The sequence below is a fragment of the Equus przewalskii genome, chromosome 2, assembly GCF_037783145.1.
Source record: "Equus przewalskii isolate Varuska chromosome 2, EquPr2, whole genome shotgun sequence".
Lineage (NCBI taxonomy): Eukaryota > Metazoa > Chordata > Mammalia > Perissodactyla > Equidae > Equus > Equus przewalskii.
The window spans coordinates 74521492-74593580 of NC_091832.1; positions in this window are offsets into that span (position 1 = coordinate 74521492).

The following is a 72089-nucleotide window of genomic DNA, read 5'->3' on the forward strand; positions in this document are numbered from 1 at the left end:
GGAAATGAATTGCTTCAAATTTTTTTCTTCACTACAACTACATTAAAGCTCTCTGGTTCTACTATTTGTATAAGCTTTTCAAAGTGTGCATCTTCACCCTACATTGTATCATTTAAACATATATTTCTCACTCATGATACAGTGTATGAGCTTTTTATAGAGATCCTTTGGTTCTATTTCTGATTCACTCACCGTCTGATAGAAGATCTCTTACTGAAGACCACTATGGACATTTATAAACCACTTCTTACTTGACAGATGGAAGAAAGTCTAACAATAATAAACTCTAGAGTGATTTTGCCTTAAATATAAGCCAGAGGATATATATCAAAAAATAATAAACTCAGGGGCTGGCCCCGTGGCCGAGTGGTTAAGTTCGCGCGCTCAGCTGCAGGCGGCCCAGTGTTTCGTTGGTTCGAATCGAACATGGCACTGCTCATCAGACCACGCTGAGGCAGCGTCCCACATGCCACAACTAGAAGGACCCACAACGAAATATACAACTATGTACCGGGGGGCTTTGGGGAGAAAAAGGAGAAAAATAAAATCTTTAAAAAAAAAATAATAATAAACTCAAAGTTTTTGAAGTAACTTCAGAAGTAATGTAGTTTAAGCCAACTTCTTATCTGATGCTTTAATGTCCATGACCACATGCCCATAAAGGATTTGGTACGCTGCAAGACTGAAGACATCTAGAGAAGGGAAACATGTAGGGAAGGACACATGTCGTTTCCTCTCATGCTGACTCAAAGATTTTTCACACTACAACTTCTGCCTACTGGCACTGTTTCTAGCTCTTTGAACCTAAAAGAACAATGCTAATTCTTCCTTCATATCACAGACATCCTTATAAATATTTGCGGAAAGGTTTTGTGTCCTTTTTGTATGCACAGACCTTTTCAAATTTGAACAACCATACATCATGTTTTTAAGTCCACTCATCATACTAGTCTCGGTCTGCTGTCGTGTAAGCTCTCTGACCAGTAGAGCTAAGCTGGACTATTTGAACTTTGTTTCTCTATCACTCAAGCCTGATGTCATATTAACTTTACTCATACTCAGTTACATTGCTGTTTTGTATAGCACTTATTCCGCCTAAAACCCCTGTGGTAAGCAGAATAATGCCCCTTCCCTAAAGATGTCACATCCTAAACCTCAGAACCTGTGAATTTGTTACTTTATATGGCAAACAGACTTTTGCAGTATAACTAAATTAAGGAATTTGAGATGGGGAGATTGTCCTGGATTATCTGGGTGGGCCCAATGTAATTTCAGTGTCCTTTTTAGTGGGAAGCAGTAGGATCAGAGTCAGAGAAGGAGATGCAACAACAGAAGCAGAAGTCAGAGCGATGCTATTGTTGGAAGGAAGCCAACAGACAAGGAATGTAGGCAGCCTCTATAAGCAGGAAAAGGGAAGGAAGTGATTCCCTCCCATGATCTCCAGAAGGAATGCAGCACTGCTGTTATCTTGATTTTATCCTTGTTAAGACTAATTTTGGACTTTTTTTTTTTTTTTGAAAGATTGGCACCTGAGCTAGCAACTGTTGCCAATCTTCTTTTTTATTTTTCTGCTTTTTATCCACAAATCCCCCCAGTACATAGTTGTATATTTTTTAGTTATGGGTCCTTCTAGTTGTGGCATGTGGGATGCCACCTCAGCGTGACCTGATGAGCAGTGCCATGTCCACGCCCAGGATCCGAATCAGGGGAACCCTGGGTGGCGGAATCGGAGGGCGTGAACATAACCACTCGGCCATGGGGCTGGCCCCACAATTTTTGGACTTCTAACCTCCAGAACTGTAAAATAACAAATCTCTGTTGTTTTAAGCTACAAAATTTGTGATAATTTGTTATAGCAGTAGTAGGACATGAATATATTTCCTAAATCATCTTCATCCATATTGCCTCTAAGTCATGTAGTACCTATGTAATTTATTCTTAAGAATTCCATAAAGTAAATTATAGTCATTCTTTTTAAATCCTAGATCATTGCATTCATCTCATTTCTCCACTCTTTTAATACATTTTAAATGCTGATTTTGACTTCAATTACTAGCTTTATCACTTTGCTCTCCCTGAAAATTTAGTAAGCATACACTATGTTATATAACTGTGATACTGGAATGAATGTTCATGTTATATAATCTACCACTTGCATTAGTCAGTCTCTGCCTTTGAGGAAGGACATAGCTATGAACTACTGTTATACTCTCCCGCCTCTCACTATAGCATAAAGAAGTCGAGTTCTAGCTCTTCTCATTCTGACAATATCGGGAAAAGAAGAAAGAAATGCTGACTGCTTTCCATTAGGAATCTAAGAATGCAGAACCACATTAAAAATATAAGGCCATCACCTACTTTATAAAATTCCAACCACAAAATATGATGGCTAACAGGGAGATGTTCCATAAATACAAGAACTTAAGGGGCCAGCTCGGCAGCATAATGTTAAATTCACATGCTCTGCTTCGGTGGTCCAGGGTTTGCTGGTTGGGATCCCAGGCCCCGACCTAGCATTGCTACTCAAGTCATGCTGTGGCAGGTGTCCCATACGTAAAATAGAGGAAGATGGGCACAGATGTTAGCTCAGGGTCAATCTTCCTCAGCAAAAACAAGAGGATTAGTGGCAGATGTTAGCTCGGGGCTAATCTCCCCCTCACCCCAGAAAAGAACTTAATATATCTGAAATGAAATATAGAGATTGATGTACAACATGAATTAATCATATGCCATATATCAGGCACTGAAAGAGGCATAAATTGCCATGTTTAATCCTCACAACCTCCACTCTATTTGTAGGTGTTATCTTCAGATGTAAAATTACTAACCTATGGTCAGACAACAATTTGCCTTGCAATCACATAACTAGCTGTAAATGTTGAAGGTGAGAACCAAACTACCTTGATGTTTTATCTTTTATTATTATTATGATTACTATAATCCTGTGAATGGAAAGACTTGAAAGATATTAATATCCATATTTTTCTAGCAAGAAAATTGATGTATTTATTCCAAATAAATCCCAGGATTTTTATTTTGCAATATGCAATAGAATAGAAAAAGTTTCTTGAAACACTGAAACACCAGGAGAGTAAAATAGAAAAATCAACCATTGCCTAAATTTTATAAGGATGATTTCATTAACAAATTGTTGGTCAATTGGTGAGCTATCACTTAAGTCTTTATTTCTTCAGTTGACCTAAAGATCTCAACTGAAATACGTATTTGTTTTAGTCTCATTCTAGATTAAAACACTTTTAAACTGTCATGCATATCTAAGAAAAAACAGGTTTCCTGAATAGAACTTCCATCAATATCAATGTAAAAAGATGCACCTTTATCTTTAAAATGTTCAGGTCACAGTAATTACCTACCCTGATACTTTGGAAGATAAAATTTAAATTAAAATTAGACATAGTGATACATGGATCAAGTATCGTTAGGTAGTGCTCTAGGAGCAATTAGTTGCTATGCAACAATCCTTCAAAGAGTCACTGAAAATGATTTTTTATAAAATAATATTATTTTATATTCTAGCTAGAGTCAAGCTATGCTTATATAAATAAGAAGTATTCCGTTTTACTCAAATTCTGATCTTATTCTGATCTGATTTGTGTACCTTTAATGATGCCTTGGTCTCATGAAGGAAGAGTGCTCTGTTTGACTATGAATCATACACCTTTATCACCTTTAAATGTGTGTTTGTCTATACAAAGATAGAAGATGACAATGGGAATAGTGGTATTTGGTATTGTTTATCGTCCATCCCTGAGAAATTCAATACACTACCAAAATATCTTTTCTATAAAATAGATTGTTTTTATCTTAGCAAAAGATAAACCAAATAAACAGGTAAATATTATCCCCAACTCAAAATATCAATTTGCTAATGGAGGAAGTAGAAATAATAGTTCATGTTCAGCATTATTGAAATAAGCAACAATTTACTTCAGAGGAATATGAGCAAATCCACTTCAAGTTCAGGATTTGGTGAAAAATGAGGTATTGATTTTAGTAAGCGGACGTCCATAAGATAGTTCAGCTTCTGCTCTGAAATCAGATGCCCTGTTACTATCACTGAAGGCATGTTCCAGACGCACCTCCACAGCCATAGTGATCAATTTCACACTTAACTATTGTGTCAGCATGACTGTAACTTCAGAAATAATTACAGTAGTAGTCCTGTCCCTTTCTCTTATCTACAGTGAGTTTTATTTCTAAGGGGAAAAAAGGACAAATCATAGAGTGTATATGATTTTATTTCTTCTAAAAAGCCAGTATATTTTGGAAAGGTATATGAATGGCCCTGTTTGTTCCACTTTCCTCATATATGATATGTACATGAATTAGTGGATGGGATTAAAATGCACAAAAAATATATACATATATTAAATTATAGATATTTCCCCTCAAAGTTTTTATAATTTATTGGTTTGTGATATTATAATATTACTCTTATAACACATATAAAATGAAATTGCATAGTTTAAAGCACTGTACTTGAAGTGAGGCAACTTGTCTGGTGTTTCAGCTGTGCCCCTACAAGCTGAGAGATCTTAGACAAAACATTTCTTCTCTTTAAACTTGTTTGATCATCTGTAAAGTGAGCAAATTAATATCTATCATGTTTGATTTCTACACTGATTAGTTTTAAAAAGATAAAGTGATACAAAATTGCTTTACATACAAATTACATTTGATGAATCAAATAATGATGCAAGTCAGATTAAGTTTGAATTTTAGGGTATATAATCATAGAAGCAGAGAAGTCTTTTTGTTTGTTTGTTTTGTCAAGATAGCCTTAGAAGGCTTACTGAAAAAGGGGAGATCCTAGCTTATTCTAAAAGAGTAGGCTCAAGAGAACATTCTTACAATGGGGAATTATCCAAGCAAAACTGTAAGATCAGAAAAGAGAAAAAGATACTTGGGAGCAGTAGATAAATTATCCTTCCTGGAATGAGACATTCATGTTGATTAACAGGAAGTGACATGATTGGAAAGACTGGGAAAAAAGAGATTATACTTAATAGTACTTTGTAAGGTAAGAATTCCAGGATTATTCAGAAGAAAAAGAAAGACGGAGAAAGAGGGAAGGAAGAAGGGTATGAAGGACAGAAGGAAGAGAGGGAAGGAGGGAGGAAGGAGACAACAAAAAGAAGAGATAATGAGGAAGAAACGAGACAAGAGAAAGTCTTGTTGTGTTCAAACACTATGATAATCACTTTCATACAATGCACATGATCACCCTAGATACTTTCACCCACGATACAAATTTTAAAAATTAAAAGACATTACCTAGCGTGCCTAAGCCACAGTGTGAATAAGATAAACAGATTTGACATATTTAAGTTCTAACTATACTACCTATGACCTTTCTGCTATGGCATGCTGCTTCTCCCTGTAACACGCAGGTAAGGAAAGACCTTTGTGAGTGTGAGATAATAGAAATATCATGTAATGATATTAATGACAGCTTATCCAACTGTATACTGTTGTATCAGCAACTATCATGCTTCATTTTCCTAAACTACTAACAGATATTAGGGAAAAAATGCATTAAATCCAAAAACAAAATCTGTTCCAACTCAGCATGTCTGATAGTGGCTTTAAAAAATCTTTCTCAAAAACGTATTTAACATAAGGGCCAACATCCTCAGAGATTTCACAAGATTGATTAAGAATGACAGTTTTTCTTAACTTAACCATCTGCTTAGACAAATGGAAAATAATATCCTGAACTGTACTCAGATGACCTGGTTAGATAGCCATTTGATCAATTCATGACCTTTGAGATTTTCTCCATGGATCTCTTCTAAATTAAGAGACCAGACAATTCTCCTTTGATTTTATTTTTTCCATGTCACCACTTGCTTAAAAATTATATTCAGTAATGGAGATTAGAAGCAAGAAATATAATATAAAAGATAAAGAGATGTATTATAAAATGCAAATGATTTTCCCCAGTTTATGTCAAGATAGCAGGCAAAGTTCTTCTTACATAACTTCTCCCAGGCCAGCAGGAATCATGGCGCTTTAAGGACAACCCTTCACCTAAGAGTTTGGAGTCACACACTGCCAAGGCTCAGCAGGGTCTTCCACTCCTTAGGTGAGAAAAGAGCCTGGTCCACAATGTCATGTGTTGCCACAATCTCTTCCCCATTTTCTATTAGCAAGAACTCATCCTCAAGATGACTAGAACTTAGCTCTACCTACTTCTTGTCCAAATAGGTTTGGTTAAAAGTGTTATTGTTTTCAAAGGAATTACCAATTAAAGTTCAACTCTATGTTATTTCTATTTGCAATAAATTGCCTTACTCTTTTTTTCTCAGTAAGTATCTTTACTTCACACTAGGTCAATACTGGTTAGTACATCAGAATATAAATGAGTACTCCATAGATAATCATAATTAAGTTGTAGGAAACTTCCACTTTCCTTCTGAAAAAAATCATGAAGCTAATATTATACTGCTTTTTGAATACCATATCTACCTTTCTAAAGGCAAATAACCATCTCAGTCAATCAAGCAGAACTCCTTTGATTTGTCACTGGACCTTTACAAAATATTTAATGTCATTGACCAGTCACTTTCTGAAACTCTCTTGTTTTGACTTTTAAGACATCATTTGTCTCTCTCTCTCTCTGATTACTCTTCCTCAGGGGACTTTGTAGATTTTCTTTATACACTTTCCCTTAAACCCCTTTTTGTTCCCCGTGATCTGCCTTAGATCGTTATCTCTCCTTTCTGGACATACATTCCTTGAATGACAAACGAGCCTCAAGGCTTCACCTATAACCAACATGCTACTGAATTTAAATCTATATCTATATTCTAAATCTCTCTCCTGAACTCCCTTCATATATGTCCCTCTTGTCTTGTTTATCTCACAGGTAGTTCAAACTCAACATGTCACACTGAGTTGGAGATGTTTCTATAGCTCGTATGAAGAAATTAGATTTATCAGTTGACATAATAGCTGTCTGCTTATTTTTTCCTTCTGCCCATTAGCATATCAACTTTCAAGGAATAATGGTATGATTCTCAATTGATATTTATATCAAAAATAATTATGGTATAGCAGAGAGGGAGAGAGGAGTGATATACAATAATAATAAAGTGGTAGACGATACTCAATTTCTTTCGGAATATCAGCTGACGTTACAACTTAACATATCTTTCTTCAGTACCAAGTAACATCTAATAATTTATTCCACTGTCACTTTCAATGACAAAAAATAAAAAGACAATTTATTACCAAGAACATGAAAAAGAAAATAATCTATTGGTTTCTATTTCAACCCACAATCTAATTAGATATGAGAGATAAAAAGAAAGAAAATAATTAAAATAACTAAAAATGTAGAGGAAGACAGGGGAAAATGCAGCAAGAAACATAGGAAAATTCTGTGAGAAGGCTCATGTTTATTCAGCATCATGTAATGACTGGCAGATTTTCTTACCTATAGCCTTGTATCTAGCAGCTGTGGTCTAGCACTTGAATAAGAGAGCAAACAATTGTATTTTATAAAGCTAAATATTTCAGTAGAAAATAAGAAACTTCATCTTATCTCTGAATAACAGAGAAGCATTAAGGGAGCAATAACGAAATAACAGGCCTAGTGTGTTACAGGTTAATGAATTGCTGGTCTAGATAGTTCAATCAAAGCAGGCCAATATTGATGTGCCTTTAGAAAGACAGATGGGATATTGCATGTGCCATTCAATGTAATGAATTGTCAGGGAGAAAAAACCTCCAGTATGTTTATAATCATTTATGAGCAGTGGAGGAGGAAACTAAATTATAAGAAGACGTATTTCAATTCAACTAAGAAAAAAGCAAAGACATTTTTGAGTGTACAAAAAAGTTTTTTTTAATAATCAATTATTTTAGAGAAATTAGCTATTTTCCAAAGTGACTCATGTTGAATCTGAACACATGAATATAGTCTGATGATCTCATTACAGGATGACAAAAAAAAAAAAAGAGATTTTCAATTCATTAATTAAAAAAAGGCAGAGTGGGAGGAGAATTTCAGACATAGGCAGAATGAAAACTAAATCTGAAACATCCAGGGGTAGAACATCGACATCCAAGACTATGTCTAAGGCATCTTTGCATTGATGCCTAACACAGAATATAGGAAATACTCAATATGTGCTTGAATAAATGAATGAGGACTGATCAGAATTCTAAAAAATTTAAGGCTTTTTAAGCAAAGTTGTGTGCCAAGGATATTAATACTTAAAGTTACATTTATAATTCTCATTTACATTAATCCTCATGCCAACCCAACAAGGTAGGTATTATTATGCCCATCTTCAAAAGAGAAAAGTGAGGCTCAGGAAGATTATATAATAGCTTCCCAAAGTCAACATAGCTTGTAGGTGGCAGAATTTAGTAGGAGCATATCCTCTACTACCTAAGTGGCTTCAAATTGTATTCTCTCTCTCTCTCTCTCTCTGTCTCTCGTTAAATTTTTTGTAAAGCTCATTATAATTTAGCAAGAAATGTAAGAAAATGCTTCAGAGCAGGCATTCCCAGATCTCTGAATTGACCAGTTTCTTTGGTGAGATCATCAGATCAAAGGAAATGGGAAATTAATACAAATATATAATCAGAAGTTGAATGCTTTCCTTCAATTGGAGGCCAGGGTAAAATTAAGGAAGAGATTACTTGACATTTTCATTGCAAATATTTCTTTCTACTTCCTCTACCCACCTTCTGTGGAAATTATATATTCGACTTGATTTCAACATTTACTAAAACACGCATAAAATAGCATTCCGTTTCACAGGAGGCTAATGAAAGAAATACCCATTGCAGAAAAAAATATGCAGTGACAAAGGACAACTACTAAGACTGAGAAAAAGAGATGTGACTAGAGAATTGATCTAAGTTAGATATGTCCCAAGAGTTGATATCAGCAGTAGAATCCAGTGCCCTTAGATCTTTACTCTTATTTTCTTCCAAACTTCAACACAGAGTTTATGGACTGGAACTCACAACCCCCAACACACGGATCCTACACTCTCAGGGGAGCTTTTAGGAGTCTTAACAAGGCTTTCTTTGCCCAGCAGGTGGTAAAAGTGGGATTTATCTGTATGATGTACAAAGTGAATTTTCCCACTAGAAAAATTCTGTTAATCCTGCCATTTCATTTATTTGTCAGAATTTATTAAGTATCATGCACCAGGCACTGTTCTGGGTTGGGGATATATAGAGTACACAAAGTGGACAAAGGCTCTGACTTCAAGGAGCTTACATTGCAATTGGAGGATACAAAAAATTAAGCAAATAGAATAGGAAAAGATGAAAACGGAGCTGTTGGTGGGTACAACTTAGAATAGGTTCATCAGGAAAGGCCTTAGTGATAAGCTGACCTTTGACTAAAGAGTTATTGGAAGGGAGGGATTGAGCCCTGTGGATAGAAAATGGAAAAGCATTCCAACCAGAAGGAACAGTAAGCACAAATCTTGAGGTGAAATGATGTTGGCTGTGCTTGAGGAAGAGCAAAGAGGAAAGTGTATCTGGATAGAATGACTGAGGACATGATTGACAAGATCAACTCAGAAAGGTAAGACTAGTGTTATGGTCTGAATGTTTGTGCCCCCCCAAATTCACATGTTGAAAACTTAATGCCCGAGATGATGCTATTGCGAGGGGGGCCTTTGGGAGGTGATTAGGTCATGAGGGTGGAGCCCTTGTGAACAGGGTTAGTGTTCTTATAAAAGAGACCCACAAAGATCCCTCACCCCTCCCACCACTCAACAGAAGGCAGTGAGAAGTAAACAGTCTGCTGTGCAGAAGAGAGCCTTCACTCAACAATGTTGGCACCCCGATCTCAAATTTCCAGCCTCCAGAATTGTGAGAAATACAATTCCATTGTTTATAAGCTACCCAGTGTGTGGTATTTTGTTATAGCAGCCCAAACAGACTAAGATAAACAGTCCAGACCATGTATGAATTTATTGGCCCTTGTACAAATGTTGATTTTTGCTGTCAGTGACATGGGGAGTCAATAGATTGTTCTGAGGAAAGGAGTGATGTGATCCAACTTCAATTTTAAGGGATCATCTGGCTGCTGTGCAGAAATTAGTCTTTTCAAGAGCAAGGGTGAAATCAGATTGAGAATCTTGTGTACTATCCTAGAAAAGAGATGATGATGTTAGCAGTGGGAATTATGGGAAATGGTGGATGCTAAATAGTTTTTGAAAGTAGATACAATGAATTTGCTGGAAAAAATGAGGAGTCAACGTTGGTGGCAAGTTTTGTGTCTCTCTGCTACTGGTCAGTATTTAATTGGAACCCAGAAGTTAATCCTTATTTTTGCTGCAAATCCAGAGAGGTGGACTTTCTCCCTATTCTGAGTGTCATGTTTTGGTGGTATCCAAGATTGTGGTTACTTGGTGTTCATTTTTTGAAAAAAGTTAACAACAAAAATAGTGATCTACCTGTAAGAAACAAGTTTAAAAAAAAAAAAAAAAAGGACAACTGGGTTGGCAATTAGTTTAAGTAAGCAGTAACAGAAAAAAGTTTACTTGGGATCCCAACCATAATTTGGAGGTACACAAGGCAAGGAGAGGTGAACTAGGCAAATAAGGCAGAAGATGAAATTGACGTGGTATTTCTTAGGAGTAGGCGGTTGCTTTGTTAATCAACTGCACACTGTGGGACAGCAGAAAGAAAAGCTGCAAGAGCATGAGAACTCATTAAAGCTTTTTCGGTATGGAGATCAAAAGCCAACATCATGGGTTTGCTGTGCCTCCACTCAGGCTATTTCTCTCTTGCCATCAGCACAGGACAACTCAAATGGGAGCCCTGTCTTTGAAACAGAAGTTACCTGTCAAGTAGAGGTAACTCTGGTTTATCTTCCCCAGCCACAAGAATTATTCAGTGACTTGCTACTATGGTAACAAGATATAAAGCAAATAAGAATAATCGACAAGGCTATTGTAACTTTCAGTTTTTAGAAAAGTGTTTCAGAAGGCTTTAAAGATTCATCGCTTCTGTTTGCTGTTTTCCCATACCATTCTTAAACTGTTTTTACAATTCTATCAGGAATATAACCAAAAGATGAAGTTAAAGAATTAAATGGAAAAAAAATCTATTTGTTCCCTTCCAAAGGGAAAGAAAATGTCACAGACTAACTTGTGATGAATAAAGTTCCTATTGTTGTAGTCTGCTTTGTGTAGGGAATGGCAGGGTGCTCCATTGACTCAGCTAAGAGCCAGTTGTAACCAAGAAACTTGTCATAAAGTAACAGAGCACCTGAGAGAGATCAATGTAGGAGTGTTCATTAAACTAAGACAAGAAGTATTGATCTGCAGGAAGGGAGAAGAGCCGCAGGGGACTTTGCAATGATATAGAGGCAGGAGAAAAAAACAGAGATAAGTGAACTAAACTTTGTTTTTATTCCATTTCCTTTATCCAAAGTAGAGTTTGCAGTGTAACTATCAGAACACATAAAATAAAGAAATGAAATACCAGAAAAACAGCAGGACTCAAGTAGTCTATAAAGTAAGGACAGGTGGAAGAGATGACCACGAACACACCTATGCAGCTGGAAAAGATGTTTTCATAAGAATTTGGTCTAAAATGTGAGCGTATATCCACCAGTGGTTTGGAAGATTTCATTTGGACAATATTAATACTTAAAGTGTATTCTTAATTGGCAGCCAAGACATTTAAAAACTAGACCAACACTGTTTATGAATCTCTAAAATTGGGAGAAAAATTCAGCACAACCAGTAAAAGACAACTGTTCTTTTAAGACGAGAATAGTCCATGGACTAGGGACTGACTCTGACTAACATTCATTGGTATTCACCTAATAGCAAAAAAAGTTGATTTATTGGTCACCGTCCACTCCCTATCCTTTAATAATACTAGTTATAAACACAACTAAATTCTACTACCTAGAAGAAAACTGAAATAATGGATTAATTGATAGAGAAAACATAAAATAACTACCCCAATACCTTGGAGATATATTCATATATCCATTCATTCATTTATTAATTCACATTATAAATTCATATTGCTTCCTTTTTTTCTGAGCATCCTGCTAAGTTTGGTTTTGAACTTAAGTTCAGAACTTACAAGCAAATATAGGTCCAATCTATGTGGAATTTATGCTTAAGTATAGAAAAAAATTAATCAAGTAAGCATATAAATAAATATATAATTACATAAAATGCACATATAAAATGAAAACAAGACACCATTAAATTCTTTAATAGGGGAGTATCATCTCTGCTGATATTTTTCTCCTGAACATATGACTTTTGAATTAATATTTGAAAAATCTACATTATGCTAAATAGATGAGGACAGTCAGGATAGGGGAGGAGAAGAGAGTTGTACACTTAGGGAGCAGCACACATAAAAAATCCTGCATGAGAAAGAAGCATAATGCTTCAATCAACCAAAAGAAGGACTGTGAGGTTGATACACACAAAAATGGAGCCAGATAAGGCTGAAGGAGTAGGTGGGATAGAACTGTGAACGTTACGTTAAGATTTTATCCCAATTGTGAGGGGGAGTCATTAAAAGATTTTAAGGGATGGGAAGTGTCACTGCCCAATTTATACTTTTAAAGGATGCTACCATGTGGAAAAGACTGAAGCAGAGACAAGAGTGTTTATACAGAGGCCAGTTTAAAGGCTATTTCAGTGAAACAAGTTCGAGATGAAGGAGACTTGAAGGAGCATAGTGAGTGGAATGATTGAGAAGTAGCTTGATTAGGAAGTCAGAACTGGCAACGATTTTAGGTTTTATCACTGTCTTAGTCAGTTTGGGCTGTTGTAACAGAATATCATAGATGATTCATGTTGAGGCAAAATTCCTCTCCATCTATAAACCTGAAACCAAACAAGTTATGGACTTCCAAAACAGAATGGTCAGACACATATAAGATAATTGCTGATTTGAAAGGGAGAAATAGAAAAGAAGAAGGGGTCATCGGTCCAAGTAAGTCCAAACCTAACAGGGCAAACGACATAAGACTTGAGAATAATCCTCTTTGGCTCAATGTTCTGCCCTCCAGAGTCACTGGGGTGGTTGTCTCACCTCTGTGGCTCTCCAGGGCTTGAGTAGCACACTCAAGGCTCTCTCAGGATAGGGTTGTGGCCCCTCGAGTCTCTGTGGCCCTACCCTCACAGCTTCCCTGAGTGTAGTGCATACTGCAGCTATCTTCCGGGGCTTCACCCAAGACATCAGGCAAGATCATCCTGACCTGCCTGAACCAGAGAGGCAGCTCCACCTTTGAAACTGCTCTGCCATGGATCCTTGCACTGGGCCTGTGGTGGGAGTGGCAGCTCTGATGATCTCTGAATCACCTTGGGGGAGACATTTTTCCCTTATCTTGAAGACTAGTGTCTGGCTTTCTTGAGATGGCTGATTAGGTGCTTGGTTCCTGTCCCTACTAATCTCCTTATCCAATGTTCAACTGGCCGCACATTTAAGTTCTCTTCTGAATGTGCTTTCTCGTTTTTTACAAAATGGATAGATTGAGAATTTTCTAAATCTTTAAATTCTGGTTCCTTTGTGATTAATAATTCCATCTGAAAATCATTTCTTTCTTCTCACAGTTTACTACAAGCAATCAGGAGGATCCAAGAAACTTCAACACTTTGCTTAGACATCTTCTCAGCTAAATATCTGATTTCATCACTTGCATGTTCTGTCTTCCACAAAACACTAGAACCCAAACATAATTCACCCAAGCTCTTTGCCACTTGATAACAAGGATTATCTTTTTTCCATTGTCCAATAATCTCTTCCTCATTTCCATTTGAAATCTCATCAGAACGGCCTTTATCATCTATATTTCTACCAACATTCTGTTCATGACTGCTTAGGTATTCTCTAAGAATATGGAAGCTTTTTCTACAGCTCTCCTCTTTTCCTTTTGAGATTTCATTAGAGTCACCTTTAAAAGTCCATCCACAGCAATCTAGGCTTTTTCTAGCATGCACCTCAAAACTCTTCCAGCCTCTACCCATTACTCAGTTCCCAAATTGCCTCTATATATTTAGGTATTTGTTACAGCAGCACCCCACTTATTATTATTAATTTCTGTCTTAGTCCATTCAGGCTGATGTAAGAAAAATACCATAGACTGGGTGGTTTAAAAAATAAACATTCATTTCATATAGTTCTGGAGGTTAGAAAGTCCAAGATCAAGCCATGGCCAAAATAAGCATCTAAGAAGAGCCCACTTTGGTTTTTGTTTGTTTGTTTGTTTTAAGATTTTATTTTTTTCCTTTTTCTCCCCAAAGCCCCCTGGTACATAGTTGTATATTCTTCGCTGTGGGTCCTTCTAGTTGTGGCATGTGGGATGCTGCCTCATCGTGGTTTGATGAGCAGTGCCATGTCTGCGCCAGGGATTCGAACCAATGAAACACTGGGCCACCTGCAGCGGAGCACGTGAACTTAACCACTCGGCCACGGGGCCAACCCCGAGCCCACTTTGGTTTTGAACTCAAATTCAAACCTTACAAACAAATACAGGTCCGGTTCATAGATGGTTGTTTTCTCATATCCTCACACTGTGGAGAGAGATGATAGAGCTCTCTGGAGTCTTTTTTATCAGGACACTAATCCCATTCATGGAAGCTCCCCTCCTATGACCTAATCACCTCCCAAAGGCCTCACATCCTAATATCATCACATTGGGGGTTAGGATGTCAATTTATGAATTAAGTGGCCACAAACATTACAATAACAATACTCATAGAACTTATTTGCTAGTAGTAGGTGCTAAATGAATATCTGTTAAAACCATGGAAACTACAAAAGGAAGTAGGCAGGGAGGGAGATTAGGATATCGAAATTTCTTAATAAATATTTGGAGGAAAGAATGATGGAAGGAAGGAGGTTTGGATGGAGGGAGCAAAGAAAGAGGAAACATCTTGGCAATCTGGCAGAAAGCTGATGAAATCAGGAGCATTAAATTACAGATAAAAGTTAAAACTTACAAGACCAAGGTCTCCTAAATAGCTGTGAAATGTAGTCATACAGACATTAGACTTTATTTCTTTAAGATGTCTCAGTTTAACCACCAACAAAATTAAATACTTAAGATTGGTGTGCATGTAGTATTCTATCAACATTGATAGACTAAAAATCATTCTGCTGGAAGGGCAGTCTATAAACCATAATTGACAATAAGATGCCAAGTAGCTACTGGGTGACTTTTGGTGGACAGCAGTAACAAACAGATTACCTTTGACTATTCCAATTGGAAATGTGTCATTTAAACAATTGGTGTTGAATAAGCAGATTTTAATTGTCGTAGAAATGATACTTGCCAACAATCAAGCAAGAGTGAGCTCAGTCCATTTTCAGGCAACTCCCTCACATACTCTGGTAAAAATCAAAGTCACTCAGGAAAAGGTCAAACTATGGAGACAGTAAAAAGATCAGTGGTTGCCAGGGGTTTGGGAAGAAGGAGGGATGAGTAGATGGAGTACTGGGGATTTTCAGGACAGTGAAGACATTCCATATGATATTGCAATGATGGATGCATGTCATTATACCTTTCTGAATACCCATAGAATGTACAACACAAAGAGTGAACCCTAGTGTAAAACATGGACTTTAGTTAATAATGGTGTATAAAGATTGGCTTATCACTTGTAACAAATGTTTCACACTAATACAACATGTTAATAATAAAAGCTTGGGAGAGGGGAGGGAGTACAAGGGAACTCTCTGTATGATCCACTCATTTTTTTTTGTAAGCCTGAAACTGCTCTAATAAATAGACCGTTAATTAAAAAACAAACCAAAGTCATTACAATCTTTTCATGTTTTGCTAACATCATAGTAATTATATTTTGTCAGATAATAGTGAGCCCCAACTACTAGAAGTAAGAATATAAAAAAATTAAAATACCAGAAGTAAAGAAAGAATAACTTTGACAGGTTAACCATATTGACATCTTGCACAGATTTAGACTTAAAGATGTGGTATTCTTTTTTTTTCTAAAGAAGTTTCGCCCTGAGCTAACATCTGTTGCCAATCTTCCTCTTTTTGCCTGAGGAAGATTCGCCCTAAGCTAACATCTGGGCCAATCTTCCTCTATTTTGTATGTGGGTCACTGCCACAGCATGACCACCAATGAGTGATGTAGGTCCACACCCAGGCCACCGATGCAGAACGCACTAAACTTAACCACCAGGCCATGCGCTGGCCCTACCATGTGGTATTCTATTTTTATACCTAGAAAAATTCAATCTTGACAAAGTTGTCAGCTTGGGGAAGAAGGCCTATAGAGACAGTGAATGATTGATCTCATTACTTTGAAGTTCATACAACAAAATATTCCTACCAATATTTTCTGGCCCCTCACATTGTAAGAATAATACTTTATTAGTAAACAATGTCATTCCTTCTCAATTTAAATAAATCATCAGAAGAGAGCTAAACTGAGCAAAGCTTAAAATCTTTTCTCAATTAAACCTTGTTCAGTCATCAAAGAGCACTTAACTCTCAACCACACGTATGGCTATCTATGGCCATCCTGAGAGAGAAAAAGTAGAGCTTGCAAGATAGTCATGCTCTAGAATCTTAGGTGTAAGACTAAAGAGATGGGAAGTTAATGCCCATTACCTCTTTGTGCATGCCATCCAAAAAATAGGATAACTAACTGTTTGTTATTTTTGTTGACTTGTGTTTTTTTCATGCTTGATGCATGCACCTGCTTGAGGCAGATGGAATAGAATGGATAGGATAGGAAATTTTAAGTTATTCTAGTCTATTTTGGCCATCTGTAACTCACCCACTTATTTATAAATTGTGTTTTCTTTTGTAAACTGCAACTACTTTATCTCCAGATAAATCTTCACTCAAGCCAAAAATTAAGTGAGGGCCTATCAGATTGGAACATACCAGTTGGCCAAACTCTGCATCTAGGTTATCAGATAAAAATTACTGGGTATCCATCCACAAGATATTGTGATCCTCAAAGTTATGTGAGTTAGCTCACCACAACTAGACTCTGCTATATGAGAATATGTATATCTAGAGAATATATATATATATCTAGAATCCATATGAGAAATTATAATGAGGCAGCTAAAGTTAGCAAAATATTTGGATGTAAAGTAGTGAGAAGCATTCAAGTATTTTCTATGTTGCAGATTCTGCCATATGGGTTAAGGGAGCCTCTATTCATCCAGCAAGTAGCTTTTGTGCATCTACATTAAGCCAAGAAGAGTTCTAGACATGAGAGATATAGCAGCAAACCAAAAACCCTGCTTTCTTGGGACTTAAGGTTCTAGGGAGGAGAATGAAGCACAAATGAGGGAACTGGTAAATGCATTCTAAAAAATTGTGGGAGACTTCACCCTGGAAGAGACGCTTGAGTTAGGTCTATTGGATGGTCCTCCTCTAAGTGGAAAGGGCACATAGATCCATATGTGCGTGGAAGGAAGGCTGAAAGAACACGGTACATTTGGAAAAGAGCAAATGGTTTGTGGTGAGTGTGGCATACAGAAAGGAAGTATGTAAAAAGAAACCAGAAATGTTAGCATCTAGACTGAATTTCAGAATCTGAAAACGATAAGTAGTGAGGATTGTCAAGAGGAAAGTACAATAGTCCATGTAAAAGGAAATGAGGACACAAAGTAAGGTTCAGGTGATGTGGACATAGAGAAAAGAATCATCTTAAAACAGAACACAATATGTGCAACCTGGAGCAGATGTCATGGGCCCAGGCTGAGACAAAGGCAGAAGGATCCTGACAAAAGAGTAAGAAATAAAGCAGGTGTGTGTCATCCAGCAATGCAAAGAACAGGAGGAAAAGTCCCTAGAAATGGTGATTGAATTTTGTTTGACTTAGAAGGCTGTCAGGGTGCATCACTTCCCAGTCACTTAGAAAATTACTTACGTCAATACTGTTATTTTATAATCTGAAATAGCCCTTATATCTGTCAAGCTAGCCTGAGGTGATCTAATAAGATGTCACAAGTATCCTGCAATGGCAGGAAAAGCAGGAGGAATAAAGAAGGTGAAAAGAAAAGAAAAAAAAATTGAACAAAAAAGTACATGGGGACCTAGAAGTGATTCTCAAATATTAGTCGCACCCTTCTATGCTCTCATAACTTAGCATAGTAGTTTCAATCATATTCAATATCACTCTAGATGATCTACACATTTTTCTAGTCTATTCAGTTGCTTACTCTCCACTCAAACCTCCAACATGTCTTTCCCGTATTTGCTTTCAGATGAGAAAAATGAAGAATAGCAGTTACTCAAGCACCTAGACATATTCTATTAACTCTCATTTAAAGAGCTTTCTCTGACCCCACATCTCTGAGTAGGTTCTCCTCCATTTTTTTGCTCCTCTTTATAGAACAAAAACTTCTCTGTACTTATTGTCACCAATTCCTCTCCTCCCTTTCTCTCTTGAATCCACTTGAGTAAGGCTTTCTTTCCCATCACTACTCCAAAACTGCTCTTGTCAGAAACACTACTAAGCCTGCATTACTAAACCTGAAGGTCAATTGTCAGTCCCCATCCTGCTTGGCCCGTCAGCAACTTCTGACACAGTAGATCACTCCCTCCTCCTTGAAACACTTTCTTCTCTTGGCTTCTACAAACTACTTTTATTGATTTCCCTCTGCCTCACCAGCTCATACCTCTCAGACTCTTGCTGGCTTCTCCTCATCTGCCTGGTCTCTTTCTGGTGAAGTGCTTCAGAAGTTAAGCCTTGGTCTTGTTTTATTTTCTGTCTACACTTAACTCCTTTGATGATCTGATCCAGTTTCTTGGCTTTAAATAACATCTCTCTGCTTATGATTGCCAAATCTATATCTCCAGACTGGACCTCTCCCTAACTCCAGATAAGAATATACAACTGTCTATTTATGATTTTTATTCTGAAGATGATATATATTGCAAACACAATGTATCTAAAACTAATCTCCTGATTTCCCCTATCCCTAAAGTCTCTCACATCTCAATTAACGTTGACTTCATTCTGCTGGGTGCTCAGGCCAAAAACCTACACAAAATTTCAATCCAAAAGCAAATCCTCTTGGCTCTATATGCAAAATATATCCAGAGTCTGACTATTTTTCAGCATCTTTACTGATACCACCCTGGTCAAAGCCACAAACACGTCTCCTATCGATTATTGCAACAGCATCCAAACGGGTCTTTCTGCTTTCATCTATGTCCCTCTAGCATCTGCTCTCAAACAACAAGCAGAGTGATTATCTTAAAATGTAATTCAAACCATATCATTCTCAGCTCATAACCTTCCCACGGCTCTTCATTTAACTCTGAGTAAATTGTCAAAGCCCTTTCACCAGCCACTTATGTGGCCGCATCTCCTACTAGCAGCCCCTCATTCACTGAGCAAAACCTCTCTTGCCTCCTTGCTGTTCCACAAACATACCAGGTACTCTCTCAACTCAAGGAATTACCCTTGCTTCAACCTCTGCCTAGAATTCTCTTCCTCTTGATATCTTGATACTTTCTCCTTAGAGAGTCTTTACTCGAGCATCACTGTCTCAGGAAACCTTCCTTAACAACTCTGCTTAAAATTGCAATACATTTCATCAGCATTTCCTATCCCCTTCTCTGCCTCATTTTGTCTGTAATATTTTTCCTCTAATACAGAATGTAATTTACTGCTCTCATTTATTTTCTCTGAGCATCCACCAGAATGTCACCTTATTGAGGACCAGCGATTGATTGTTGTTGTTGTTCACTGTTGAATCTACAGCACAAAGATCCATTTCTAATTCTTGGAAGCCATTTAATAAATAGTCATTGAATAGATAAATAATGAATATTTCTGTCTGATAAATATTATCAGGATGAATACTAGAGATAAGGAGTAGCGGTAGGGAAGAGAAAGGGTGAAAAGGAGTTTTACTATGCTGAAGCAATAGTAGAGAAGAGGAAGCCCCAAACAATATGGTGGTTCAACCCATATCTGGATAATAGAAATATTTTGATTAAAGTGTTCGTGTTTGGATATCTTAATTCAATTTGGATAACCTAATTGTATTTAAATTCATTTTATTATCAGATTAATACACGGCATGATGACTGCTTTGTACGAGTTTTATCGCTTCATAAGCTGAAACACAGAAAGACTGAATATCTTATCCAGAATCTCAAAACAAGTCAGTGATTGAGTCAGAAAAATAAATTATGGCTTCCACATTCCTAGACACTATTTGAAATTACTAAATGATACTTTATAAGACAAATAGATAAAAAATATGTAGCATTTTGTAGTCATATGGTATTTTCCCTAAAGAATAATGGCATAAGGTTTTTGATATTATTACTTCTATACTGTTACTCACAGCCAGAAAGAAATCGATAGCTAGGCCAAGAGAAGAATCTATTTTCATGCCAAATTACAGCCATTTACAAGGATGGATTCACATATAACATATGGCCCAAGTCCTATTGATTTTGCTTATGACTATTAAGTTTCCAAAGTGTTAGATGTTAAAACATCTTGTTCCTGTTTGTTCTAGCTTAGTTATTCTCATTAACATTAATAGGAGTTCTAGAATGCATTCAGAGAATGTGTACTATTTCATAGAATTTTATTACCAATTATGTTATAGCCACTTATGATATTTCCAGTCGTATTTACTAAGATGTTACACAAGCATATTTTCCCTGAGAAAAATTTCAAGTGATCATCAAGGGGCTGTGGCATATTTTAAACAGAATTACTATTGTGACATGATTAACTTTTCATTCTTGAGGGTTAAAAGCATCACCAGTCATTTCTTTTGAATTTAGACCAGGATATCATTACTATATATCACATAAATGAAGGCTAAGGAGCTGCACAATAAGATGTAAATACTTTTATGGCTCACCGTCTTTGAATGTAGACTCATGAGGGATGTCTGGCATCTGAACTTTAAGTTAATTTATTCAACTATTTTAGAGGCTGTCAAATAACCTGGAGATGACAATTGCTTCTATGTTTACCAGTTCATTCTTAAGGTTTTTATAAAGTGCACCTTTGTAGTCTCAAAATTAGGGCTTTAGTAGCAGAGGTCATCTTTACACTTTTTGTGTACATAATGTACAAATGCTACAGTCACAGCAGTTAAGAAAACATTGCAAATATAAAATAACAAAGCTAGAGGAAAGCTAATCAGTTGCTTCTTTGTCTGACTTTCCTTCCCGCAGAGTGTGAAAAGTGGGGCTCTCAGGTACATGTAGGTTGTGAAAGTAATTTCCTCTTATTTCCTGGAAAGTCCAAATTATTTTCTATCCATTCTGCCTTCTCTAGTGTCAAAAGGAGGGGAACAAAACCTTCACTTTCTCGCTAATTATTTTTACTCTGACTCATACCCTCTGCTTTCTATTGGAATCATAATTCACCAGGCTAGTAAATATGCTACTTTTTGACTTTTATATCTTCTTTTTGACTTGTTTCTTAATATTTTCTTTGTTGTTTTCAGTGAGGTAAAAAAGGAAAGATCAATAAAACCTGCAGCAAATAAGCCATAAAGAAGCAGGCTGCACTATTTATTGGACTAGAGTTATTCTAACACAGCATATCAGCTGAATGTTAAAAGTGTTAAATTGTCTGTAACAGAACAAAGTGAGTTACTAACAGACTCATTTATCCTGCAGAGAAACCTGAAAGCCTCGTGTATGTGTATATGTATGTTTATTCACCTATATATGTGTATGTGTCTGTGTCTGTGTGTGCGTGTGTGAGAGAGAGACAGAGAGAGTAGTCAATGAGCTATCAATTTCAAATATTTTAGCTTTTATAAACATTGATTATTTTAACTAAGATGTATCAGTACCAGCCCTCTTATTCATTTTGGGCCTGTATTCCAACAAACGCTCGCCAAACTCAGTAATAAACTAGGAACAACATATACTTTTCCATCTTTTCCCATTCTCTTTCATTGAAAGTCAGCTGAGATGAAATAAAACCTTTTAGCTCACAGTTGGTGCCAGTGAGAGCATTTTTCTTCAAGATCTCTGAATGAAGGTTTATGTTTTCATAGTGTGGTTGTTTCCATTTGAAGTTTCCTCTACTTTTCATGATGAGGACAAAAAAACCAAAAATGTTATCTTGGGTTTCCAACCTATTAAAAGTTCTTATTTACCTTGAGGCCTAAAATAAACTATTTCCTACCTCAGTAATTCATTTATTTTATGCATTCATTCTTTCATTGGACATTTACTGAGTGCTTTCTTGAGGCCTTAGCTTCAAGTTTACAGTTTAGTGAGAAAGAGTAACACGTAAATAAAATGCATTGAGATAAGATGCCATAAGAAAAGTATGAGGAGGTGCCATGTGAACACAAAGGAAGGAAATAATTCTGCCAGGGGAAATTAAGGAGAGCTATCCACGTGGTAATATAAATTGAATTTTGAGAGATAGAGATTTCATAGGCTGCTTTCCCTGTCTCAGACGTGGTGCTGGTATGCTTTTATACTGCAAAGTGACCTGAGACATTCAAGAACATAACTCCTTAGACAACCGTATATTGATCTATATGGGTGGAATGTAAGGTGGATAGAAGGGTACAGCAGCAAATAAACTCACTAAGAACTAAGGAAATAAATTATTAAAGAATTTTTATGTCACATTAAAGCTTTTAAACATTATTATGCTGGTAATAAGGAATTTATGAATGAAAATGGCCTGATTAAATTGGAATTGGTAACCTTGTGCTGTTATGTCACATGAACTAGTTAGGAGATACCCCAGATATCATTTTTTCAGGATGAGGATGATGCTTAACTCAATGGAATGATTCAAATGATGGCACCAGGTGGCATCATTTTAGAAAGAGATATTCTAAAAATATGAATTAAATTGGAGAATCCGTACAGTGTTAAAGTTGAGGAGGGATGTATCAATTATTTATTTACACTCTGTCTTGATGAGGACTTTTAGGCTGCTTAATTTTAAAACGGTTTGTGATGAGGATTTTTAGGCTGGTTACTTTTAAAACTGCAGATGAGAAGCAGGCTCTGAGGACTGGAATTTTGCTTGCCTTTTTGAGACATTTGCGTTTGTGAAGGAAGGGGGTATGACCTTGTAGGGACCTGAAATTGGCCACCCCAGGATATGTCTCTTTGGCATCAGGATTGTTTTGGGCTGATTGCTTTTGATAAACTGGGACAGGGAAGGAGGCTCTGGGGAGTGGAACTTGCCCTTGTTGGGACACATTTACAGTTGTAAGGTAAATCTCTATCTGTAAAAGTTGCCTCCCTCTCTGTACCAGGAAGAAGAGGAGAGATGACCTTGTCCCTAGAAGCTCTTAATGGGGAAGGCAAGAACTTAAGTTGGTTGCTGTCTGGCAATCTCATGTAACTGATTTAGGGTGGTGGCGTCTAACCTTTCTAACCTTTACTTAATCCGATTTGATTCTTGTCTAAAAGTCATGGGATCACCCAATGACCAGACCCCACCTGCACTGATACCATTTTAACTTTTTTTCATGTTCTTTCCTTTGTCTTTTAAAGAGATGAATCATATACCTATGCCTTAAATTTAGCCATAACCCTCAACTCGGGGCAGCAGCAGGAGCCCTGACTGCCCGTGGGTCCTGTCCCCACGCACCAGCTTGCCTGCCCATGGGTCCTGTCCCCATGCCAGCAGGGGCAGCAGCAGCTGCTCTGCCTGCCCATGGGCCCTGTCCCCATGTCAGCGGGGGCAGCAGAAGCAGTGGCAGCAGAAGCTCTGACTGCCCATGGGTCCTGTCCCCATGCTACACTATTCTCTAAATAAAAGAGCACTACTGCCAGATCTTAAGAGTCTAAGAAATCTTTCTTTCGACTCCTCGGCTCACCAACCCCGCATCACTCAGGCCTACTTTCCCATTTAAGTTAGAAGAGAGCATTGAAAGACACGTGAGTCAATTTGGGATATGTGCTTTGACATGACAGCATGAGCAAGATGAAGACTGTCATTATTTACCAGGGAGAAATTCCAGTGTAGTTATGACCAGTATATTAGAGAGTGTTTATTCAGCATTTTTCCAACTAAAAAGTCCATATTACTCAGAGATTAGTTAACAAGGGTCAAACATCAGGAAGGCACTGGATATTTGAATATAGAAATAGTCACCATACCCAATAAGCCTCTTATTAAACATCTAAGGTAATCTGCAACAAAGTAAAACACATTTACAAATATAGGGGAGGAAGACATTTCCTCTTCCCAAATCTGGGTTCGTCTGGCCAGAGAACGAATTAAATTCACATGAGACAGAATAGCAAGAGAAAATTAAACAAAGCTCTATGAGGAACCATGACCCGGGGCCTTTCTTCCCGAAGGAAGAAAGGGCACCAAAGAAGTGGGGTGCACATAGTGGTTATATACCCCCAAACAGGGTGTTTCACATGTGATTGAAATGTCCCTCCCACAATAGTCACAAGATTGCCCTGTCAGCACAGTGATTGATGGACACAGCAGGTAGTGGTCTGCTATCTCGGTGTGCGTAGCAGGAGGCAAGTCTATTGTCTGGAGCTGGGCGGTCACAGGTGAGTGCAGCAATCAGTTCCTTGCCTAAGGAAAGATACTTAATCCTTAAAGAAATGCCAACGTTGGGAGGGGGAGGGAAGTCAGTTACAGGAGGTTACCAGAGAAGCACAATAAAATGCAGATTTTAAGTCCTTGCCTTTGGTATTGATTAAGAGTTTTTAGAGAGAAGGTCATCTCCTTTCTTCTTCCTGGTACTGCCAGGGAGGCACCTTTTACAGATAGAGATTTACCTTACAAATGTAAATATGTGCTAACAAAGGGCAAGTTCCATTCCTCAGAGCCTCCTTCCCTGTCCCAGTTTATCAAAAGCAATCAGCCTCAAATAATCCTGATGCCAAAGAGACATATCTTGGGGTGGCCAATTCCAGGTCCCCACACAAACAACTTATTGTAGGTGAAGAATAAAATTACTATTTACAAATATAAATAAATGTCCTATAAAATTTCTATCAAAGAGAGGATATGACAAACTATACAATATCTGTTGTTATCAATATAAGATACAGAAATGCAATTGCTATATTTTATGGGATGTGTTTGTTGTTTTATTTTTTGTGAAAGCAAAAAAACTGTTTTCAGGCTTTCATAGATGTTCTAGAAACCTATGCTTTGGCTCTTTCCCAATCCACTTTACCCCTCCCCTCTGTAGTAAAATTGAACATCAAAATTGGTCCTGACCCTGCACAATATGCAGCATGAAATGAGAACTCAAAACTAATCTTCCATTTTTAGAGGGGATGTTAAGGATATAATGATTATCACCTTTCTTTCAACCCTCACTTATTTCAGATTTTGTTCTTCATTTAAAATATGCATCTCCTGAATTCTTCGTTTGCCGTCTGAGTAAATGAATATGTGATCAGAATGAAAAAATAAATATCTTTCTCTTCTGTCGAACAGTAACTGATCACCAGAATTGGGTAAATTCAGATCTCTGTTAGATAACAAGATATCTCTTGTTAGATAGATAAACTCAGTATTCAATGTTGATACTTTCAGCCGAATTTTGGTTTTTGGTACAGAGTTCTACATTTACGTTAGAAATATCTACTAGAAAATCAGCCAAGATATCAGGAGGGACCACCATAAATGAGTGCTGGGTTATAGTGCATAGACTCTAAAACAGTTCATAATAGGCCTAAGGAGCATTGGGAAAATGGTAAGTATTTCTTGTTAAAAATAACAAGAGAAATTACTCCTGTACCAACCATATTGCTACTTTAATATAACAGTTTGTAGTTTTTTCTACCTTTCTGAGATTTTGCTGATTCTCAAATTTTCAGTCACTAGGAAGAAAGGGGAGTCAACAAATCAATCAATAAGTTCAAATTCAGAAATCAGTCAGTGAGATCACTCTCGTAAAACACGTTTTGACTTTGCAAAGGAGTTAGTGGCATAGCCCATGTCCCTATAGCTAGCAAAAAGTGAAAATTGGCTTTTTCTTTATGTGTTCTGAGAATTCCCACCTTTAGGAAGGCTGTAGAAATCTTAACAGAGTACTTAACCATTAAATTTAAGTTTCTCTGCAGACATTAAATTTCAAAACTGGATGGGACTTGAAAAATCATCTCGACTAATTCATCTTCTTTTTACAGATGACAGGATTACACATTTGAATTTCTACTTCCATTTCTCCGAGTATAAAATTAAAGAAAATGGACACTCTTACTGAGTGATGTCTTCATTCAAATGACAGTTCTTCTGCTCAAAAGCAGTGCTAGATATCCGTTTCTTCATCTATAGAAAAGTTGTAACTATTGAGCATGAAGCAGCACTTGGAATAAGACAGATGTTAAAATAAATAAACAAGTAAGTGATACTTGTCTCTCTCCTCTCATAATAGGAGACAGAACCAAGGTGAGAAGAAGGCATTTTTGCAAATAGATTCTGTCAGCAGTAAATAAGCTTTCTACTTTTAATTTTTTTCATATAATAAAAGCAGCAAAAGTTCTATACACTTTTCCTTTGGGTGAATGATTTTTTGTCCTAAACGTCTACATTTCATATGCTCATTTTATTTTTCTTTACCTTATTGCTAGCATGTGTAATCAAAGATATTGAAGTGGAATCTCAGAAAACTGTGTATCTTCTATTGTTAATGGGCGAGATTTTTGTAATCATAAAACAGATAGCTGAAACTTTTTCCAATCTAAGGGAAAATATTGATGTATGTCATAAAAATGTGCATCCTCTTTTGAGTTTAAACTGCAGCAATTAACATCTGCCTGGTACATTTATGTTGTAAGTAAGTGTTAATATCCCTTTCAAAGTGAACAAGATTTTCATCTCACAGAAAATATCTCTTAGTTTTAAATTTAAGAAAAGTTTGATAGTATATTTAAGGAGAATTTTGGTCAGATTTTGAAACTAAGATAAAACTAATAATTCAAAATAATTTGTTAATTGATAAAGTTTTTAAATGGATATTCTGGAATATGCTCTGACATAAAAAGTGATGCGAACTCAGTGCCTAATCTTGGTTTCTGATGCCATTGTCCGATAAAAACAGTCAACACTCCTTGGAAAAATGACTGATTCTAGGGCTAAGACGAGGAATATACGAGATGAGCCTCAAGCATCTTGTAGTGCCAGAAAGTAAGACAGTGGTCAAGACAAAAACAAAAGATTGGAGGTATGTTAAAGTGACACAGAAGCTAACTGAAAGAATTCCAGTGGTCAAAGATGGAACAACTTAAGCAACAAAATAACATATTACTACATCATACTCTAAATTATATATTTTAAAAGTATAAAGATATAAAATTAATATCCATGCTGACATAAATAAGTGATTGGATAAATAAGTAAAGAGAGAAGAAGAGAAAAATCTCCTATGTAGGAAAATTCCAAATAATTTATGGGAAGTGAAGCACGACTCTTCACTCCTTAAATGTGGGTTACACAGTGACTTGCTTCAAAAGAATGCAGCATGAAAATGGGGCAAAGTAACTTTACAGTTGAGAAAGCTGGCAAACATTACCTCAGTCAGGTAATCATGGTTAACATTAACAGTGATAATTCAGTATAGAACAATTTCTCCTAAAGAAGATCTGAGGGCTGACTGAACTGCTTCTGCACAACAAATGACAGAGGGACCACACAGAGAAGGGTAGGAGACATGGAAACATGGTATCAATGGGAACTTCACCCTGATGCAGTGATCTGCAGCAGGGAGGGATGTCACTAAAGGAACCATGCACAGGCTTGCCTTCTCTGAGGCACAGCAAAAAACAGTGGTGTAAAGGGCACATGGACAATAGAGGAAGGAAATCTACTTACTAATCCTACGGAGTCTGCCAAATGGGCAGTAAAATGCTGCAGCTCTCTCCTGGGTTGAAGGCACAAGTGAGCACCATTTTTGCATTCCCTCTCCACCTTGATAGAATGAGTGGGAGAATGGCCCAGACCCTCAAGCCATCCTGCTAAGGACACCTCAGTGCACCCTCAGCCCCTCACCTACACAAGCTCCAGCCAGCCCAGCAAAGCACTCTGCATGCGATACTCCCTGGGTCTCCCCTGGCCCACCCCCACCCCAGCCTCACCACACCTGCTGAAGTCTCCTGGCATACACAGCTGCCAAAGAGAATGATTCTACACAAAGCAACTCCTTCAAGACCAGGAGAGGTAGCTGTTTTGCCTAATTCATAGAAACAAACAAAGAAAGTCAGACAAAATGAAGAGACAAAGGAATATGTCCCAAACAAAAGAATAAGATAAAACCCCAGGAAAAACATTCCAATAAAATGATTAGTAATCTACCTGATAAAGAGTTCAAAGTAATGGGCATAAGCATGCAAAATAAACTTGGGAGAAGGATGGAGGAACACAGTGAGAACTTCAAAAAAGAGTTAGAAAATATAGGAAAGAACCAATATGAGCTGAAGAATACAATAACTGAAATGAAAAATACAGCAGAGGCAATTAACAGCAGATTAGATGACACAGAAGAAAGAGTCAGTGATCTGGAAGACAAAAATAGTAGAAATCACCCAATCAGAACAGAAAAAAAAAAGCAACGAGAAAGAATTTAAAAAGATAAGGATAGTTTAAGGGAACTCTGGGACATCAAGCATACTAACATTCAAATTATAGGTATTCAAGAAGGAGAAGAGAGAGAAAAAGGGACAGAAAACTTATTTGAAGAAATAATAGCTGAAAACTTCCCAAACCTGAGGAAGGAAACAGACATCCAGATCCAGGAAGCTCAGAGAGTCCTAAACAAGATGAATTCATAGAGACCCACATAAGACATTTTATAATTAAAATGGCAAAAGTTAAAGTTAAAGATAAAATGACAAAACTTATAGGCAGCAAGAGGAAAACAAATCATACACAAGAGAAGCCCCACAAGACTATCAGAAGATTTTTCAGGAGAGATATTTCAGGCCAGAAGTAAATGGCATCATACATTTAAAGTGCTGAAAGGAAATATCTCACCACCAAGAATTCTCTATTGGGCAAGGTTATCATTCAGAACTGAAAGAGGGATAAAGACTTTCCCAGACAAGCAAAAACTAAAAGAGTTCATCACCAAACCAGTCTTACAAGAAATGTTAAAGTGTCTTCTTTAAGCAGAAAATAAAAAAAATAAGAAATAAGAAAATAAGAAAAACTAGAAATAAGAAAATGTATACAAGAAAAAATCTCACTGGCAAAGGTAAATATTTAGTAAAGGCAACAGATCAGTCACTTAAAAAACTAGTATGAAGGTTGAAAGATAAAACTAGTAAAAGCAATTAGAACTACCTTAAGTAGTTAAGGTAAAGTTATACACAAAATAAAGGAATGTAAAATATGACATAAAAAACTTAAAATATGGATAATGTAGTAAAAATGCAGTGCTTTTAGAACACATTCAAACTTAAACTGTTATAACCTAAAAATATACTGCTGTATATAGGTTGATATATATGAACCTCATGGTAACCACAAGCCAGAAACCTACAACAGATACATAAAAAATAAAGAGAAAAGAACCCAAATATAACAGTAAAGAAAACTACCAAGCCAGAAGGGAAGAGACCAAGAAAAGAAGAAAGGAACAGAGAAGAACTATAAAAGCAAACAGAAACAATCAACAAAATGGAACCAAGTGCATACTTGTCAACAACTACTTTAAAGACAGACACAGACAGAAACTGAAGGAACAAAAACAAATATTCCATGCAAATGGTAACAGAAAGAAAGCTTGGGTAGCAATACTCATATCAGACAAAACAGACTTTACAATAAATGCTGTAACAAAAGACAAATAAGGCTGTTACATAATGATAAAGAAGTCAATCCAAGAAGAGGATATACCATTTGTAAATATTTATGCATCCAACATAGGAGTACCTAAATATATAAAGCAAATATTAATAGACATTAAGGGAGAAATTGACAATACGATACAATGCAATACAATAATATGGGATAGTAATAGAAATGCAATAATAATATGGGATTTTAAGACCCCAATTATATCCATGGATATCTCATCCAGTGAGAAAATCAATAAGGAAACACTGGCCTTAGATAACATGTTACACCAGATGGACTTAACAGATATATACAGAACATACCATCTCAAAACTACAGAGACACATTCTTTTCAAGTGAAGATGAGACATCCTCCAGGATATTAGCCACAAAACAAGTCTCAATAAATTTAAGAAGGTTGAAATCATATCAAGTATCTGTTCTATGGTATGAAACTGGAAATCAATGACAAGAAGAAAGCTGAAAAGAACACAAACACATGGAGACTAAATAACATGCTACTAAACAACCAATGGGCCAATGAAGAAATTAAAGAGAAATAAAAAAAATACCTTGAGACTAAAGAAAATGGAAACAAAATTGTCCAAAATCTATGGGACTCAGCAAAAGCAGTTCTAAGAGGGAAATTCATAGTAATACAGGCCTACCTCAAGAGACAAAAAAATCTCAAATAAACAATCTAATCTTACACCTAAAGGAACTAGAAAAAGAAGAATAAACAGAGCCAAAAATTAGTAAAAGGAAGGAATTCATAAAGATCAGAGCAAAAATACATGATATAGAGACTAAGAAAGCAATAGAAAAGATCAGTGAAACTAAGAGCTGATTCTTTTAAAAGATAAACCAAATCAATAAACTTTTAGCCAGACTCATCAAGAAAAAGCCTGGGAGATGTCCCAAATAAATAAAATCAATAGTGAATGAGAAGAAATTACAGCTGAAACCATGCAAATGTGAAGCATCATAAGAGACTACCATGAATAATTACATGCCAACAAGTTGGAAAATCTAAAAGAAATATAGAAATCTCTAGCAGCACACAACCTTCCAAGATTAAATCATGAAGACATAAAAAACCTAAATAGGCTGATTACTAGTAATGAAATTGAATCAGTAATTTAAAAATTCCCCCAAAATAAACGTCCAGGACCAGATGACTTCACAGGTGAATTCTACCAAATATTTAAAGAGTTAATACTTATGCTTCTCAATTTATTCCATAAAACTGAAGACTAAGGAATGCTTCCAAATTCATTTTACAATGCCAGCATTACCCTCATACCAACATCAAAGACACCACACACACACAAAAAATTACAAGCCAATAACCCTGATGAACATAGATGTAAAATCCTCAACAAAATATTAGCAAACTCAATTCAACAGAACATTAAAAGGATCATACACCACAACCAAGTAGGCTTTATTCTAGAGATGCAAAGATAGTTCACTAGATACAAATCAATCAATAAGATACATCACTTTAATAAAATGAGGGACAAAAATCTATGATCATCTCAATAAATACTAAAAAAGCATTTGACAAAATTCAATATCCAATTATGATAAAAACTCTAAGCAAAGTCGGTATAGAAGGAATGTAACTTATAATAAAGTCCATATATGACAAAACCAGAGCTAACATCATATGCAATGGTGAAAAGCTGAAAGCTCTTGCTCTAAGATTAGGAAGAAGATAGATATGCCCACTCTTACCACTTTTATTCAACCTAGTATTGGAAGTTCTAGCCACAGCAATTAGGCAATAAAAAAATAAAACACATTTAAATTGGAAAGGAAGAAATAGAACTGTTACTATTTGGGGGCCCACCCAGTGGTGTAGTGGTTAAGTTTGCATTCTGCTTCAGCAGCCCAGGGTTTTCTGGTTCGGATCCCAGGCACAGACATAAGCACCACTTATCAAGCCATGCTGTGTCAGGCATCCCACATATAAAATAGTGGAAAACAGGCACAGATGTTAGCTCAGGGCAAATCTTCCTAAGAAATAAAAAAACTGTTACTATTTGCGGATGACATGATACCATATATAGAAAACTTTAAACACTCCACCAAAACACTGTTAGAACTAATAAATGAATTCAGTAAAATTGCAAGATCTAAAATTAATATACATAAATTCACTGCATTTCTCTACACTATGAGAAGGAAAAACTAAGAAAACAATCCCATTTACAATTGCATCAAAAAGAATTAAACACCTAGGAATAAATTTAGCCAAGGAGGTAGAACACCTGCACTTTGAAAACTATAGAACATTGATGAAAGAAATTGAAGATGACATAAAAAAATGGAAAGATATACTATGCTCATGGATTGGAAGAATTAATATTATTAAAATGTCCATGCTACCCAAAGCAATTTAGTTTCAATTCAATCCCCACCAAAATACCAATGTCATTTTTCACAAAACAAGAGCAAAGAATCCTAAAATTTGTATGGAACCACAAAAGACTCCAAATAGCCAAAACAATCTTGAGAAAGAAGAAGAAAGCTGAAGGTTCATACTCCCTGATTTCAGACTGCACTACAAAGCAATAGTAATCAGACTATGGTACTGGCTCAAATACGGACATAGATCAATAGAATAGAATAGAGAGCCCAGAAATAAATCCCAGCATATATGGTCAATTAATCTGTGACAAAGGAGGCAAGAATACACAATGTGGAAAAGACAATCACTTCAATAAATGACATTGGGAAAATTGGACAACTACATACAACAGAATGAAACTGGATCACTATCTTACGCCATGTACAAAAAATAAATTAAAATTGGATTAAAGACTTGAACATAAGACCTGAAACTATAAAACTCATAGAAGCTAACATAGGCAGTGAGCTCTTTGACATCGGTCTTAGCAATATTTTTTGAACCAGTCTCCTCAGGCAAGGGCAACAAAAGCAAACATGAACAATTAGTATTACACCAAACTACAGAATTTTTGCACAGCAAAGGAAATCATCAACAAAATAAAAAGGCAACCTGCTGAATAGGAGAAGATATTTGCAAACCATACTTGTGATACGGAGTTAATAAAATAGGTGAGAACTTACACAACTTAATATCACAATAACAAACAACCTGATTATAAAATGGGCAGAGTACTTGAAGAGATATTTTTCCAAAGAAGACTTACAGATGGCCAACGAGCACATGAAAAGGTGCTTGACATCACTAATCCTCAGGGAATAAAAATCAAAACCACAATGAGATATCACTTCACATCTTTCAGAATGGCTATTACCGAAATAAACAAAAAATAACAGTCATCGGGAAGAATGTGGAGAAAAGGGAACCCTTGTAGGCTGTTGGTAGCAATGTAAATCGATACAGCCACTGCTGAAAACAGTATTGAAGTTCTTCAAAAAGTTAAAAATAGAACTATTATGTGATCCAGCAATCCCACTTCTGGGTATTTATCCGAAGAAAATGAAAGCACGAATTCAAATAGATATATACACCCTTATGTTCATTGTAGCATTATTTACCATAGCCAAGATATAAAACGAACCTAAGTGTCTACTGATAAATGAATGCATAAAGAACATATGAGATAGATATACATATAATGGAATATTACTGATCCATAAAAATGAGTGAAATCTTGCCATTTGTGACAACATGGAGGGACTTAGAAGATATTATGCTAAGTGAAATAAGTCAGACATAAAAGAAAAATATCGTATAATTTCACTTATAAGTGGAATCTAAAAAACAAAACAAACAAAAAAAAAACAAAACAGAAACAGATTGATAGACACAGGAAACTGGTGGTTACCAGAGCCGGTAGGGGTTGCAGGTGGACAAAATAGGTGAAGGAGGTTAAGAGGTACTAATTTCTGGTTATGAAATTAATAAGTCATGAGGATGTAACACACAGCATAGGGCATATAGTCAATAATATTGTAATAACTCTGTGTGGTGACAGATGATAACTAGACTTATCATGGTGATCATTTCGTAATGTATATAAACATTGAATCACTATGATGTACACCTGAAACGAATAGGATATTGTATGTCAATTATACTCCAATAAAAATAAAAGTGATAATTTATATTGATACTAAGTACTTTCGAGATGATGTGATGAAAATGGCACTTCATCTCTGTGATATTCTTCCTGAAAACCCATATCTTGTCTAACCAAGAAAAAAATATCAGACAAACATAATTTGAGATATTCTACAAAATGCCTGATTGGTACTCCCCAAAACTGTCAAGATCAGCAAAAGAAAGTCTGAGAAATAGTCTTAGCCAAGAAAAGCTTTAAAAGATATGATGGGTAAATGTAATGTGGTATCTTAGGTGGGATCCTGAAACAGAAAAAATGTCATTAAGGAAAACTAGTGAAATCTGAATACAGTGTGGGTTTTAGCGAATAATAAGTTGTCTACATCAGTTATTAGCTATGACAAATACACCAGAGTAATGTAAGACGTTAGCATTAGGCGGAAACTGGTTGTATGGTATATGTAGTATCTTTGCAGTTTTTTTGTAAATCTAAAACTATTGTCAATAAAAGGTTTGGTTTCTGGAAGAGTCTTATGAAACATTCCTAAAATGGGTGAAATCTCTTTTTATGTGAAAGCAATCACTCTAAAATTGTTTATAATACATTTCCTTGACCAGTCATATCTTCTCTTTCCTTACAGGTAAAATTAGAGAATATTTCAGAACAACTTATAATGAATGAATCTTTCATTCACGAAGCATTTAAGCACCTAATTCCTTATCTGTCTCCTCTATTACCACTGCTGAGGATGGTAATAACAATAATAATAATAATAACTGATATTTAGTCAGTAAGTAAGAGCTAGTTATTGTGCATCATCTTAATCATGACAACAAAACAAGGTTTTTGCACATGGAAAGCACAAGAAAACTACAAGAAGTATTTGTGATTTTCAATTTTATGAAAGGGATGATAGGTCTAATGGAATCAGCAACTGAGGCGAAAGAAAGCTGGAACCATAATTCCAATGCTGTAGTTTAAGTCTAGGTCTTATTGCCTCAATGATTACAGCTGCGGATGCTTTCATTGTAACTGCAGGGGAAGACAAAGAGATGTGACAGAATCAAGGCTGAAGTCACATAAATTCAAGCTTCTATTTCCTGGTGAAAACTACATGATTCATCTTTATATCAACAAGATGGGTTGCTTTTTAAAGTTTAATTAGATAGGAGTACGTCCAGGATGTTTATGAAGTATCTAATTAAAGTTAATGATTATCAGCACATATGAATAAATATAAAGACGATTTCCCAAATATGCTCTGTTCATCCATTCTGAGGCCTAGAAAACTTTTTTTTTAATTCAAAAAATACAAATAATGGAAAATTGCTCCAGCCTCAACACAAGAGAGCTTAAAATATTGCCATAATTATCAGAGGAAACCTTGGAGAGCTCATACAAATTTGAGCATTGATACCTCTGTAAATTGTATGTAAATTTTATCAGATTTTTTCTGTTAAAGATTTTTCTATGATTTAAAATTATGCAATAGTGATATAGTTTCATAAACAAACACTGTATTTGAGGAAGACATAGACTTCCTAGAATACAATTCTTTTTGTTTCCCAAGATAGAAATAGTCTCTGAGTATAGAAATGAGGAGAAAGTCAAATGATGTATCTGAAACCCCTCCGTAAATCGGAAAATGGCATCAGTGTGCTGGTATTACACTTTTTTGTTCTAGCTTTATACAAGAAAACGTGCTACTTTTTATTTCCATTGTTAACAAAGGGACATTCACTTCCTAAGTGTTGTGACAAGTAAATTATGTAATTTGCAGTAAATGCACAAATCTGATCTTCTGCCAATTGGCAGCACATTAAAACATTTCATCAAATTAAATATAGGTATAGAACTGTACACATATCATAAGTTTAATAACTTTCTGAAACTGAGCACTCCCATGTGATGATCATCCATCCATACTAAGCATGAAAACATTACCAGCAACCACAAGTTCCTCTGATGCCCCTGCAGTCACTACCCACCAAGGGTAACCATTACCTTTACTTCTAATAGCATAGGTTAGTTTTAGTTTTCTACGTTATTTGATTGGAGTATACAATGTGTAGTCTCTTGTATCAGACTCCTTTCACTCAGCATTTGTGTTTCCATGATTCATCCGTATGTTAAATACAGTGAAGTTTGTTCATACTAATTGCAGTATAGTATTCCATTGTGTGTGAGTGCACTATAATATACTTAACCCTTTACTGTCTTGACAGGTATTTGGGTAGTTTCCAGTTTGAGACTAATACAAATATTACTGTGATGAACATTTTTATTACATGATTTTTGGTGAATATGTGTACATTTTTGTGTCTCTAGGTCTTGGATTATGCATATGATTGCTTTAATAGATATTACTGCCTGCTCTTAACAAATAGAAATCCACTTAAAAGCAACTGAATACTTACGTTTAAAAATAAAACACTAATAAACTCTATTCCAAAGGCAAGCAGGAAAGCAAGCTTGGCTAGACTCTTAACTCTCGAGTATCAACTATGAAGCATATCTGTGAAAAAAGTAACTGAATAAATAAAATAAAGCATTTTCCAGTTATTTTCATGTCCAAAAAGTTTCATTGGAGGCTACTCTTCAAATGATTGACTTTCAAGAAAGGCAGTGTTAACAGTTTAAGTGATGTACTCTTTTTTTTTTTTTAAAGATTGGTACCTGAGCTAACAACTTGCCAATCTCTTTTTTTTTTTTGCTTTATTTCTCCCCAAATCCCCCCCAGTAGGTAGTTGTATACTTTTAGTTGTGGGTCCTTCTAGCTGTGGCATGTGGGATGCCGCCTCAACGTGGCCTGATGAGTGGTGCCATGTCCCCACCCAGGAACCGAACTGGCAAAACTCTGGGCCGCCGAAGCGGAGTGCGCAAACTTAACCACTCAGCCACAGGTCCGGCCCCTAAGTGATGTATTCTTAACTTTGACTTTGTGAATAATGGAAAGAGTGCTTATCGGGGCATGCAGCAACTTTCAGGATGCCCTTTCACCATATAACATGTCGGAATAACAGATGGCATACTCTGTAAAGAAAATTAACTTAAATAAGTCAGGTAAGAAGCCACCTTTCTTGAAACAAAAGATATTTTGTATAAGAAGTTCATCTTATTTATTGCCTACCTGGACAGTTAATGTATTCAGGTGTTTCCAATCTATTCCTTTGCGATAAAACAGACTTCAACTTCTCATCATAAGTGCTACCACTTCTCAAATCTTCCGCACTTAATGTGTTCTTATCACATATATCACTTAATTATAGAATTCTGTGTTTCTAATTAACAAAATCTACTTTCTTTTTTTTTAGTATACCAACTGTGGTAAACTTTCCATTTTAAGCAATGACAGAAACCTTGAAAAAATATGGCAATATTATTTCTATGATTCTTTAATAAGTTACATGTTACCTGTGCATGGTGCTTCTTTATTCTAATTATGAATTCATAAATTAAAAATATGCTGTTTTCAAAATATTTTGTTTCATTTTATAAAATTTTACATTGTCTAATTATCAATTACAGATATTGAAACATGCAACGCTTCTCTTTACGGTAATAAATCTTGAAAAGCAACATTCATCTGTATCATGTTAATAACCATTCACATGTTAAGGTCAGAATTTACTGATCTTCAAAATACTGAATATACCATTCTCATTGGAGACATTACATAAGAACATCTCCACTGATGATTTAAATATATGGAAATTTGCCAACATTAGAGTTTGTATCTGTATATGTGATGTATGTAGGTGTGTGTATAAACTTGTGTTTTTACACATAAATTCTAGTGCAGATAGATTACACATGCACACATAATTGCCTAACAAATATGAATCTTATTAGTCATTAATTCAAGAAATATTTTGAATTGTCTATTATGTCCAATGCTTTGGGCTAAACACTTGAAAGATGACAAGGCTGAGTACAACAAATAACATATGGACTAGAAAATGATGTAATAAATGTGCACAAGTGAATGTAAGTTACAAAATGATGTAAGTCATGAGAAAGGTACACAGCAATACTTGGTTTACAAAGGTAGCGTTGTATTTTATGGAGAATGAGGAGCATGGGAGGATGATTAAAAAATGATGTGAGTTTTGAAAATGATGGGTAGAAACTGGACTTGTGGACATGTGAGATAGGCCTTATATGCAGAGAGAACAACACAGACAAAGGTGTGAAGAAAGGGCAAGCAAGCAGTTTAGTTTGATTGGGACATAAAGTATAGTAAGGTAAGGAATAGTAGGTAGAAACGTACTGTGTCAGTTCCATTCTGACCTGGACAAATAGGTCATGCTAATTCTAGGTCCTAACTAGATGGGAGATTTCTGTACATTCACTTAATTTCTCTGAATTTTTATTCCTTCATCTGTAAGATAATAGAGCTGAACTAGATCAATTAGTTTCAAAACACAAATGTTACGGAACTCCAGTTGTATATTCATGTTATGGAGAGTATGTGATATTTATTTAATTATGTGCACATATAAAACCTTTCCACTTAAAAATGATATGGTCTTCTACTACAGTAGGCAAACATACTTAAGAAAACAGTGTCATAAAACGGCCTTTTAAAATGTGTACTTTTAGAGATAAAATTATTATCATTTTGGATAACATAATTTTTTACTCAGAAAAGTAAAAGAAACTAAAAAATGGATAGATGAATAGAGGAATCAGAAATTGGCCTGGAAAATGTATACATATGACAACAAATTAGATGATATGGTTAGAAAGGTACTTGCCTTTACAATTACTCAGATAAAAAGAATCCCTAGGAAACCTTAATCAAAGTATATAAAACATCTATATGAAACAAAATTTAAAAACAAAAAGGAAGAAAGTAGCATCACTTCCACCTCATTCTTTTAGTCAAAACAGTCACAGAATAGGAAAGTAATTGGAGGTCAAATTGTCTTCTTGAATAGGTACATTCAACATCATAAAAATGTAAATATTTTCTCTGAAAAAACCAACAGGATTATTTTTGAATCAAGCTAATTCTGATATTCTAATGAAAAAACGAAAAATAAAAAACAAGAATTTCTAAGGACATTCTCATGAAAAACTGCACTGAGGGCTATATCCTTTCCAGATGATGTAACACCACAAGTATTGAAACAATTTTTACTTGAACATGAATGAACAGATCAAAAGAACAGGTGAAAATGTCCAAAATGGAATAGATTTAAAGTAATTGAGGATATGATGGGGGTACGCAACTAGTGGGCTGAAGATAAACTATTCAATAAATGGCACTGGAATCACAGAATAGCCAGCAAGAAAAAAATGGATTCATAAGATAAACTTTAAATAAAAATAAATTACATGTAGTTCAAAGATTGAACACACACACAAAAACAATAGTGTTAGAAGAAAACATGAAAATTTTTAAAAGTAATTTCAGAATAAGAAAGCCACTTCTGAATATAAAACAAGGATATAAATTAGGCTTGAACACAAATTTTTTTTAATTTGTTGAGCACGGGAACATCAAGACAAAAACAAACTGGGAAAATCACTTGCAACTCATTTAACCGGGAAAAGATTAGTTTCCTTTATGTATATAACAGATTAAATACGGCAGTAAATTCATTAATACTCCTTCCTTCCAGAGATACAGTCAGTTTCCCCTCCCCTTGTTTCTGGACTTTGCAGTGACTACTTTGACTCTAGAATTAAGCAAAGTGATGCTATATTTGTCCCAGGCCTTTCCTTTGAAAGGATCTGCAGTTTCCACCTTGATCAATTGGAGCCCTGAGGTCACAAAACTATGAGGAAGCCCAAGATGCCCACTTTGAGAGACTGCATAGGGAGCGAGATGCTTGACTAGTTCACAGCTGCTTATGTGAATAAACATTCACATCACTCTAGTTCCAGTTATTATCTGACTGTCATCACATGAGAGTCACCGAGAAAAACCACCCAGCTGAGCTCATCATTTTATGGCTTCAGAACCATAAAAGATAGTAATAAATCATTGTTGTCTCATTGAGTTTTCAGGATGGTTTATGAAGCAATAGATAGCCAGAACAATACTAACAGAGCTCCCACAAAGCAAATTTAAAAATCCAATAACCAAACAAATAAATGAACAGTATATATATGGTACATTATATTTTCCAAAGATGGTCGCAACAAAAACTCCGATCCAACATGCTCTTCCACATCCCCATCAAGAGGCCTAATCCTCCTCCTGTTGAGTCTCGGCTGACCTAATTCACTTGTTTAACCAATGGAATACAGATGAAATGACATTCTGGGATATCTAAGGCAAAGTCATAAAACGTCTTATAGTTTTCACCTGTATCTCTTGGAACACTCACTCTCAGGATGCTCCTTCTCAGAATCCAGCTGGCATGTCATGAGAAACCTAAACTACATGGAGTGGCCAAGTATGGGTACACCAGCAAGCAGCCCAAGCTGACCTCCCAGCCAACAGCCAACATCAACTGTCAGCCATGTGAGTGTCCTATCTTGGATGTCTAAACTAGTTGAGAATTCAGATTACTGGCGTCCCATAAACTATCTAACTATAACTGCTTGAAAGACCCCAGGAAAGAGCTTCCCCCATAAATTCATGATGCTGGTTGAGAAGCTCCTAAGTTTGGAGGTAGGTTTTGTATAGCAATAGAGAAACAACTGTGGCTTATTATATGTTTCCATCCCACAAGCATGTCTTCAGTTTGACTCCTCCAACAAAAGAATTGTTGTTGGTTTTTTTGTCTTCATTTTCTTAAATCTGGATAGGCCCTGTGGTTGTTTTGAGCAATATAGTATGATACAAGATATATTATGCTGTGCTCTTTCCTAGTATAGTCCTTAGATGGCCTGGCAGCTTCTACTTCCTGCCTCTTTACAATATTGGCTCTTGGACAATTCCCTCTTGAAGGAAACTACCACATAAAAAGTGTGACATTCTTGAGACAACCATGCCCTGAGGAGGACAAACCATGTAGAGTGTCCCTGGAAAATGAAATGTAATGTGAAGAAGGAGAGGACAAAGAATGCTATGGTGGGCAGAGTAATACCCCGTCACCAAAATGTCCATTTTCTCATCCCCTGTGAATGTGTTACCTTACACAAGGAAACAGACTTTGCAGATGTGACTAAGGCAACAAGTCTTAAAATGGAGAGATTATTCTAGATTATCTAAACTGGCCTCACATAATCAATAGGATCTGAAAAGTGGAAGGGAAAGGCAGAAAAGTGAGTCAGAGAAATGTAATGGAATAAAAAAGAGGAAAGAGTGGAAACAAGAAAGAGACCCAATCTATCATGGCTGGCTTTGAAGATGAAAGGGGACCAAGAGCCGAAGAAAGAGGGCAGCCTATAGAGCTGGGAATGGCCTTCAGCTGGCGGTCAACGAGGAAGCAGGAATCTCAGTCAGAAAGTTAAGGTAAAATTCTGAATCTGTAGGGCTGAATTCTGCCAACAACTCAGTTTTAGCCTTGTGAGATCCATGTCAAACTTCTGACCTGCAGAACTGTAAATCAACAAATTTATCTTGGTTTAAGCCACTAAGTTTCTTGTAATTTGCTATGGGAGCAATAGAAAACTAATATAAGAACCAAGCTACCAGGCATGTGGATGAACCATCTTGGACATTTGGTCCAGTTGAGTCTTCAAATGACTCCATCTCTAGCTCCCTAATGAATATCTGTCTGCAACTACATAAAATATCCAGCAAAAACTGCTGAGCTGAGCTGAGTCAACCAGAGAAACATGCGAAAGATAACATAGTTTTGTTTTACACCACTAATTTAAGGAGTTATTTTTATGGAGCAACAGAGAACTGAAAGAGAAATAACATATGAACAGAGAAGTGACAGAAAAAGAAACACAAAATCCTCTTAAATTTGGGAGAAAGTTGCTTAACCCCATCCATACTAAGGAAAATGCAAATTAAAAGTACACTGGAAAAGGATACTTCTCATTTAAGCTCTGACATGTAAAGAGCTTGGAAGTCTTCACATCCATCCATCCAACAAGAAAAGGTTGAACAAACTGGAAATCAATTATTTTATTGGACCCATTAGAGAACTGAAGTTGTAAGAAAAAACACCACCCCAAAATGTGGAAAGACAGATTCATCTAGACACAGCCAAAATCTGCTTAACTGGAGCAGAAGCCACTGAAGCCATAAACTGGTAGGAACACAAAATTGGTAATTCAGAAGTATTACTGGAAGCGTGGGAGTGACGTATTCTTGGGGCCCCCCACACTTTTGCGGATTTCACTCCAGGAACTCCACTAGGTTCTCACAATGAAGACCTGTAAAGACTTCCTTATGTCTCTGGCAAAGGGAAGGGAAGAGTAATCATTGTGAAATATGCTCAAGGTCTTCTCCATAACAAAGACCCACATTCCAAGAGAAAAGACACTGTTAGAGCTTTATCCCAGTTGAGAGAAGGGAATTCCTACCCCTCAAATCCTCCTCTAGACTTCCTGTATCAGATAAAGAGAGGGGGAACTTGGTCAAAAAAGGTCAGAACTTCAAGGAAATACACTGGGAACACTGCAGCCAGGGAAGAAAGCAGGGAGCAATGGGAAAAAAAAGCTATTCTACTGAAGAAATACTGAGAAGGCCAAAACAAGCTCCAAGACATGGGCACACTAAAGCCCTAAGACTTAATTGAAAAATTATAGAACATTCTCTGTCTTCCTTACTACCTTACTACTACATCAACAGGGCCGCAGCATAATAACAGTGGTTTAAAGCTGAAAGAGTTACAGAACAGAGACCATCTCTGAGGGGAAGTACTTATGAATGCACAAAATCAAGAGGGGAGATGTAAACAAAGACACTAGAGGAACGTGAAGCCCTTATATCTACAGCAAACGTTGAAGAGAGCTCAGCACCTGACCAGATTAACATAAATCCTCATGCTAAAGGCCTATTTACCTCAGTTCCTATTACCTGATGCATGTCTAGCTTTCAACAAAACATTTTAAGGTGTGCCAAAACACAAGAAAAAACACAGTTTGAAAAGAAAAACAAGTGCCAGAGCTAAACTCAAACATGACACAAATATTTGAACTATCAGATAATTAAATCTAAATTTATGATTAATATATTAATGGCTCTGATGAGAAATTAGGCAACACACTAGAGCAGATTGGTAATGGAAGAAAATAAACTCTAGGAAAGAATCAAGAGGAAATACTAGAAATCAAAAACCCCACAACAGAAACGAAGAATACTTTTAGAGGCTAATTAGTAGGTACTCTAGACCTGACCAAAGAGAGAATTAATGAAATTATAGATAGGTCAATAGAACCTTTCAAAAATTATGCAAAGAGAAAAAACAAATGAAAAAAGAATAGAGCAGAACATCCAAGAAGTGTGTAGAATTTCAAAAGATATAACATATGCATAATTGGAATGCTAGAGGAGAAGAAAGAAAGAACAGAGCAGAAGTAATATTTGAAGCAATAATGGTTGAGAAATTTCCAAAATAAATGACAGATGCCAAACCACAGGCTCAGGAATCTCAGAGACCACTGAGCAGGATAACTATAAAGAGAAAATAAAAAGCCCTGGGCATATCAGCATATTCAAACCACAGAAAATCAAAGACAAAAAGAATATCTTTAAAGAAACCAGACAAAGAACTCCTTATGTACAGGGGAACACAGATAAGAACTGTGTAGGATTCGTCTCATCAAAAACCATTCAAGCATGAAGAGAGTAAAGAGACAATTAAATTTTGAAATAAAGAGAAAACAACAACCTGGACTTGTATATCCAGAAAAATTATCCTTCAAAAGTGAAGAGGAATAAAAACGTTCTCAGACCAACAAAAACTGAGGGAATTCATCGCTAGGAACTTGCACTGAACAAAATGTTAAAATAATTAATTCAGGTATAAGACAAATAGCATAGGTCAGAAACTTGCATCTACATAAAGAAAAAGAAGAGCACCAGAGAAGGAATAAATTAAGGCCAAATAAAATATTTTATTTTTCTTATTCTTAATTGATCCAAAAAATAGCTCTTTTAAAAGAAATAATAGTAACAATGTATGGGGTAGTTATTTGCCTATTGTTATGTAAAATTAATGATGTAATATCACAAGGAAATGGAGAGAAGAATTAGGAATACTTATCTGCTTTAAGATATCTGTACTATTCTTGAAGTGTTATAGTATTATTTGAAGGTGGACTTTGGTTAAAAGTGTATATTGTAAAATTTAGGTCAACCACTAAGTTTTTTAAAGAAGTATAATTGATATGCTAAGAGAGGAGACAAAATTGAACTACAGAAAATGCTCAATTAAAACCAAAGAAAGCAGAAATGAGGGAGAGAAATAAAGAATGAATGAAATAATCAGAAAACTGTTATAAACATGATAGTTATTAATCAATCATATCAATAATTACTTTAAATTTCAATAGTCTAACTATACCAATTAAAAGACAGATTTTAATAGTGGATTTAAGAAAAAAAGACCCAACTATATGTTGTTTATAAGAAAAGCACTTTAGAGGCCGACCCGTGGCCGACTGGTGAAGTCTGCGCGCTCCGATGCCGCGGGCCAGGGTTTCGCTGGTTTGGGTCCTGGGCGTGGACATGGCACTGCTCATCAGGCCACATTGAGGCAGCGTCCCACATGAAACAACTAGAAGGACGTGCAACTAAGATATACAACTGTGTACCGGGGAGATTTGGGGAGATAAAGCAGAAAAAAAAAGATTGGCAACAATTGTTAGCTCAGGTGCTGATCTTTAAAAGAAAAAAAAAGAAAAGAAAACCACTTTAAAGACTTACATAAGGTTAAAAACAAAGAGATGGAGAAAGAAAGATATACTGTGCAAATAAACACTAATTTAAAAAAAAAAGCTGGAGCAATTATATTTATGTTAGGCAAAACCAGCTTCAAAGCAAGGAAAATTCTCAGGGATAGAGAGTGTTGTTATGTAAGAATAAAGTGGTTAACTCTCCAATACATTTCAATACTAAACCCATATGTACATAACAACAGAACACTAAAATGTATGAGGCAAAAATTGATAGAAATTAAAGAAAAAATAGAGGTATCCACAATCATAGTTGGAGACATTGATAGCTCTTTATTAGTAATAAATCAAGCAGGCATAAAATCAGTAAGGATATAGTTGACCTGTACAACACTAGCAATCAACTATTTAATTGACATTTATTGAATATTCCATCCAACAATATTAGAATACACATTTTTTTCAAGCTCTTGGGACATTCATCAAGATAGACAACACTCTAGATGATAAAACACATATTAACAAATTTAAAAGAAGAGAAATCATACAAAGTATGCTCCCAGACCACAACGTAATTAAATTATAAAACAGTAGCAGAGTGATAGCTGGAAGACTCACAAATATTTGGAAATTAAACAACATATCTCTTCACCATACTGAAAATACAAAGCACTCTACATGTTGAATAATGTTTGACTATTCCCTATTTCTGCTAAGAAAGAAAACGATCTCATGTCGAAGTTCAGTTATATGCAAGAACTTCTTGATGGTAAATTTTACAACTGTAAAATAGTATAATCTCCATCAAGAGAGTTATTAGGAATGTTACATTTCCTCTCAGTGTAAAGATTTTTGAAGGGGCTTAGAGATTAGAATACTATATTATACTATTATTTGCTATTGTCTGTCCATAGAAATTGTCTACTATAGTATAATTGTTTTTCAAATTAGACAATTTTACTAACCAAAACCAACATTGACATCTATTATATTTTAAGAACCAAAATATCTTCTAATATTTTGAATATTAACGACATCAGTAGAGCCTCCCATTCCCATTTTATATGCTGAGATTAGTTTTGGAAAAGGCAATTTCTGCAAAGGAAGATCATAATAGTCTCCTTCAGTGAATAGCGAAATTTGGGGAAAAGAATTTAACCTCTAGGCTTAATCTCAAATTTTGTTTGAAATTAAGATTTTGTTGGGAGTAAAAAACAATATGATAAAGTGCTTTTTAAAAATCTTCCTCCTGGGCTGGCTGGTGGCGCAGGTTAAGTTCGCAGGTTCCGCTTTGGCGGCCTGGGGTTCGCCGGTTCAGATCCCTGGTGCCAACATGGCACCGTTTGGCAAGCCATGCTGTGGTAGGCGTCCCACATAGAAAGCAGAGGAAGATGGGCACGGATGTTAGCTCAGGGCTAATCTTCCTCCAAAAAAAAAAATCTTCATCCAAAAGTTAAATAAACAAGATATAGAATAGAATACAATATGAAGTAGAAAAGGGTATTTATAAAATATAGAATAATTTATATTCTAATAAAAACATAAACAAAAAACATTTTCTTATTTCACTAAAATTTGTTTAGGCTACACATATCTCCCTCTCAATTTAAATTGTGATATTTAAACTTACTAATTTCAAAAATCAAAAGTATTTTATAATTATATCACTTTGATTGTAATTATTACATGTTATACTCACACTTGTATCAAAGACCAAAAGACTGTACCAGCAATCAGAGGTAAAAATCTATCAATAAGAATTAGCTTTGTTTCTTTTCTGATAATGCATAATAATGTAATTAAGTGAAATTGAAAACTACAAGCTGTGTGTTCTCAGCAGCTCCACCAGGTAGACAAGACAGATGTGTTTGTTTCAAAGCATTGTGAAAGATAAAGATATGCTTACATGTAACATAGCCATGGGAATCAATACATCCCCAAATATGGAGGGAGAGTATAACCTGATAAAGTCAAATGGCGTCAATTTTAGAAGAATTTTTTTGTTATGTTATTATTTAGATCAGACCATTATAACACAGAAAATTTATTACATTTGATGTTATTAATATTTCCTATCCACAGAATCTTCATTTTGTGATTCCCAGCAAACATATTCTAACAGTGGAAATTATTGAACACCTCTGAAGTTAATAGCATCTGTACAAATATTAAATATGTCTTTGCATGTTGCCATTTCCTTTTTTTTAGTCATTTTTTATTTTCCCTTGAGTACTATTACATATAATTGAAAATGAAAGTTTTATGAGATCATTGTAGAACTAATTTTAGGTAGATGTGGAGCAATCTGAGAATTATTCAATGAACAGCAATCAACACCTTGCCAACAGAAGATGGATTAAAGAAATAGTAGTCAATATCCCATTAGTAAGTCCATTATAACCTTCACATAGAGCATTTTGGTTTTTTTAGGTAAACTAAAACAATTAAAAGTGAATTTCAGCAACTGAAAAGTGAAGGGGCTAATCTATAACAGAAACTAAATAAATTAGTCACTACATGTGTTCCACCAAAAAGAAACTTGGCAAGTCATTATTAAGAATATTAACGAACCGTTTATTAAACTGTGTACACTGGCATAGGTAATTGTTGTGTTAGGTTTTCTAAAATAAACCCCTTTTTTGAAGGAAACAGAAAGTAGTTTTAAAATATGCTTTTATATCAAATTAACTATTAAAAAGCATAAAACTAAATATTTTCTCCTAATAATTTTGGATAAAAATAAGAGCAATCTAAGATTAATGATCTTGAATCATAAATTTTTGAACTAGAGAAAAATTGTAGCTACCAGAATTTAATAATAACTCTAATTACCATAATGAACTCTTAGTTCACAAGAGCTAATAAAAGTTCCAACTACGCTACGTGGAACGAGCACAGGACTCAAACGAAGGACTTGGATTTAAGCCAGTTTTTGCACGTACTGGCTGTGCATCTGCACAAATCATTTAACCTTGTGAGATTTGATAAAAATTTCATTATTTCTTTAAAAAATTTATACCTTGAAAATGCAGCATGAAAGTCAAAGAAACCTTTTTGAATTGGAAAGGCTGAAACTTTTCTTGATGGGTGCGGTATTTTGTTTATAGTACTAGCCTACTCAAAACGCTCAAGGTCAGTAGAGAGACTATGATTCTAGCAGCATTATGATTTTCATTTTAAATTAGCTTTGTAATCATAGTCTTGCTTCATGGGTCCATGTGACAAATAGCCCTTTCTTCTTTTAAAAAATGTCATCTTTGTTCTACATGTGATAAACTGTGCCCAGGTTGGAGGTTACTGATCATTTTCCCTACTTTACTGTAGAAAATAGCACCACACTAACACTGTGAAAACTCCTCTTATGTGTCATTGGCAATGCCCAAAGGTATACCTGTAGAACCCCGATTCAAGATAAGCGGCTTTGTGGAAGAGATGGGAAGCCCAGTAGACAAAGCAATATCCTTCAGGGACCTGGCTGACTCCTTTGTGAGACCCCCAGAGACTCAGAAATATTGAAAAGGGGTAAATAGGACTTCCCGGGGGTCTGATCCTGCCTAAGCTGGTAAAAACACTAAAGTCACAGAAATCTAAGTTAGAAGTAAATGGGACTTTTCAGAGTCTCCCAGAATAAGCATCATGTTTCCTTAAGAGTATCATATAACTAGAATGTTGAGTGAGGATCCTTTTTTACTCATATAGCTCATGGTACCACACTGGATGCGTAGCGGGAGAAAAGCACATAGAATGAGAATCCTAAAGATAAATATGCTTATTCACATAACCCTTTTCTGGTTTAAATCAAGGACAGGTCTATTTAGGCAACATCTGTATGACAATTCACCTAAGAATCTCTGTTGAAGAAGACACTGCTTTACACTGTGAATTATATCGTCAGTAATCAGTGCAACGAGGCTGTCTATAGCCTGGATATTTTAAGGTATTTGAATTCCTATCCTTTAAATCAAGGCACTTTGCATCTTGCCCATTCCTTTGTATGTGATAAATTGATCCTCAAGGCTCACAATTAGTATGATTAGGAAATGGCTTTTTGAAAAACTGACTGAGTAACCTTGCACTATTTAAAAATCCGTTCTAAAATTTTAACATCTATTTTTTATACACAAAAATTAATTTGAATTAACAGACTTTCTCAATCTATAAATAACCTAGATAACTTTAGCTTAATGTACTAGACTGATTTAGACTTTAATGTGAATTATTCTAAGCTTCTCATCAGATTGCCTGAAACTGGTGTTCTCTAGCAATGTATGTTTCTCCCGAAACACTTAAGCTCTTTGAAGGAAGAGTGCATGTCTTATTTAACTTTGTCTCCCTGGTATCTAGCAGACTTCCTGGTACATACCTATTTCTTGAAAAATTATACAGAAAGAATACGAATCTTGTTTAGGGATGAAAATGCGTTTTGAGTGATGTCATGTGCATGTGGGACATGTTAAGGACAGTAATATCTATGTGAGGCATTGGATGCCTACCAAGGTTGGGAAAAGAGACCTAGGCATTGGATACAGCGAGGGAGAGAGCAAAGGATCAAAGACGCATTTTACCTGTTGGCCATTTTTCTGAGAGCTCTGATATGGGGGACCCACTATCTGTTGAAATCAGTCTCTCACTATTTCTAAAGTTTGCTAATATCTAATAAATTCACATGACAGAAGTATTCACTTTTCCAAAAATGATCCCCAGCAAGGTGATCTTGTAGACAGAAGAGTGTCCTCTTGCAAAACTCCATGAAGACCAGCTACAGTTAAGGGTTGGGGAAATCAATATTGGTAGATGCTGAAGTGGAGGATCAGCCCTAGAAGGCTCTGGCCCATCCTGCAATCAAAAAACTTGCACCTTAGTCCCTGACCATGCCAGAGTAAGTGCTGGGGCTTCTCTAGTCTTGCAGCCTATGGATCCTTAGCAAAAACACTTGACTTCCTCTCCTAAAGTCTTGTAGCCGGATCTTTTAGATCCCCATGCACTCAAGATATGATGGATAATGCTACTTTCTTCTCCATAAGTTTCCCCAGGAAACACTAGAAATACTGTTCTGGGCTCGGTATGTGTCTTGAATTGTCTTCTGCCCTTGCTTGACAAAGATGAAGCTCAATATTGTAACACTGACATATATGTTTTAACTAAATAGTGTGCCAACTGGATCCTACTCAGTTAAACTTATTTAATAAGGTTTAGTCACATATGTTATATTGTTTAAAAAGTCTCCTTAAAAATATTTTTACCTAAAATTAGCAATACCCCTAAGCAAAATTAAATAGAAATCAATTTATATTTCAAATTGACAGATATTTAAGCACCTGATATGTATAAGGTTTCTCTTTTCCTTTTTTCCCCCTGAACAGCAACTACTTTAAATAGAATAATATAACTAAAGAAAGCTTATTTTGTTTGCACACTTTTTGTGCTTGATCTTAATTTTACGTGATCCTTTATAGGAATTCTGATACAGAAACTTGGATTCCTGAGTTTGGAGTTTTAGCTACAACCAGTCACTGAGCATGTTTAACAAGCTGCTATTAGCAATCAGGACTATGAGCTGTGAATATGCCCACTGAGGTTTTCTTCTCGGTTTAATCAAAAGAATTTAAAGAAAATTGAAAAGGGGAGATTTCTGGAGAGCGAGTGGGCAATTATCTGAAGGTTTGTATATCAAGAACCAAAGCCGTATTAATTGGTTGGTTTTGTATAATCTCTAAAGCTCATTTTCTGCCAAAAAACGAGGAAAGGGTGAAAGAAAATGTGGTACTTTGACTACTAATTAAAAGTCCTGGTAATAAAATCCCATAACTGAATCATTGTCATACATTAATACTAAAATATTACATCCTATATTGATCATAACTTTAAAGTTCAAAACAAAAATTACAAATGCTCATTGTTGCCTTTATGTGGTTGTGATAATAACAGAAAGGGAGACATTACGTAGCCTGCATCATGGCCAATCTTAAGAAGGGAAGCCATCTAATTTAAATTATAATTAATAGGATTTAAATTAATCACTTTTTGTGAGTCATTGTTTACTCAGTTTGATTTTAATAATTTATGCAGGAACATTATAATAATTCAGGTAAGTACTAAAGTGAATGAAAGAAAAGCAAATAATCCCACAGCTTTCCACTTCTAGCTATTTAATATTTAGGTGGGTCCAAACATATGCATTATTTTAATTTAAATAAATATTACCAGATTACTTTCTTTGAAAGTAGCGAGGATTCTCTACAGATCTAAGATTCTGTACAAGCAGATGGAAGCACTAAAATCATCGGAATTTAAATAAGAAAGTAAGTGAGACTTGTGTAGACTCCAAAAGGTAAGCAGTAACTTTCCTGAGAAGTATCACATAACTAGAAGGATGACTGGGGACTCTTTATCACCCACATCGCTGCTATTATTACTAGACTGGATGCTTGGAAGGAGAAGACTGTAGAATGGGCATTCCAAAGATAAATATGTTTATTCATTTATCCCCTTCCCAGTTTGAAGCAAGTCCAAGTTTAGCTGGCAACATCTGTGCAAAAGTGCTAATTTCACCACATGCTTGCCAACACTGGATGTTATCAAACATCTGATAAACAGTAACAAAAGAAAATGGCCGTCTCATGTTTTCATCTATGCTTACTAGGTGACTATAGTTAAAGCCTCTATATTTTATTTTTGTATGAACCATTTGAAGTTTCTCTTTCTAACACACTTATCCATACCTTTTGCCATTTTTCTGTTCCAATCTTTGCCTTTTTCTTGTAAATGCAGAAGGATATTTTAAAATATTAGACCTTTAATAGCCATTTATACTTCAAATGTTTTCTTTTGTAAAGGGTAATATTAATGTAGTCATGGAGCCAAAAACAAAACAAAACTTAAACATACGAAATATGGGGATCCAGGTGGGACATTGTGCCCATCACAGCCTACTTTTTACTTTCTAAACCATGACATTGTTCATACTCCAGTATTTTCCTTTTTCATTCTTTACACTTTTATTTTGGAGTGGAGATTAAATTATTTTTTAGAAATATCATTGCATAAAACACGTTCTTTTGGACAACATAAATAAATTCTGCTTAATACCATGTGTGGAGGCCAGAAATAGCTATTTTTAAAATGGCTAATTTTACTCTATCAGGAACACAGCAAATAAATGAGTACTCTGGGAAGCCCTTGAAGCCATTCATTCCTTTGGTGTCTGTCTGTCTGTGTCTTTCTCTCTCACTCTCTTCCAATATGTGTGTGTGTGTGTGTGTGTGTGTGTGTGTAGACTGTATTTCCTTGTACTGTTCAATCACTCACTCCAGTAGTAATTTAATATTTTTAAAAAATCATCTAACTTGTGACTTACTAAAGATAATTTTAAAAGCAATAGTGCTAGCTGACTGATACATAAATGTTCAGGGAGTAACAAGGTGATTTTTTTTCGTTTTATATATTAGAGCCAGTATACATATATTCAAATTTGTAAGACAATGAAAAATCTTAATACAATTATGCAAAAATTAGACATGTAAATTAGATGTGTTTTTCAAAATGGTTGTTTACAATGCCTATACCTGTGTGTCAGTGGTGCGTATATTACACTATTGAATGTTTTTGGAATTATTTTCAGAGACATAAAAGCACTAATATTGTAGTCACACTTCATACTTTAACAGCAAAGTATATGTTAGAGCTTGTCATCTTCCTATTCAACAGATAACTTTGAGCTACTTTGTTACTATTGCCAAAATTTACTGCCTCCCTTGTAGACCATTTTGGTAGTATGTGCGTGTTAGCCCAACAAGTACATTAAGGACAGAAACTGCTTCTGTCTCGAGTCTGAACATCCTAAGTAAGATCTTAGTATAATTAACATGGCAAATGCTGAATAAATACTTTCTAAATTCTGAATAGTTCAAGCTGTGAAGGCAATTCTCACAGATCAAGTCCAAAATGTTTAAAGTAATGGCAGCATCATTGGAATAAATGCAAAGCTTCAAAGCTGACTATTTTGGCATGGGCAGCATTCATTTGGATATCTAAATTTTGGCATGTTGTTGGAACCAGAAAGAAGTTTCATTACTCTGACATGGTTTTGGCAAAAAGCGCAAAAAGAGTATAATCCAGAGGATGAGTCATGGCAGTCAGAGCAGGGATGTAATACCATCCCAATTCAAGCAAAAATCATTGTGAATCATGATGTTTAACAGCAGGCACGGGTATGGCACAGTCTAGTCTCTGATAAAGAGACTTAGAAAAGCTAAAAATAATGGCCAAGCACACTGGGGAAATTTCACTGCCATTAAGACCTTCATGTTGGTTTAAGAACCAAAGCAAACAGACACATAGCATGAGATGTAAAAAGATCATTGTTCCAAAGCAATAGATTTGTTTAGACTTCATTCCCTAAATACTGAGTTAATGGCAGCAACTTTAATTCAAGTTCCTATACTATGGTCAGCCAAGGCTGTGGGTAACATTTTTGCTGAGGACAGGATTAGTGTAGGAATACAGAGCACAGCATAGAGCATGCCCAGCAATTTCAATTAAACTGGTCTAGACCACAGAGCTGTCCAATATAAACTTCTGTGGTGTTGGAAATGTTCTAATGCACTGCCCAGTATGGAACTCACCAGCTACATGTGACTGTTGAGCACTTGAAATATGGTGAGTATGACTGAGGAAGTGAACGCTTAATATTGTTTAATTATATTTAATTTAAATATAATTAGCCATGGGTCTAAAGGCTACCCTGCTGAACAGCACAGATCTATAGCAAGGAGTTAGAAAACTACAGCCCAAGGGACAAAAGCCACCAATTTTTGTAAAGTATTATCTTATCTATGGCCAAACTCACTGGTTTACATATTGTCTATGCCCCTTTCACACTGCTTCAGGATTGAGTAGTTGTGACTAAGACCACAGGACCCACAGAGTCTAAAATATGTACTAGTCAGCCCTTTAAAGAAAATGATTGCCGATCTGTGGCCTAGAGATAGCCAGATTTGTAGTCTTTCTTTGGTTCACCCTACTGATGAGCTGCACATGGCCCCATCAAGGCAAGAACAAAAGTAGGCATTTGGAAAAGATCCGAACTTAATCTATCCCTATGATTTTGTTAACCACCAACTTTAATTGTAGCTGCAGGTTTAGGCTAGAAGAAGAGAGTGAAGGTTCTTGAAGGCAAATGCAATGTAGGACTATGAGGGCAGAGGTAACATACCATCTTATTCATCTTTGCACGTTTCACAGTATTTAATACAGGGCTAGAGAAATGTGAAACAGTCAGTAATTTGCTATAGTATTCAATTTAATCCAATTGAAGAGTTATATGCCTGTCTCCAAAATGACTGGACCCAAGCTAGATAGCAAATGTGATAAAAAATTCGTTTTTTCTTAAGTGTATAGGATTTTATATCCACCTCTTTTAAAACATATTTTTTGCTGTAAAAGATCACTGAGGCTATAATTAAAATCAGAAGTGAGTTTTTTAGTGTGTCATGTTTGTTGTATTTGTAAGTTGCAAAGACTAATTGTATTTATTAGCCAATTTTTGAATTATAGTTAATTTTAGCAACAAGTCAGGGTTTTTGTAAAGGAAGACTCTCTTCTCTTTAAAAACAACTTATTCTGTAAAGTTTTGGGGGAAAAACTGTTTCACATTGAAGTATAAAGATGACCTGTGTGATTATAATTTTTTCAAGTGTAATGTCCACGGGGGAGTAAAGGAGGGAGCATAGCATCTGGAAATTCAGTCCTGGTCGCCAGTCCAGAGCAAGGGACTACTGTCACATTACTCGCATACTCATTGTATACACTATTCTGTCAATAGACACAGAAATATTTAAGTAATGATGGAGTACAAGAAGCTGAATGAAGCAGTTAGAAAGAAAAAAACAGAATCCTTCATTTTGTTTATAAGAAAACAGATGTTAAGAGGCTAAGTGCTGACAAAGCCAAAGGGGTATATTTGGCCTGCAGTTCTGGATTGTACTTATGCCAGAGAGAAGTTTGGGGACTCAGGGAATGAGAAATATGGTATATCAACTCTATAAGCTATATTACTATTGAAATAAGCCGACAAATCTAAGAATTAGTGAAAAAGAAAATAGTGTGATTAAAAGAAGAAAAGAATATACTAAATTGCATTTCAGCCTTTATCTTTTTTGAACTTGTTCTCTGTGAATTATCAAGTTTAGCGATCAATAATATGAAACAAATATTTTAATAATTTCAATAGTTTTACTAGTTATGTATATTTATCCATGTAATGTGTTTTAAGATATCCAGATGTCTTCTGTTTAAAGATTAGCCTTCAAGTCATTGAAAAGACTCTATCCAAATTTTTTAAAAACACATGGAGGGAAAAAACATCTAAAATAAAAAGATAAATAACTACAAAGGTAATATAGGAAACTAGAAATTCCTTTGGCAAGATATTTAGAATCCTCTCTTCCAGTGCATAAAACATTAGGATCAATTTCCCTGCATTGAAAATCTAATTCCTCAGCTACCATTTTCTGCAGTGAGTTAAATACAGTGAATTTTCAGTGGAATAAGGTTTTTTTCTCTCCATTGAAATACTCATTCATTTATTTACTCAGTTAACAAACATTTCCTGAGCATCTACCATGTGCCACACATTGTTTGAGATGCCTAGGATATAACAATGAACAAAGCATTGCCCCTACCCTTGCGGAACTTACAACTCACTTAGGAAGAGGGGATTCTTAATATTTCTATAAATATCTAGTAATTTATTACTGAAACATCAACATTTTTAGACAAATATTAAGTGTGGTGTTATTGGGTGTGTTGTTTAATTCACATTTCTGCTTCCCACTCATCCCATGCACATGAAAGGATTACTCTTTCTTTCCCTCCCAATATTAGGTTTGGCCATGTCATTTGCTTACGCTGAATTAACTGTAAGTGAGAGACCTCCATCTGAGCCTCTGAGGGAGGAATATATAAAGCAGGGTCTCTAAGCTGAACTGTGATTAACTATAGTGTGAGTGAAAAATAAACCTCTGGTGTTTTTAGTAGGGGTCAGCAACTATAGCCCATGGATCTAATCCAGTTCACCATTGTTTTTGTAAATAAAGTCACGTCCATTAAGATTACATAGTTGATGGCAACAGAACCTGCATTGAGTATTTATGGCACAGCACCACTCAGAACAACTACTCAGGGCAACTACTACAGCCCACAAAGCCCCAAGTATTTACCATTTGGCCCTTTACAGAAAAAACTTGCTGACTCTACTTTAAGTCACTAAGAGATCGGTGGTGTCCATTACTTCAACATAACCTAGCTGTTATGGGCTGGACTGCATCCCTTCTCGTCCAAATTCAAATGTTGAAGCCATAACCCCAATACCTCAGAATGGGACTGTATTTGGATATAAAGCTTTTACAGAGGTGACTAAGTTAAAATGAGGCCCTTAGGGTGATCTCTAATCCAATCAGACTGGTGTCCTTATAAGAAAATTGAACACACAAAAAGATACCAGGGATGTGTGTGCACGAAGGAAATAACTTGTGAGCACACAGTGAGAAGACTCCACCTGCAAGCCAAGGGGAGAGGCCTCAGAAGAAAACAAAACTGCTGAAACCTTGATTTTGAACTTCTAGCCTCCAGAATGGTTAAAAAATAAATTTCTGTTGTTTAAGACACGAAGTCTGTGGTGTTTTGTTACGGCAGGCCTAGCAAACTAATATATGAGTCTATCCTGTCTGATGCAGAAACTGGTACCTAAAGGTCAGGTGATGGTGTAACAACAACAAAATATGATGACCGCATTTAATTTGCTAAATCAGCATATGCTACAGAATGTGAAAGAATTAATTACTTAATTCAAATTATTAAATTCAAGCAGTATTTTTCAGGATATTATGCTATGATGATGCTAACTATTACTTTTATAACTATATATCTATCTATATTTCTACCTCTATTCTATCTTTATAGCTATCCTAGTCCTAGGCTCTCTTAATCTTTATCAAATGTGCTTTGTTTGATTTTGTGCATATATGTAATTTCAACTGGTGATTTCTTTTTTTTTTTTTTGAGGAAGATATAGCTCTGAGCTAACATCTGCCGCTGATCCTCCTTTTTTGCTGAGGAAGACTGGCCTGGAGCTAACATCCGTGCCCATCTTCCTCTATTTTATATGTGGGATGCCTGCCACAGCATGACCTGATAAGCCGAGCATAGGTTTGCACCCAGGATCTGAACCTGCAAACCTGAGGTGGCTAAAGCAGTGTGTGCAAACTTAACTTCTGCGCCACCGGTTCAGCCCCTCAACTGGTGATTTTTTAAGTTAACATAACCCACTCTGTTCCAAGTGTGGTTGTTTGATAACCCTGCAACTCAAAGATGGCAAGAAATGCTAGTTAGTGTTTAGGGACCAAGGCCTTGAAATTGTTTTCCTTAGTTTGCTGAAACAGGGTAAAATATGCAAAAACAGTTGAATATAGTTGTACTTATAAATATTCTTTATTAAGAAAATGATCTGTTATGTTTCTTTATATGTTAACAGGCTATTGTAACCTTTTTAACATCTCTCTAACACACATTTCTTCAAGTCTTCATATTCAATATGGATGTATTACTCAGGCTATATCCTTGAAGTGTTCATAATCTCATAAGAAAGGAAACGGTCATCAAAAGAAGTCAAGTTATCTGTGGTGGTGACTTATTGAGTAAAAATCTCCAGTTAGTCCAAAGCTATGTCCTCATGCATATCTCCGTTCTCATATTTCTCTGAATAATCAGGTAACGTTCAGCAAAAACAACAACAAAAAATGCATTTAAGAGTTTGCCTGTAAATAAATCTGATTATTATGAAAGTCAAACCGAAATAAGTTTAAGGTAAAAGAAATAAGATCTTGTAAAGTTTCATTAGTTATGTTGCTCAATATTCATTTTTCATTCAAATTATTTGGAAGAAGTGGATATATGGACTAGAAGTCATTAAAGTCACAATAATTATTTAAATTTGATTTGAAATTTGGTAAAATAATTCAGTAGTATGTATATAAGTATATATATTCATTTTTCATACATTAACAAGCTTTATGATTTGTGAATGAAATGCCAATCTAGTCTTGAAAGGGGTAGTAAGGTATGAAATGTATAAAGGAAGTGAAATAGAAATTTTCTTGATTTTAGCACTAGTTGTCCTTGTAGATGATTACAGGTTTCAGAAGTATTTGGCTGTTATAACATAATTCTGTATATTTTAAAAATCTATGTTTATTTTGGAAATCTATTTATATTTTAGTGTAGGGGTTAATTTTGAGTCCTTGGACAACAGTAATGATGTTCCCACCCTTTGCTTTTTTCTGGTTCTGTTTCTTTTCCTTTATTCATCTTAATGACAATGTCATTATTCAAATGAATACAATAGATAGCAAAAAATACTTACTAAATATAGATATACATGTGATCTATATATGTGTGTTTGTGTTTGTGTGTATATATATAGTATATACATCTATATATAGTATATATTACATATTTATATTTAACCTGTAATCATCTTCATCTATTTAAATATATAAGATACAGATATTAATGATTTTTGCAGTGGAATCTCCATATGACAATGTGTTCAACCTTCTCTTGTTCCATTTATAATCTGCAAAAAAGGAATGATAAGACTGACTTGCATCAAGTAATTATTTCTTACTTTCTAAGTAATTTAAAATCTAAGCTAATTAGAATATTTCCGAGTACTTCTCATTTAATTACTTCCAAACGTGCAAAATATTTCCATTGAAAGCAGTCAAATTGTCACAAATTGTACTGTTTGACTTCAACCTTCAGTTCTGTATAATGAGAAATGTGGATAAAAATCTAGTTTGAAATTTAACAAGATTCTACACTAAAGAGAAAATATTGGCTCCACATCTCCCTAAAAACTGCTCTGTTCAATATCCCATGGCAAATTTGGTCCTTGCAGCAGAAAGAAAGATGGATTATTTGTGTCTCATTAATTTTTATGTAAAATTATTCTTTGTTCTCTTGGTTACTCCCTGTCTAAATTGGAAAGGAAATAACAAAAGATTTTTTTATGAGTTTAATTGTCTAGATTTACACATCTACTACTTGTGATTAAAAAATGAATATTTTGTATATCCATGATAAATATTTAGTAACTCTTCTTTGTTATTTATCGCATTTATTTTAGGGCAATGACTGCCATTAAGGTGAACAAAGGAAAAGAAACAAAGCAAGAAAAAAGCAAGGGGTGGGGAGAGTATTACTGTTCACCATGGATTTAAAATTAGCTCCTATACTAAAATATAAATAACAAATTTCCAAAATAACTATAGATTTTTAAAATATACAGGATTATATGATAATAACCAAATACTTCTAAAACCTCTAAACATATTCAAGGACAGCTAGTGCTAAAACAAAGACAACTTGTATTTCATACCTTACTATATCTTTCAAGAACAGATCAGAATTTCATTTACAAATCATAAAGCTTATTAATGCCTGAAAAATGAATAAGCTAAAACTGAAATGATTTTTATTAAAATAATTAGTATTACTGTATTAAATAATTTCCACTGTCTTAGACAGTAGGAAAGTAAGAAGAATGCTTTCTAGGACTTTTTCCTTGAACCCTATTAGGGGCTGCTTTTATGGGTAAACTATGGCAGCATCAAACACACTTTTCTTAATATCTTGCATTTTGGTTGTTCAGAGAATCAAGATTATCTGGGGAAGTGGGGTGGGACACTAGGAAGATAACAATCACCCAAAGAATGCATATGCACAAACAACATAAATTTCAACAAGGATATAGATTAGAGATCTGAGGCTGAGCTAAAACAGAGATAGATATAGATAAATAAACAGATATAAGACATAGATACATTATTAAGACTCATTCCATTTTATATGACATCTTAATAATACTTGTTCATTGAATTAAGTTATCAAGCACATGGGGCTTTTCTTTGTTCCAAAGTATGTGTTCTCTTTATTTTTCTGAATCCACTGAAATTCACATGTGATTACAGATCAAAGTATCCTTGTTTTAAAATTCATTAATACTGAGACACTATTAAATTCATAAATTAAAAAACATAAATAATATAATGTCTAAAAGCACAGTCATCAGAGTCAGAACGATGAAGTTCTCTGCCCACTAGTTTTGGAATCTCTGTCCCTCATTTCCTTATCTATATAACTAGGAAAAATATTAACACCTTGCTAAGTTGCTGTGCTATGCATATGGCTATTTTCATGAATACTACTTTTATGACTGTAAAAATTAAAATTTCTGTTCAGTAATCGAGTACTATACCACTGGAAAATTTTCCAGTATTTCTCCAATATCAGTTCACCATCTTTTAATAATTTTTTTAAAAACCTAAGGGAATTGTTGTACTCCACACAAAGGAGGTAGATTGAGAGAGTTGAGGCAGATACTCGCTTTTTTCTGACTCATTATCAAAACTTTCAAACATAGCCCAGAGGGAACATATGGCAGATAAAATATATAAAACAATAACCCAGAATCAACTTGACAGTGTTAAGAAAAGTTATCCGAAAAGATATCTATATATATCAAATACTGAAATGCTAAATTAACTAAATCAATGCCCACTAAGTTAGATATTTAAGACGTCTAACTATGTGCCGAGTTCAAACTGACTTTAGATTTCATCATAGGCTATGCTTGAAAGTCACAGAAATATATATCAAAAGAAAAGAGACAAAGAGATGAATTTGAATGTAGGTAAAATTAGAGACATGAAATTCAGACAAGAAAAATCCAAAATAAACATGCTTGGTATTATGAAAACAGGAGCATGAAAAACGTAAGAGAAAAAAATTTCATTTGAAGATTTAATAGAAGAAAAAACTCAAGTAAAGGCAGATGTAAATCTGTTTAAAAGGCACACTGCTATGAGGACTAATTAGGAAAACGTCACCAAATTTGAGATATAAACTATCAAAACTTACTAAAATTTAAGAATGAACAAAGCCTTCACCGGACAGGTTAAAAGCCTGCACCTCATGGTCAATAGGGAAAAATAAGAAAGTAGGTTGGTCTCAGATGTCTCCTAAGCAACACCAGATTTCATGAAATAATAGGGCAATGGATCTAACCAGGGGCAATTTTCTCCGTGGGGACATATGACATCACCTAAGGACGTTTTTTAATTGTCACAAGTGGGAGTGGGTGCTATTGGCATCTAGTGAGTAGAGAAAGGGACTTGCCCAAGAGTAGTAGTGTTGTTGGTGGTGTTAGTAGTGTTGTGTCATCCTATCCTTGAAAAATAGGATGTTGTGATGGGTTTCATAAGTGACACTCCAATGTATAGTGGCAGTGATACTTCTGATTTGGCAAATGTGTTTGCTGAAAAGAACTAAATCAAGGGCCAAAGTCTTAATACCAACAGCCAAAGATGTCATTGCCCATAGGCGGTACAGAGGCTGTGGAGTCATTTACATTTGAATGAACCATGTAGGCTTGGACAATAAGCATCCCAAAGGCAACCGTAAGGGACTGAACATCAAAGGCTCTTTCCTAAGTGTTTACTAAGTGTACATCATCTTGCTCAGCAGGGAAATGAGCTCCCATGATAACTAAATTCTTCTCACCCTATTAAATGGTGGCTGAGATCCAGATTCACTTTCAGTGAAAAATTCAATATGCTTTTTCTATTCCTCAGTGCTATGCGACAAGTTTCTGATTTTATATTTATTATCCCATTTAATCTTCATCAATCTTCAAAGAAGGTATTGTTTATACCAACTGAGGTATAGAAAAGTTAATATATGTTTGGTGCGTTAACACAGACAATGGAGCTAGTGATAGAGAACATTCTTGTACATGAGTAATCATAAGGGAAAGTATTGACTCACATAATTGAAATGTCTGGGAGCAAGGTTAGCTTCAGGCAACAATGTTGGTGCAGGGTCTCAATGGATATCATCAAGATTTAGGTTTGTTTCCATATTTTGACTCTCTCTCTTCTATGCTGGCTTCATTATCAGGCCTCAGGTGGTGGCTGGATGGCTGCTGGCAAATTGAAAGCTAAATCCTGCCAGGTTCAAGTACACTGAAAATGTGGTCACAACAGTCCCTGCAGTTGGCACCAATTGGATCATGTGCCTGTCCCTAAAATAGCCACTGTAGCCAGTTGAATGGAATCCTCGTTTTAGCTAGGCCTGAACAGAGGTGTGGGAGAGGACAATCCCACAGCACGTGGACTGAACTGAAAAATGGGATTAGTTTTCTCAGAAGGCAACAGAAGTACAGTTTATAGAAAGTGAATGAATACAGGGTGAATGATAGAAAACCTATCACACCTGCGGCACAGGTGAACACAGGTGGTTGGAGAAGGGGGAAAACACCCTACCCCTGGCAGAAGGGCAAGAAACAATCCCGGGCCCAAGCAATTAGATGTGCCCTACTGCTAGAGAGGAAGGATCACAGAGAAAGCTCGACCCTCAAGCCACAGGTACACAGGGTCTGTGTAGGCCTGAGGCTACACAAGGACAACAGAAAACCCCAACCCCACCATCACTAGGCTAGCACCACTAAAAAGCAACAGGAGTTGATTAATGAGGGAGGGCCAGGACTGTAAAGAGAGATCTTCTCTGAGATGCAGCTGCACAGGGAAGGCCTAAAGTTAGTGGTGGACTAGTAATATCGTGGGCAGCCCTTATGAAATTCAGACTTTGCCCTCTTTACCTACCATTACCTCATGGTAATTGCGGAGGTATTTAAGTCTGGTATTACAGCGTACACACGAGGCAAATAGGGAACAGCTAGCAAGACAGTACATTTAACCCCAGCTTACCGTTAACTCTGTGAAATGTACCATCTAATTAAAAACTGGTGATTATAACATTGGACCCAACTATACCATACACTACATCCAAAAATAACTATTTTAACTGTAAAGACATAGTAAAACTAAAAGAATAGGAAAAGAAGTATCATACTTACACTCATCAAGAGAACACTGATAATGAAGAGACTATCAAACAAAATAGGCTGCAGAACAAGGAAATTACCAGAGATAAAGAGGGACATTTATATTATGTGAAGAGGTCATTCACCAACGAGATTACAAAAATCCTAAATGTTTATGCTTCTAACAAAGATTCAAAATACATGAAGCAAGATTGATAAAACTGAAAACGGAAATAAGAAATCTACAATCACAGTTGGAGACTTTTAACACGCTATTCTCAGTAACAGAAAAAACAGACAGAAAATATCACCTCAACTAATTAACGTGTATCGACACTGCACCCAACAACAGTAGAGTACAGTACTCCCTCCCTTACCCACAGTTTTGCATTCCACGGTTTCAGTTACCCACAGTGAACCGCCAGATGTCATCCGCTCTTGACATCAAACCGCCAACATCATCATGGCTCCACGATGCTCCTTCTGATGTATCGTCAGGTCAATAGTAGCCTAACACACGTCACAATGTCTGCATCATTCACCTCACTTCATCTCATCTCGTAGGCGTTGTATTATGTCACATCATCACAAGATGAAGGATGAATACAGTACAATAAGATATTGAGAGAGATATCATATTCTCATAATTTTTATTACAGTATATTGTTATACTTGTTCTATTTTATTATTAGTTGCTGTCAATCTCTTACCATGCCTAATTTATAAATTAAACTTTACGATAGTTATGCATGTATAGGAAAAAACATAGTATATACAGGGTTCGGTGCTATCTACAGTTTCAGGTATCCAGTGGGGGTCTTGGAACATATCCCCCACAGGTAAGGGGGCTATGGTACCCACATATCAGTAATAAAAGAGGAGACAACACAGCTGATCCTATAGACATTAAAAAGATAATAAGTGATTATTATGAACAACTTTGTGACGAAAATTTTAACAACATAGATGAAAAATTCCTTGAAAAACACTGTCAAAGGTAACTAAATAAGAACTAGATATGTAAACAGTCTTATTTCTATTAAAGAAGTTGAATTCATACCTAAAAGATTTCAATCAAACAAACAAAAAAATCCAGGCTCAGATGTCTTCACCAACAAATTCTATTAAACATTAAGGAAGAAATAAATAGCAATTCTAGGAAATTCTTCCAGAGATTAGGAGAGAAGAAAATGTTTGAAATGATAAAAACATTTTACATTTTGACTGTTGTGTTAGTTACATGACTGTATTCATTTGTCAAAACTTGTACAATTGTGTAAAGAGAATGAATTTTACTGTATATAAATCATATCTCAATAAAGCAGACTCAAAAATTTTTGAGAAGCCAACCTGGCTACAAGGCGCATTAATCTATCATACACGAATCTATTTGCATGGAAATATATTTTATAATATACAAGTTGGACTTTTTAACTGGAACCTATTGTTTTATTAGAAAAGATAGGGGCTGGTTCCGTGGCCGAGTGGTTAAGTTCGCGCGCTCCACTGCGGTGGCCCAGGGTCCGGATCCTGGGCGCGGACATGGCACCGCTCATCAGGCTACGTTGAGGCGGCATCCCACATGCCACAACTAGAAGGACCTGCAACTAAGATATACAACTGTGTACAGGGTGGGGGTTGGGGGAGATAAAGCAGGAAAAAAAAAAAAAAGATTGGCATCTGTTGTTAGCCCAGGTGCTAATCTTAAAAAAAAGAAAGAAAGAAAGAAAAGAAAAGATAGAGTTGTTCCATTAAATACATGATCTCAAAAAAGAAGTATTTAGATGACCAGTAGGGATTTTAGTAAAAAGTTAAAGTAGACGGGAGAAATAAAGGAGACCCTTCACAGAGGAAGTATACATAGATATGACTCAAAGCAAGCAAACATTGCTGTATAAAACTGAAAGCACTTTCCTTCACACTGTCCTCCTAAGAGGTGGGGCTATGTTAAAGAGAAGGGTTCTCCCACTCTCCAAATCAGAGTGGTTGTGCAAGTTGTGGTAGGACTTTGGGAGAGCTGCATTACTCTATAAAATGATGGAAATATTTTAAAATGTTGTTGGGAGAGTAGTAACATAGGAGAGAGAAAAGGGAGAGCGACAAGTAGAATGGTTTTGAGATCCCTCTTGGGTGAAGAAGCTCAAAGGGACGTTGACAGCCTTTCTCAAAGGAGAAAAAGAATTACTAAAAAGGAAATTTTAAATTGTTTGCCATGGTGTGTGCTGTGCACTTCTGCTGCTCGTCGTCGTCCTTACAGTATGTTTAGTAAATACTACATTGCTCACTAATTCAATTTTGTGAAATTTTGAGGAAAGTTAAAGAAAGGGACTGAATTCTGTCTGAGTTGCTGCAAGACAAAAACAGATTGTACAGAGAAACTGGAGCTGAGGATAAAGGTTTCTAGAGTATAAATCCCTGGGAATTAGCAGTATTATCTAGGAGAACATAAAAGGTTCCAAAGCTATGGAACTGGTGGACTCCAAGGTTGAGATTTCCAATGAGCAAAGAAAATCAACTAATATTAAGGTCATAAGTTAAATAAAAATGGAATTGCATAAGGTCTTTGTGTAATGGAAAGATGCAACTGGCAAATAAGAAGGCCCAGAGAAAGGTGGAGCAGTCTAGGAGGATCAGGAGTGATGGAGGGATCCACTAAGCTGGATGGTAGCATGAAGGGCTATACCTCTCTTTGTATTCATCCCTGCCTTCAAAATCCTTTGTAAATGTCCTATAAATCTGTGATTCAGGCCTGGAACTCTAATCTAAAACTTACATTCTCAGTGTTTGATTGTCTAAGAGAGCAGTGCACTTCAGATAAGAGAGAACTATCTCTATTTTTTCTGAGGTGACAATGTGCTATGATTGAGATCCAGCTTCAGTTCATGGGATACTGATTCCAACTTATGCTCCCTGTGTAAAGTGGGGATCTTCTTTCTCTTACTCTACTACCTACAGAGTAATTTAGTTTTACCCATATTTGGGAAGAATAGAGACAGAAATCAGGTAAGAAAACCCTAGGCCCAGTCCCTAGCATAATGGTCAATTTTATGCATCAATATGGTTAGGCCACAGTACCCGGTTTTTGGTCAAACACCAGTCTAAATGTTGCTGTGAAGGTATTTTTCAGATGTAATTGACATTTAAATCAGTATACTCTGAATAAAGCTGATTACCTTTCATAATGTGGTGGGCTTCATCCAATCAGTTGAAGGCCTTAAAAGAGAAGTCTGAGGGGACGAACCCAGTGGCATAGTGGTTAAGTTTGTTCCCTCTGCTTCAGCAGCCCGGGATTCAGGGGTTCAGATCCTGAGGGCGTACCTCTGCACTGTGATCAAGTCATGTTGTGGCGGTGTCCCACATACATAATAGAGGAAGATTGGCACAGATGTTAGCTCAGCGCCAATCTTCCTCACCAAAAATAAAAGAGAGAGATATAGAGAAATCTGAGGTCCCTGAAGAAGGTATCTACCTCCAGACTTCCTTTGGACCCAAGACTCAAATATCAACTCCTCCCTGGGTCCCTAGCTTACCTGTCTGCTCTAAAAATATCAAACTTGCCAGCCCCCACAATCAAATGAGCCAATTCCTTAAAATAAATCCTTTCCTCCTCTCTCCCTCTCTCTCTCTCTCTCTCTATATATATATATTCACAAGGTAATTTTCCATTTGACTTTGAATACTAATTCTTGAGGCTCTCAGAGTCTAGTCTCCCCAGAGTGTCCCCTAAAGGACTATTTTAGTCATGCTCTTTCTTATAAGATCCCTTTGCTCCTACCTTCACCACATATAACCCATTCTCTTGGTTTCCTAGTTTGGAAACTTGCCAGAAAGAAGCCCATATTGTGCTGGACCTGATTTCTTTTCTGAAAAGGTGATTAATCTCTTCTACCATTATTCCTCTTTCTAGCGTGGTCCATGCAATCCCAGGGCCCCAGCAAAGCATGAGTTTGAAATGGTTGGGGGAACCTGTGGAGAACAGCATGTGAAAGAAAGCCTCAGGGTGAGGGATAAAAGGAGTGCTGCAAAGCATGAGATGGGAGGGAATCTGATGCCGTCTTGCGCTGTCAGATCCTCCTGCGCCTATTCTGCCCTGACTGCGGCTTGTTCCCCCTGTCTTCTATAGCCATGTGGACCATCTTGCACATTAGAGACTTTTTGCAATTGTTGCAGCAAGATTTCTGATGTGAGGTGTGCAGTATACTGTCTGCAGAAGCTGACCTTCTGCTGTTGGCAGTTCCTGTGTTTCCTTTGGCTTCCACAAGAATTCTGATGCGTTTCTAACTCTGGCCAATTTCCTCTCAACAAACACTTTAGAAAACCAATTATCAGCCCCTCTGTTTGGCCATCTCTGCTTCTTGCCTTCAACTTCTCACTGGGTTTTTCAGAGATATTGTGACCTGTCTCTCTGTCTAAACCCTTTGAATACACAAAGGAGGCTCTTCTTCCCTGACTGGATCCCTTTTTTTCCTGTAACCCTCACGTCTCCCTTTTTCTCATTGTATCCTGTCTTTACAGTGAGTCCCATTCCTTTATCATTCTTTAACCACCATGACTGGTTTTCTCCCTGCCACCAGAGCCCTGTCTGTCATGACCCCACATTTTCACTGATCTTTTTTCCACCCTTACTGATGGCCTTATTCATGTCTGCCCTCAGAGCCTTCCTTTTTACTGGGCTCTTGTAACATTTCACATGTCTTTCCTTTACCCCTACCACCAGCTTTCTCATCACTGCCACCAGAGATCTCTCTGGCACTGTAGCATACCTTCCCCCAAATTTCCAATTTTTCACCCTCAATACCGGGCTTTCTTCTGTCACCAAAGCCATTTTTACCATTGTATTTGCATCTCTGATGAAGCATCCTTCATGCCCAACACTTGCCTTCTCCCTTCTTCCCTAGAGCACTGAGCTGCTGGATCCTCTTCTCCAACCAGACCTCACTTTGTCTCTGGATGCTCCTCTGCTCCCCTGATCCCACCTAATCCTCTTTTCCTCTCGCGCTTCCGTTATCAACTATTAGCACCCAGTTATCCAAGCAGGAGACATTAAGCCATCCTATGTTCCTCCTTCATTCTTCCCATAATTAGTCAACACGTTCAGCTTATGTTTTTCTGATAGATATTTCTCAAATCTGTCTCTGTTCAGGGCCTAATCATCTTTCACCTAAACTGTAGTACCTCCTATCCTATCACCATCCCTCCAGCTTTGCCCCTTAAATAAGTTTACTCTTATTACTCCTGAGAAATCCACCTAAGATGACACTTGCATGCTTGAAACTCAATTGCTCTCTGGCCTACCAAAGAAAGTCTGTACTTCTTATCCTATCTACTAGTTATCTACTTTTTATTGATTTCTAGTTTAATTCCATTTTGGTAAGAAAATATACTTTATACAATTTCCAGCCTTGAAACTTTATTGAACTTGCTTTATGGTTCAGAATATGATTTATTTTGGTGAATGGTACGTGTGCACTTAAAAAGCATATGCATTCTTCTATTGCGGGGTGAAGTGTTCTATAAATGGAAAGTAGGTCAAGCTGGTTGATAGTGTTATACAAGTCTCTGTATACTTACTGATTTTCTTTCTATTATTTCCTCAGTTACAGGGAGAGGAATGTTGAAGTCTCCAAGAATAAATGTGAGGCTATCCACTTCTCCTTTCAGTCCTATCTATATTTGCTTCATGTGTTTTATAATTCTATTATCATGAGTATATACATTAGGACTGTTACATCCTCTTGATAAATTGACTCCTTTATCATTATGAAATGTCTTGTTCTATGACTGATAACATTTTTTTGAAACATACTTTATCTGATATTAATATAATCATTATTGCTTCCTTTTGAATATTTTTATATGGCATATATTTTTTATCCTCTTATTTTTAAACTATCCTTGTCTCACTTTAAAGTGAGATTCATTCATACAGCATGTATTTGGGTGCTACTTTGAAATCCAATCCAGGAATTTATGCCTTTTTAAAAATTTCAGCATTATTGAGGTATAATTGACATATAAAGTTGTAACATATTTAAAGTGTACATCATGGTCGTTTCATATATGTATACATTATGAAAGGATTCCTCCAGTGTAGTTAATTAACACATCCATCACCTAATATATTAAATTTTATTATTATTTTGGTGAGAACATTTAAGTTCTACTCTCTTAGCAAATTTCAATTACACAGTACAATGTTATCAACCATAGTCACTATGTTTTATATTAGAGCCAAATACCATATTTGTCTTATAGCTAAAAGTTTGTACTCTTTTACCAACTTCTCCCTATTTCCCACAGCACCCACCCTCTGGCAACCACTTTTCCACTCTGTTTCTATGAGTTTCTTTCTTTTTTTTTTTTTTCTATATTGCACATGCAGTATTTGTCTTTCTCTTTCTGGCTTATTTCACTTAGCCTAATGCCCTCCAGGTTCATCCATGTTGTTGTAAATGACAAGATTTCCTTCTTTTTAAAAGCTAAATGATATTCCATTATATATATATACCACATTGTCTTTATCCATTTATCTGTCAATGGACACTTAGGTTGTTTCCACATCTGGTGATTGGTCTGTTCATATTTTCTATTTCTTCATAATCTGTTCTTGGTAGATTGTATATTTCTAGGAATGTATCCATTTCTTCTAGTTTGTCCAATTTGTTGGCATATAATTGTTCACGGTAGTTTCTTAGGATCTTTTGTATTTCTGTGATATCAGTTGCCACATCTTCTCTTTCATTTCTGATTTTATTTGAGGTCTCTTTCTTTTTGTCTTGGTGAGTCTAACTAAAGATTTTTCCATTTTGTTTATCTTTTCAAAAAACCTGCTCTTAATTCTATTGATCTTTTCTATTGTCTGTTTAGTCTCTATTTCATCTATTTCCACTCTGATCTTTGTTGTTTTCTTCCTTCTACTAACATTGGGCTTAGTGGGTTCTTATTTTTCTAGTTCCTTGACATGTAAATTAGGTTGTTTATTGGAGATCTTTCTTGTTTCTAAATGAGGGACTTATTGCTATGAACTTCCATCTTAGAACTGCTTTTGCTGTATCCCATAAGTTTTGGCACATTGTATTTTCATTTTTGTTTGTCTCAAGGTATTTTTTTATTTCTTTTTTGACCCATTGGTTGTTCAATAGCATGTTGTTTAATCTCCAAATTTTGGTGAATTTTCCAATTTTCCTGTTGTAATTGATTTCTAGTTTTATATTGTCATGGTCAAAAAAAGATGCTTGATATGATTTTAGCCTCCTTAAATTCATTAAGACTTGTTTTGTGGCCTAAAATACGACCTATTCTGGAGAATGTTCTATGTGCACTTGAAAAGAATATGTATTCTGCTGCTTTTGGATGGAATGTTCTGTATGTGTCTATTAAGTCCATCTGGTCTGACATGTCATTTAAGTCCAATATTTCCTTATTGATTTTCTGTCTGAATGATCTATCCATAGATGAAAGTGGAGTACTGAAGTTCCCTACTGTTATTGTATTGTTATCTATTTCTCCCTTCAGTTCTGTTAATAATTGTTTTATGTATTTAGGTGCTCATATGTTGGGTGCATAAATATTTACAAATGTTATATCCTCTTGTTGAATTGACTCTTTCATCATTATATAATAACCTTCTGTGTCTCTTATTACCATCATTGTCTTAGAGGCTATTTTGTCTAATATAAGCATAGCTACCTCAGCTTTATTTTGGTTTCCATCTGCAGGAAATATCTTTTTCCATCCCTTCACTTTCAATGTGTATGTCCTTAAAGCTGAACTGTCTCTTGTAGACAGTATATAGTTGGGTCTTACTTTTTTCATCCATTCAGCCACTCTATGTCTCCTGATTGGAGAATTTAGTCCATTTACATTTAAAGTAGTGATTGATAGGTATGAACTAATGTTGCTTCACAATTTCCTCAAGAGCTTCCTGGGTGTAATCTGAAACTGGTCCCTATACATAGAGGGCAGGGAGAGACAGAAGAAAGAAGCAGACCATTTCAGATTGATAAGTGGAAGTTTTAATGAGCAAAGGAAATTACTTATGAGGCTTGTCTTTGGCTGCTGCAAAATAAGTAGTTTTGCACATGCCAGAATCTCAAAAGTTTATATAGATCCCTAACTGGTTTCAGTTATGTACACAGTCTGGATAGTCTATCACCACATTACTATCTCAGGGTTATATCCTTGTGGCAGCTTCTGGGAGCAGGAAAGGCAAGCAGAGTGGACATTTCAAGGACAGAGGAAGTGTTGAGGAGCCTCCAATTGCCTGAGGGTCAAACTGGCAGTCATATCTTCTTGATGAGCTCACCTAACATCTTAATATTGCCATTTTGTTACGGGTTTCCTGGCTGTTTGTAATTCCTTTCTTTCTTTCTTCTCCTGATGCTCTCTTCCTTTGGGATCTGCTGATTTTCTGTAACGGCATGCTTAGCTTCCTTCTCTTTATCTTTTGTGTATGTTCTATAGGTTTTTTGCTTTGTGGCTGCTACAAGGCTTACATAAAGCATCTTATATTTATAACTGTTTATTTTAAGTTGATAACTTAAGTTTGAACTCATTTTAAAAGTCTACATTTTTACTCTTCCTTCCCACATTTTATTCTTTTGATGTCACAATTTACATCTTTTTATCTTGTGTATTCCTTAACAAATTATTGTAGTTATAGTTTTTTTTAGTACTTTTGTCTTTTAAACTTCATACTAGATTTAGAAGTGATACCCACCACCATTACAACATTAGAATATTTTGAATTTAACTATATATTTACCCTAACCAGTGAGATTTGTATTGTCCTATGTTTTTCTTGTTACAAATTAGCATCTTTTTGTTTCAGCTTGAAGTGCCTTTAACATTTCTTGTAAGGCCAGTCTAGTGGTGATGAACTCTTTCAGCTATTGTGTGTCTGGAAAATTCTTTATCATTCTTTCAATTCTGAAGGACAACTTTACCAGGCAGACTATTCTTGGTTGGCAGTTCTTTTCTTTCAGCACTTTGAATATATCATGCCACTCCCTTCTGGCCTGCATAGTTTCTGTTGAAAAATCTGCTAACAATCTTTTGGGGTCCCCTTGCACTAGCAAGTTGATTTTGTCTTGCTACTCTTAAGATATTCTCCTTGTTTTTAACTTTCGACAATTTAATTATAATGTGTCTTTGTATGGGTCTTTTTGGATTCTTCTTATTTGGAACTTTCTGGACTTCCTGCATCTGGATGTATGTGTCTTTCCCCAGGTTAGAGAATTTTTCAGCCATTATTTCTAAAATAAGCTTTCTGCCTCTTTCTCGCTTCTCTTTCTGGGATCCATATAAAGTGAATATTGGTGTTCTTGATAGTGTCCCATTTGTCCTTTAAGCTATCTTCCATCTTGTTCATTTTTTTATCTTTGGTCCCCTGATTGGATGAATTCCACTACCCTGTCTTAAAATTTGCTCATCTTTTCTTCCACTTCATCTATTCTGCTGTTTAATCTCTCTGAATTTTTTAACTCAGTTATTTTATTCTTCAGTTCTGTGACTTCTGTTTGATATTTATAATTTTTAGCTCCTTTTTAAAATTCTTATTTTGTTCATATGTTGTTCTCTCGACCATGATGA